The sequence below is a fragment of the Ursus arctos genome, unplaced genomic scaffold, assembly GCF_023065955.2.
Source record: "Ursus arctos isolate Adak ecotype North America unplaced genomic scaffold, UrsArc2.0 scaffold_32, whole genome shotgun sequence".
Taxonomy (NCBI): domain Eukaryota; kingdom Metazoa; phylum Chordata; class Mammalia; order Carnivora; family Ursidae; genus Ursus; species Ursus arctos.
Window position 1 is genome coordinate 193,218 of NW_026623008.1, and position 51,564 is coordinate 244,781.

Sequence of the window (51,564 nt, forward strand, 5' to 3'; positions counted from 1 at the left end):
CCCGTGGGGCAAGCTGCTGAATGGAGACTGTTCTCCAACAGACACACCTGCCTTCGGGGCTTCACATAACCAAGAGGCCATGGCCAGTAGGAGAGGGGCCTCCAGGAACGAGGGGTTCCTCCAGACCACATGGAAGAGCTTGTCCCAGATGGGGGGGGGCACCTAATTTGGCGAAGCCTACACCTGCTTCCACGTAGAATGCTTCTATCTATATCAGTTTCCAAAGAGCTCCACGGGAGCCAGATGGAGCCAGTCTCGGACACAGGCAAGATGTGGGGGTGGGGCAAGAGACACAGAACATACACTTCTTTGGGCTAAAGTCCTTGACTCTGGGGACCCTCAGACTTCGGCTTCCAGACTGTTGAGGGTAATTTGGCTGGAGACCCAGAAGCCCCTTTCTGGTCTGCGGGGGTCTGTATCTAGGCCGAGGGACTTCTAGGTCTGGCTTATCTGTGACCAGCAGGTATAGACAGGCAGCTGTGGGTCTGTGTGTGGGAGGCATGCTCCCCTGGTTCATTTCCTGGGTCCCCACCCTCACTTCTCTATCACACCACAAACTAGCAAACGTGAGCACACACCCTTGGAGGGGAGGTGGCGTCGCCCTCCAGAAGGGCCTCTTCTACCACTCACCCTCCATTGCTTCAGAGATCTGTGGCTGGCTTGGAGTGAGGGGCTGTGCCGCAGACGCAGCCCTGGAGGGACGGAAGGGGTCTCCTCTCCCTTCCCCTCGATCTCCAGCTGACCTAGGCTCTAATTTGTACCCTCTGGATCTCAGTTTACCGCGCGTACCTAGACCTGGCTGGAGAAGCGCCCACTTGGGGGCTGAGGAGGGGGCGTGGCTGGCCGTCCACCGCTGACCCGACATTGTCTCAGCTGGACTGCAGAGGGAGCCCTCGGCTCTGCGGTGAGGCCCGAGCTGACCCGGGAACGGGGAGGTGGGCGGGTCTGCGCTCCATTCTGACCAATCACAACAGCCCCCAGCCCACATTGGTCCCAGCCAGCCGGGGGCGCGGCCTGCTGGGGCCGCCTACTCGCCTGAACTGGCTGGGGGTCCCGGGCCCGGGCGAGTTTCCGTCCCCAGTTTCCTAAGAGAGGCTGTGGCCCCCCATCACGTTCTTCCCGCCAGGGGAGGGGCGCAGCCCTGCAGGGTCCAAGGAACGGCGGGGTCCCCGGATTTGGCAGCCCCTTCCCGCGGCCAGGAAGCTCCCGCAGCTCTGGCCACGGCATAGCCTGGAACCCCTTGGAAGTCCCGTCACGTCGCCTCCAGATTATGCATTAACCCGATTGCAGCCGCATTTCCTGGGCGGGGGGGTGGGGTGGAGGAGAGACGTCGCGCGGGAGGGGGAGGGGAGTCCGTGGGGGTGCGCCGCAGACGAAAGAGCACACCCCCCCGGGTCCGCCCACCCCCATGCTCGTCCGCCCTCCACCCTGGCAAGTCCCACCACCCACCTTGGCCCGACCCAGTCCGGCCCCCTCCCTCCCACCAGCCCGGCCTCCGCCCGGCGCCGCTATCCCGACGCTTTGTTCGCGGCCGGCGCGGGTCGCAGGGCGCCGGGCGGGCCGGGGACCGGCGCGGGCTGGGGAGCTGGGCTGGGGGAGGTGAGGAGGCGGGGAGGGGGCGGGGCCGCCCCGGGTCCCGCCCCCGCGCCGCCCGCGCTCCCACCGCCTCCCTGGAGCTGCGTCCCGTCCTGTCTAGTCCCGTTCCCGGCGCGGCCAGGCCCGCGCGCTTGCTCTGGCCGCCTTCCGCCGTCCTCGGCCCGCGCCATGGCCAGCCTGTGGCCGTCCGGCTCGGCCCCGCTGCAGCCGCTACTGCTGCTCCTGGTGGTGGCCGCGCGTGCCCTGCCCAGCGCCGACGGGACGTGCCCGGAACGCGCGCTGGAGCGGCGGGAGGAGGAGGCGAATGTGGTGCTCACCGGCACAGTGGAGGAGATTCTCAACGTGGACCCGGTGCAGCACACGTACTCGTGCAAGGTGGGCCCCCGCCGGGTCCCTGAGACCCCCCCCCCAAAAGACCCCTCCTGGAAGCCTGGGTTGAGGGTCTCTTCCCCCGCCATCCCGGACCCCTAGCCCGGAGGCCTTCCCTTTGAGCAGCTGGCCGCCTCACTGAGACCCCCGCCCCAGGCCGTGGGAACGGGCACCAGACGCTCTGCAGCTCCCGCTCCCGCTCCCTTGGCGACCGCCGAGCCCCCGGGTGGGGCGCCGGGTCCCGGAAAACTCGCGAGTGCCAGAGGGAAAGTTCCTGCGGTACCGCTGCAGTCCTACCTCGCGGTGCCCAGGCCCGGGAGACGCGCTCATGTCTGACCCCACCCCCACCCCAGGCCCCCTACCTTATTGCAAACAAGTGCGCCGCCCCCCAGGGAAACTGTATGCCTACCGCACCCCTCCCCATCAGTTAAAGAAAAGGAATGGGGACGAGGGGAGGTGACGCCTTCTGCTTGGGGTGAAAGTGGGGATTCGGCCAGTGGTCAGTGCTGTCACCCCTTCCCAGAGGCCTTTACTAGGGCAAAAGGGGGTGGTCAGGAGAGAGGGTAGGGTGCACATCTAATCTCCCAACCCCAGAGATCCTGGGGGGGCGGGCTGCAGTGACTAGGTGTGGGGGACAGGAGCAGAGAAGTGGGCGGGACGTTTCTGAGCCTCAAATGTGAAGGGGTGCAGGGACAGGTGCCCCACCCTGCCCCTAGAAGAACTGGACCCCCTGGCCACCAGAGAGGGGGCTTGCCCAGCCTCTCCCTCAGTTGGATCTTGGAGCCTCCTGGGATAGGTTTGGTGGTTTTGTTTTGTTTGTTTGTTTTTTCCCACAGTAGTTCCTAGGGAGGGCTCAGGGGACCCGGGCCCCGTCCCTGCTCTGGCCCCTAAAACCACCTCCCTGACCAGAAATCGGATCATTCCTTCTCCATGGAGATGGGGAGGGGTGGCAGCTTCTTTCAGATTGGCCTGTGTAGGCTACAGCTGGGATCCCCAGCCCAGCCCCCTCCCCTCCACCACGCCAGGGCACTTTGCCAAGTCCCTGCAGGATTTTCCCGACTTCCTCCCCGCTGCTCCTGGGTGTGGCTGGGGTGGGGGGAGGCGATGAAAGCGGCCCAGCCCTCTCCCTGCTGGTTATCATCCTTCTAGAGCCTACTATGTGTCTGGGGTTGGGAGAGATAAGGTTGGACAAGGCTTACCCCCCAACTTGGCCACTGGAAGGTGGAGGGGGTCCCTATAGAAGCTGCAGTCCCAAGGCTCCCAGCAGGGACCTGGCAGGTGGGCAGGCCACCATTGTCTTTGATCACTCATTCCAGAAGTCTCAGCTCGGAGAGCTCCTGAAGAAAGGGGTTTTCTTCTCAGAGAGTGTGTGGGCTCATGTCCCCTGGGCATATGTCCCCATGGACATCCCAGTACAGCCTGCAGCTCCCTCGACCCTCCTGCACCCCCCCCCCCAGCTGTGGGTGGGTGTCTCAGGGCTTGGTTTGTCAGAGCTGGTACCCTCAGGGCCCCAGGAGTGAGAGTGTGTAGGGTGGGGCCGCCCTGTGCTGCCCAAACTTGATTTTGTGGTTCGAAGGCTGCCTTGACTGCATTCACTGTGGAAGCCTGGCAGGAGGAGGGGTCTTTCACCTCTTGGGGGTGGGGTGGGGAGTGCCTTAGCCCACCCACAGGGCTGCAAGGAGCCAAGCTGGCCCAGAGCCCTGAGCTCAGAGCCCGTTGCCCTGAAACTCCATTGTCCATGTGAGGCGCCCCTGGCTCTTAGTGGGTGGGTAGATGGGGAAAGTAGGGACATGGAAGGCAGGAGCCTAGACCAGACGGATCCTCTTCCCATGTCCAGCCTGAGCTGAGATGGACGTTATTGGAGGTGGCTGGGGTCAGTTAGACCTCAGGGGGGAGTGCTGCTTCCTGGGTGAGGGCGTGTGTTCGCAGGCTACATGTTCTTCTGTGTGACCCGTACGGGCAGTGCGTGCTTCCCTGCAGCCCCCTCCTGGGGGCTGACCCAAAGATGTCCATACATCTCTGCCCGGGGTTTGAGTCTGCTCTGGACATCTGGCCTGAGCCACTGAGGTGGGAAGAGAAGAGAAAGCCCAGCTGACCAGTCTGGTGCTTGTCCCTGGACTCTGTGGCCCCATCTCCCCAGTGGAAAGAGGACCACTGATACCTGTTCCACGCCCCCCCCCATGTCCACCCAGGTTCGAGTCTGGCGGTACTTGAAGGGCAAAGACATGGTGACCCAAGAGAGCCTGCTTGACGGTGGCAACAAGGTGGTGATTGGCGGCTTTGGAGACCCCCTCATCTGTGACAACCAGGTGTCCACTGGGGACACCAGGATCTTCTTTGTGAACCCCGCACCCCCATACCTGTGGCCGGCCCATAAAAATGAGCTGATGCTCAATTCCAGCCTCATGCGCATCACCCTGCGGAATCTGGAGGAAGTGGAGCACTGTGTGGAAGGTATCTGGGGACATCACGGGGGAGAGGCTGACGAAAGTGGGCAGGCTTCAAGGAGCTCCATCATGCCCTGGGGGCAGAGGAGAGTTCACTGTAGGCTGGAGCGCTTGTGGTGGTCCGATCTCCTTCCCGTCTCCCTGATCTCCCAGCTGGGTCTGGCCATCTCAAGGTCAGCTCCAATCCCTGAAATTAGCAGGGATTCCCGCTAACCTCCCCCCGCCCACAACGCCACTGTCTGCTGTCTTGGAGCCAAGCAAGTCCCAGTCCTGCAAAGAACAGGCTTCCTCCTCTTCTGCTTATGCGCCCCCCCACTCCACCCCCTGCCGGCTCCACACCCCCCTCTCTTGGAGCGTCCTTTTCTGAGTGAGAGGCGGGGACCAGGTGAATGAACACCAGCTGTTTATATTCCTGCAGAAGCCCAAACATCTGTCTGGACGGGTCCCAGATGTTGAGCAAACCCCTCTGAGTGGGGCATAGGGATTGGAGGAGGGGCTGCCCCTTAAGTGTTCCAAGAGGCCTGTCATTTCTGGAAAGGGGGAGTTTTGTGGGGTGGGTACTTCTAGGGCGTTTAAGTGGGTGTGGAATTCCCTAATTGAGTTGTCGGTTGTCCACACTGCACATGTCTATTCTGAATGGCCCAAGAGCACCCCTCCCCCAGCCCAGCCTCTGTGAGGTGAGCTGAATCACATGACCATGGCTTCCCTGCCCCCCCAACCCCTTTGCCCCAGGAGAGTCCCAGTTGGGGGCTGAGATCCTTTGCTGGGGAATGTGGCAAGGAGAATATAGGAACTGCCCCTCGCCCCCACATCCTGTCTGTCCCCTCATGGCTGCGTGGGAAGGGATGCATTGGAGGGGGGTGGTGGGGGGGGAGTGGAAAGAACACTTCCTCCTCAGGGCAGTGGGAAGGGTCTGTGACTTCCTTTCTCTGGAAGGCAGCTCTGTCCCTCTGATTTCTTCTCTCGGCCAGCAGAGTGCTATCTAGCTTAGGCTGTGATGCTGGCGTGGTTTTTGTGGGATCCTGGATGGTGGTCTGAGAGGGACTGTGCAGGAGCAGGGGCAGGACCTGAAATGGGGAGCCCTGAGGTATTCTGCCCAGCCTGTTGTCATCTGTCCCTGGGGCTGCTCCAGGGTCCTGGGCCATAGCATCATACAGAGAAGCCAGCAGGTCCCTTCCCTGCAGTGGCTCAGATGAGGGGTCCCAGCCTACCTCTCACACCAAGCAAGGACTTGAGACCCTGGCCCTGCTCTGGACGGGTCTAGGGGAAAGATGGGAGGGTGGCATGGTGATGGGGCAGGCTGTGGGATGGTGATGCCAAGTTTTGGGGATGAGTGGGGGGGTCTAAGGAGAAGCTGGAGAAGAGGGGTCAGGGTACAGAAAGTCCCCTGCCCCTGTAAGATAGAGTGAATTATCAACTCTACAGCTGGGCGGGTCCAGCCTGAGGGTCTGTGACTCAGTAACTGTGGCCTTCGTGGGGTCAGAGGGCATGTGGCGGGAGGGCCACCCTGGACAGAACAAGGTTTGGCATCTTGCCAAACCCTGTTCTACCCATGCCAGCCCCTGGCTCTGGATATGCCAAGCTGGGCACAGGGACAGCTAGAAAGGAGGGTACCCAGGGACAGCCCCCCAGCCAGGACTGGGTGAGACTTGACCTACTGTGTGCCCTGGGCAGCCAGCACTCAGGTACTAGGCTAGGATCTGAGCTCCAGCTGGAGGTAGGGTGGTGCCGGACAAACAGGCCAATGTACAGCAATGGTGTGAGCACCCAGGGGGGCTGAGCCGTTGGACTCTCCTAGGGTGGGCCTGCTGGGGAGGGTGGTCTTGGGGAGAGCGGATGCAGAGAAACGCATCAGCCATGACTATGGCTTGGGGCCTTGCAGGTGGAGCCAGGTGGAAGGCAAGCACCTTTTGGGGAGGGTGCTTCCCTCCCCAAAGGGAAGGGAGGAGCTCGGGCTCCACTGTGAGGTGCCTGGAAGTTTTGAGCTGGGTGACATAGATCTCTGCTTTGAAAGCAAATCAGGCTGCCGTGCAGGGTGGGTTAGGAGGGCTGGGTGCTAAGAGAGGGTTGATGTACCCCAAAGGCCCAGGGTGAGGGGGTGCCTCCCCCTTGAGCCTCCCTGAGGCCTGAGACACAAGATCCCCTGGAGCTAGGACCAGGCTTAGGGAAGGAATCATTCTGTGCCCACCTTCCCAAGCTGGGTGAGGGTGGGAGGATGGCCCCCTTCCTATCCTGCAGGAGATAAGGACCTCAGACCCCACTCCAGGACTCCATCCTAGGCTCTCTGGGAGCCAAGGCCTCACCCTAGTGAGGGGGACAGATGGACAGGACTTGAGCTAAGCTGACCGTTCCCCATCTGCCTCTGACCCCATTCTGTTCCCAGGGTCTCCATAGTTGTCCCAGTCCCACGGGGCCCAGAGGGAAGCCTGCAGATCACCCTGAGACCACCAGGTCCCACTGTGTGCAGGAAATCCCTGTCCCTAGCACACTTCCCTCCCTAGGCCCCCTCCCATTCCTAAAGGCCCAGAGCAGCCGAGGTGGGGGCATGTCCCCCCAGGCCTGCCTCCTGGATACCCGTGGTCTGCTCCCTGCTCACCCCTGCCTAGTACTGCTCCCTGCAGTGTCCTGAAGGGCTGCACGCAGGCCCTCCCGCAGGGCCTGCAGGGTCTCCCTGACTCTGCTGGTCAGGCCCCTTCCCCAGCCTCCAGCCCCCAGGAAGGCGGGTCTCCTCCTCCTCCCCCTCCCCCTCCCCCTCCTGGGGAACCACATTCCTGGCATAACTGAGACAGGTATGTGTCCCTCCCTCTGCGCCACCTTTGGGTGAGGGAGGCCTGCTGCTCTGGGGCAGCCTCTGCCAGGAGACCCCCACCCCCTGCTTTGTCAGGGAAGTAGCCTGGCCTCTGCCAGTGCCAGCTGCCCACGCACTGTGAGCCTGCCTAGGCTGGCAGCTGAGCCGGCCATTTCCTCCAGCCCTCAGCCACCTTGCCCTGGTCTGAACACTGCCCACAAACTCCCACCACCCTCCCCACCCGCCCCTCATGAAGACTGGTCCTAAGGCTTCTCCTGTAGCCCCCAGAAGGGACATGGGCCTGGCTGAAGGCCTGGGGCCCTTCCCTCCCCACTAGGAGCCAGAAAGCAGAGAAAGGAAGTGTTGTCTGCCCTCAACTGGGGCCTGGCACAGGGACCGGGTCAGAGTGAGTCTGGCACTGGCCCAGCCCAGCCCTGCCCAGCCCTGGAGGGGGTCCTGGCAGGCCTGATTCTAGTGAGTTCCCTCCCTTCCTCCCTGCCAGGCCAGCTTTCCAGGACCCGAAGGAGGGCAGTGCTGCAGGTCAGGATGGAGGGGCAATAGGTTCTGAGCTGCTTGGCCTCTTTGAGGCCCTACAGGGTGTGGGTGGCAGATACCCCCAGACAGGGACCAACTCCCCACAGTGTGGGGGCAGGAAGATGTCCAGGGAGGTTTCTGGGCTCTTCCCTCTGTTGTCTGGCCCTTAGCTTCTGTACCCCCCCCCATTCCTGCCCTACTGCCCTACTCCCCCCACATTCCTCCCTGCTGAAGTGGGAGGTAGGTAGCTTCTCCCTGTTCCCTCTTCTGCCCTCTTCTAGACTGTGGGTTCTCACCCCACCCCTTTGCAGACCCCACCCAGTGTCCTCCTGGGCCCCTCCCCCAGTCAGGTCAGCCAGGAGGGCTGAGAGAAGGCAGGCCCAGACTCGAGGTTGCCTGCCCCACTCTCTCTGCTTCCTGTCGCCAGGGGGAGGGAGTCTGCCCAGGTGGGGCATGACCCCCCACTGTGCTAGCCTGTCCCCATCTGGGGAGTCCTTGGCTGGAAGTCAGGTGCTTCCAGGGCACCTGCTGGCTTTGGCTTTGATTTCAGTGTGCATTTGCTGGGGCAGCCCCAGGGATGGGCTTTGCTAGCTGAAACCAAAGGGCTTGCTCTCATGTCACTTCCCTGGGGATGTCTTCCCTTTGGGCAGGGCTAAACTAGTAGAAACAGCTCTTGGCTTTTTCCAGACCCCACCCACCCCCTCGCTCCCTAGCCCCTGCAGATTGGAAATGGGAAAAAAGGTTGTTTTGGAACTGTCCTCCCTCTCCGTCTGTCTTCGCTGGCCACCCCGAGCTGTGCTGGGCAGAACACATTCCCGTGGGGCCGGCTCTGCCCTTGCAGCCCCTCTGTGGGTGCTGGGACCACGCTACACAGATGAGGAAATGGGAGATCACCTGCTCAGCAAGAGCTGCCCCCACCCTGCCACTTGTCACAGGCTGGGGGGCAAGGATGGCAGAGGAGGGGATGGGGCTGCCCCAGGGAAGTTAGTGGGACAGGCGCCCAGGCCTCAGGGCCAAGGGTCCAGCACAGCCTCCTCCAGCCTGGCTGTGTTGCTTCCTTCCTGAAGGGTTAATCCCACCCCCCCCAATCCCATGAGAATCAAAGCCTACCACCCATCACCACAGGAGGGTGGAAAACAGCTGCAGAAACAGGCCTCCTTCCCACCCCCCACCCTTTGCCTCTGCCTGTGGGACCCCGGCCGGTTGCACCCTGTCTCCCCCTCGCCCAACAAGTTCTACCCTTGCCCGGAGACCTGGGGGTAGGGTAGAGAATGGATCTCCCCCTTCCTGCTCTGCCCTCCTGGCCCTGGCACTCCCCTTGCCACTGGGACAGGGGAATCAGGGCCTGGCTGGGGCTGGGCTGGGGGCTCTAGGTGCCATCACCACAGTAGCCCACAGAGTGCTGTACAGCCCAGAGTCCGGGAACTGCCCGCTGATAAGGTGAAGGGGGTGGGAAATGAGGCAGCACCCCAGTGACCTTACCCTAATGAGAGTGACACAGTTCGCCGCAGGAGGTAATATGCCCCCGTGGTTCTGTACTGGGGCTTAGGAGGGGTTCATGTTCCAGCCCTAGGCTGTGGTTAGGGTCTGGAGAGGGGGTGACCTAGACCTCCAGTGGAGCATCCAGCGGGGAAAGAAGCTCCCCTCAAAGGGGCCTCTCTCCCCCCAGAGCAGATCCTGAGAACTTCCTCTGAGGAAGGCCCCCTGCCGGGGGCTGCTTCCAGCTGGACCTGGGAAGGGGAAGATGGCCCCTCCTAGTCCCCCCCCACCCCCATGGAGTAGAGGCTCAGGAGAGGCGGAGCTTTCTGTCCTCACACGCAGCCAGCTGTTCGCAGCTGTGTGGCCGCACATGTGTGTGTGCACGTGTCTGTGTGCATGGGTGCCTGTAACCTCAGACGTACAGAACTGTGCACATGAGAATGCTGGTCAGAGCCCCAGCTGGTGGCCTGTGGTTTCTGCCACCCTTGTTTCCCTGGGCTTGGCCTGGGGCGGGAGCCCTGCAGGTGCTCTGACAGTGGGGTCCTGGCCTCTGCTTGCTGTGGGCTGTCCCATTTCCTGCCTCCTGCCCACCCTTGCCTGGCAGAGGGCTGGGCACCTCCTCCTGCAGGCTCTGCCTCTGGGGGTGACCACCGTGATTTCTCAACACCGAGATGAAAGGGCTGTGGTGACAGGACAGAGTCCCCGGGGGCCACTCGGGTTCACTACCCCAGCACGTGCCTGTGGGACCCTGAGTCTGACATAGGGCTCTGGGAGTGGCAGGGCAGCTAGGGGGTCAAGCTGGGCAAGTCCGGAGAGGTGGGTCTGTGCTGGCCTAAGGTGGGCCTGAGTCTTCTCTGTTCCTCCCCTCGACTTCCTCTCAGTCACCCCACCCGGGCCCTGGGAGGGGCAGGCAGCCTGCTGTAGCTGCTGGAGGCACCTGCCCTCTGTCCATAGATAGGAGGCTCCAGCGCACATCTGGGAGAAATAAAGCACAAACATCTGGGCCAGACTGTGGCCTGCCCCAGCCTGCCCGAGAAGAGGGCCTGCGTGCCCACGTCTCTTCCCGGAAGGGGAGGCGGTGAGGCTAGGTCCAGTCATCCAGCGGCTCCTTCTTCAGCCACACGTCCATTCAGAGCCCAGTGCCAGACCCTCACTAGAAATGGGGTCTCTGGAACGGGCTGCTGCTGTGGCCTGCACAGAGCCCTGCTGGGGTTCTGGGGGCTGCTAAGGGAAGCCATGTGTGAGCTGTGTGTTGAGGGCTGAAGGCAAGGGCGGAGGGGTGTTCTGGGTCTAGTGGGTACAGGGAACAGCAGGTGTCCCCATGGCTTGGGTGAGCAGTGGGAGAAAGCTGCTGTTGGCGTGGCACGGGAGAACGAGCTGGGAAACCAGTGGCTACAACCCACCAGCCGAGAGAGCCAGCTGGCCCTCACCCTCTGACCCTCCGCCTTCCCACCTGATGACAGCACCCTCTGTGCTGGTCCCATTGCTCTCCCTGTGAGAAGCTCCCCTACACAGTCCCCGGCTGCCTCTTTCTGTCCACAGCTCTCTTCTCTGTGGGTCTCTGTCTCTCTGCCCCTGTTTTGTGAACCTCTCTGCCTCTCTGAGTCCCAGCGAGTGTCTGCTGCCGACACCCACCCCGTCATCACCTTCCTCGAGCACCCCATTCCGACTTCGGTGCCCGTGCGTGCCACCTTCATTGCCTCCCCAGGGTGCTCGGCTCGACCCAGCCAGGCCCTCGGCAGTAACACAGGTGTCCTGATTCTCCAGGCCCTGCCTGCACCTCGGTGCCTCGCTGGCTCCCCCAGCGCTCTCTTCCTCCTGGAGATGGGTAGGGCCTACGGAGAAAGAGGTGGGTTTGGGGCTGTCCTGGAGAAGAGGGACAGAGGGTGTGGATCAGCCCCACTCCACCCCTACTTTTTCTCCAGGCACCTACTCTCCTCTTCTGTTCAGATGGCTCCCCCTGGTGGCTACAGCTGCTGTCCTGGCAGGTGTCCAGGCCCTGAACTGGGACCCCCTCCCCCAGGGCTCCCCAGGCCTGAGGATTTGCATCCCCTGGCTCCTTATGTCCTACTCCTAACCCCTGTCACCGTCAGGGTTCACCACACTGGCATCGCCTGGCCTCCTGCAGTCCCCTGGGACTTTGCAGTTGCGTCTGTCTGGAAGCTCTTTCTACTGACCTGTGCAGCCCCTTCCCCTCATCCTCCAGGTCTCTGCCACAGCGTAACCTCCCTGAGGGCAGACAGTTTATCTGACTCAGGACCCACTTAGCCTGCCCAGTGGAGGAGCTCAGACAGACGAGTGAGACGGGGCTGCAGGGACGCTGGACACCAAGGAGCGAGGGACAGATGTGGAGGCCAGTGGTCAGGCTGCTGGCATCCGAGCATCCAGCCTTGCTGAGCTGCTCCCTAAAACTGTCATCTAATCCCGCTGCCCTGCAGGGTGGGGTGTGGACTAACAGGCAGAAGCGTGGGCCTCGCCTGCTGGCCAGGTGGGTGGGCACACAGCCTGCAGAGTCAAACATGGCTACCCCCCGGCCTCACCTGAGGTGAGAACTGGAGGCTGGGGCCTGACATGGCCTCCTTCCCAGTGGCTGGCCCTGGGCCAGCAGCGACATCCCGCTGTGAAATGCCCATTGTCTGCTGAGGCCCAGAGAGAGGGAATGGCTGTAGCTTGAGAGCAGACACCAGGAAACTGGGGACTGGGGGTGGGGGCGGCTCTGTCTGGTCCTCTTCCCCTCCCCCACCAGGGCAGCCAGACACCTATGACTCTGGGCCAGCCAGGTAGCCCACGCTTGACCGACCCACGCCACGGTGGCGGCATTTTCTGTCCTCGTGGTGTGCACCTCAGGATCCCCTGGGAATGGGGTGGCTCTGGCCAGGGGAGGCCCCAGCATTAGAGGTGTGTGGGCGTGTGCACTGCGACCATCGAGGGGAAGGTGGTGCCCCCACCCCTGCCCCTCCTTTCTTGGGTAGCTGGGCCCAGGTCCCTCCAGAGTGAGGAAGGGGTCATCTGCATGAGAAAGGGGCCATCAGTTTGCTGGTGGGCTGGACGCCCCATCTTCTCCAGACCCCGTCCCCACCTTCCTCCTCAGGTCCATATGTTCACGTGTGTGTCCGTGGGGGCAAGCCCAACGTGTGTTGTGTGGGTGAGGGACAAGGTTTGTGCTGCATGAAGGTGAGAGTGTGTGTGAGATGCCAGTGAACGAGGAGGGAGTGTGACACCCAGTGCCAGTGCAGGCTTGGGTGTCTGCGCCGTGACCCTGAAATGCTGAATGTGCGTGGACGTCTGTGCTGTCACAGGTCGCTGAGTGTGAGCCCAGAGCCCAGAGGGGCTAATTTCTGGCTTAGAATACCCTCTGTCCCTTCCTAGGGCATGCGCCTGCGTGGGCTGGTCAGGGCTGAACGATTTTGAGCCTGAAGATCCCAAAATAGCTCCGGTAGCCTGTGTTCCCCTCCCCCTGCTGGGTCTGGGGCCTCAATGGCCCTTTGTCTCTCTGAAGGCGTGGAGCCCCTGTCGGGGGGCTCAGACTCTGACTGGGGCCAGGAAGGACAGGCTGCCTGCTGGTTCCCCTTCCCCTAAGCCAGGCCCTAAGCCCCACCCCCACGTGGGCCCGTGGGCCAGTCTTCCCCCTCCATATGAGCCTCTGACGGCAAGCCCCTTTGCCCACAGAGACAATCCTTTGCCAGCCCCCACCCCACCCCCGACTCACACTGATCCCTAGGCTTACCCCCTCCCCCAGTTCCTTTACCCTCCTCGCCCTGCCGAGCCTACCCATGATGCTGTGGTCGTAGCAGACAGGGTCCATGTGTGTGGGCATGTGAGCGTTGCCTGGGGTTGGACCCCTGGCACTGTCTGTGGGGCCCTCTCTGAGCCAAGGCTTGTGGATCCTGGGGGTCTGTGGTGACAAGTAAATGGGAAAATGTGTGAACCGCCTAGGCTGACCACACCAAGTCTCTGGGCTCTGAGCCAAGCCCTGCCCCAAGAAGATAACAAGTCAGACCCTGCCCTGGGTGCTCCCAGTCCAGGGTGGCACCCTGGGGAGCTGCCAGCACTATCAGTGTGGTGTGGACAGTGCCAAGGTCCAGTGAGGTGAGGGAGAGGGTGGGAGACACCCTGAGAAGGTGAGGCTGACCAAGGGCCAGGGTCTCCAGGTGGTTTGGTGGACTGCTGCTCTGGGTCCATCGCAGTGAGAGGTGAGGGAACCACATCGTTGATTGGTTTTGCCTGCAAAGTTTCATTAGGGTTCATCAGCACCTCAGGTTCCAGGCTCTAAGAGGTTTGAAGACCTCCGCCGTGGGTGACGGGGGACCCTGACAGGGTGGGCTAACCCTGTGTGGGATGTGGCACTAGTGTGCCTGGCCACGGGATGGAAAGAAGTCAAAGGAGATGGGCCTCATAGAACTGGACCCTGGCTGGCTGGCAGGTGGCTGCTCTGGCTGAGGAAGTGGGGGGGAGTGGGGTGGAACTACCTGACCATGAAGTCAGGGGGAGCGCTAGGGACATATCTGTGACATAGCTGAATACAGCATAGGGTGGAAGGACCTTAGGGAGAGTCCAGCTGGAGGCTTGGGGGAGCTGAGCACTAAGACGTCTGTTGGTGCCCTGGGTGGTGTCACTGTGGGTGAGTGGAGAGTTGGCCCCAGGAAGGGCTGGTTCCAGGGCAGAGGGGCCACGCAGACCTGAGGGAGGAGCTGCAGGGAGGGTGTGCGGTCAGTGCTTCTTTCCCAAGGTGGACTGAGATGAGATCTCAGACGGACCAGGGGTGGCACTGGTGGCTGTGGCAAAAGCAGTTTGGCTGAAAGGGGTCCCGGCTGACCACTCCTGCAGAGGTCTGAGTGCAGGGTGTGAGTAAGTCTGAGTGAGTGGATGGCCGTGTGTGTTGAGTGTGTGTAGACGGGTATGACTGAGCATGTATGGGGGGGGGGGCAGTGGTGCAATTAACATCTTTTCCTCTGGGGTGGGCAGTTGGTCAGCAGCCGTTGGAAGGAACTGACCAGAAGGGGTCCTGGGATGGGGCTGGGTGGGCCGTGATCCCAAGGAGAAGAGGGATGCCCCATGCCTTGGAGGCCAAGCTTCCCCTCTCTCTAGAAAGGGCTGGCCGACTCTAAGACGGACAGGCAGAGGTCACTGTAGGGCCTCGAAGGCCTGTGACGGGGTCCAGGCTGGAAGCGGCCAGACGTGGTGGGTGTGGCGGTAGGCGCTTAGGGGTCCCTCCCAAAGGACTGTGGGCGGTGGAGGGATGGGGGTGCAGGGGAGAGAAGGTGTTAGTCATAGGGTTGGCCTCCTATGGGACCCTGGCTGCGGAGGGTGGGACGTGACCGGTGTGGATGGTGCGAACGGTGCACGACCCTTGCCCTACCCCCAGGCTGGCAGGGCCTACAAAAGGCGCGTCCTCGGGGGGCGGATGTGGAGAGGCCGGACTCCGGTGGGCCCCGCGCCCCGGCCCGGCTGTGACGTCACGGCCCCGGCGCTCCCCGGTGGCCTCTGGGGGGCGCTCCAGGCTCGCGGGACCGTGCGGGGAGGACCGCGACTATTTACATAATGCTTCTTTACAAGGGACTCATTTGCATGTTCCTCTCACCGTCCCGGGGGGAGGTGGGAAGCACGCGGGTGGTTTGCGGGGTTGCCATGCATTCCGGGGGGGGCTGTCTCGCCACCTCCGCCCTCCGTGTCGGACCCAGCCCTCCCACCCCCTGTGTGTGTACCTGGGGACCCTTCCCCCACACGCGCACTGCCAGGGCGGGGCCGGCAGAAGCACAGACGGTGACACGCACACACAAGCACACGCACACCGCGGCCGAGAACGGAGTCCTGCAGACGCGCCCGAGCCCCCTGCGGGAACCCGGAGGACCCTCCGGCCCTCCGCCGCGTCCTCGGCCGCTTACGCGCTCGGTCCGGCCCCGCTCCGCCGGGTGGGCGCGGTAGGGGACCCGCCCAGCCCCAGACCCCGCCCCACACCTTCTCCCTCCGCCCACCCCGCCCCGGCACCTGCCTCCTCTCCCCTCCCTCTCCCGGCGCCCACCCTCCCGCGACCCCTGTTCCTTTCCCAGCCCCGGCTCCCACCTCACCCCGCACCCCAGCGCCCCCACCCCTGCCGCTGCCCCGTCTGCCCCTTGCCTTCCCTTTTGTGCCGCCGCCCTCCCGTCCGCTTCCGCTCGGTCCTCTGCGCCGCGAGCCCCGACTCCCCGCGGACACCGGGGTCCCCGGGGGCGTCTTCCTTTGTCTCTGCTCCCCGCCCTCCTCCCGCGGCGCCCCTCGCCCCTCACTCACCGCCTCAGCCCTGGCGAGGGCGACGCGAGCTGGCGCTGCTCGCCCAGAGGCGGGAGCCGAGGCGCGGCCCTCCGAGGGCCGGCTCTTTCTTCTCCCTTCCGACGCGCGCGCGCGCTGCTCCTGCTGCTGCCATCGCCGCTCCCGCCTCTGCTGGGGACTGGAGACCCTCCGCGCCCGGCACCCCGCCGCGCCTCCCCTGGCCGCCAGTGCCCCTCGGACCGGCCCCTCCAGGGTAGCCGGGCGGGCGGGAACGGGGGCTCCGGGAAGACTGAGCGCGGCCGGAGCCCTGCGGAGAGCTGCCGGCACCTACGGCTACCGGCTTGTGGACACGAGGGTGGCCGCTGGCTGGCCCGTAGTTTCTCCTCCTCTTCTGAGAATTCTGCACACCTCCCATTATGAGCCTCACGGGCTGCGGTGGGGTCCTGGTGCTCTCCGGGCGGTGACTGGCACTGAACTTTGAGAACATAGCTGCTGGCAGCTGCCCCAGGGGTCCCAGAATGGGGGGAGTTGCCCCGAAGAGGCCCAAGGGCACCCCTTGAGGAAGCCCCACACCCCGAGTGTGGGGACTGAGGAGCCCAGGGCCATGCCCCCACTAGCACTGGAGCGGGACCCCCGGCAGCCGCGCGGGGTCTCCCTGCTGGTGCGGTATTTCATGATCCCCTGCAACGTCTGCCTGATCCTGCTGGCCACTTCCACGCTGGGCTTCGCCGTGCTGCTCTTCCTCAACAACTGTAGGTGGCTGCGGGCACGGCCACCCTGGGCCTGGCTCGTGCGACCCTCCTGCTGGCTGAGTTCCCCTGCCTCAGCCCCCACGGACTGGGGGGCCGGCAGGATCGCACAGAGGCTACCAGCGGAGAGGCAGCTCAGATGGGCACCTGCATCTTCTGGGGACAGGATGGGCCATTCTCTGGATCCCTGGGCCCCTCGAAGCTTATCCTTGTGCTCACGGGGCCTGACCGTCACCCTGAGCTGCAGAGACAACTTGCTGTGGGAGCTGGGGAGGAAGGGAGCCGCTGACTACACCGGAAGTGGGGCTTTGGCAGGGCCTGGGGCTGAGCCTATCTAGGGACCAGGCGGCTGCTCCCACCCCTGCTGTTAGGCCCCACCTGACGGGTGTCAGGCCTTGACCAGACAGCTGGAAGGGCAGAGAAAAGCAAGCACCTCCGCTTTGACTACCCCCAGGCTTTGGCCGGTCCTCAGGGTTCAGAATGGGGCCAGGGAAGGGATGGGGGTGGGCCCTGGTACAGAGGGCAGCTGTGGGAGGGCAGAGGTGGCCCTTCCAGACTCGGCAAAGGAACAGGCTATAGAAAGACCTGCTCAGAGAGGACTAACTCAGATATTTGGGTTTTTTTCCAGACAAACCTGGGACCCACTTCACACCAGCACCCCCAACGCCTCCGGATGGTGAGTTGAGTGGGGGCCTGAGTTGGTGACAGGCTGTACTTGGGAGACTGTGCCTGGAGGGGCAGTGGCACTCTGGGGGGTCAGGAGCCATTCTTGGGGTGCACACATCAGACATAGTAGGTGTATCTGGAGCAGAGAGAAGGCTGGGAAAGGGAGCCTGGGTCCTTCCTGGGATGTCCACAGTGGTGGGCAAGCAGAAGGTGTGTGGGGTCCTTGGGCCTGGGCCTGACCCTGTGTCAGCCATGGGCCGTTGCACACAAGCATGGCTCCAACTTCTCTGGGCCTTGGCCTTCTTGACCAAAAAATTGGGACTAAGTCCTGGGGCCTGCAGGTGGTAAGATGAGTCAGACAATATGTGCAAGGGGTGGGGGTCATGAAGGACCAATGACTGAGGAGGGATTGGAGAGCCTGTCCCTGGACTGAACAGCCTGGGGTTGGCCTTCTTGACCCACTTTGTGGGCTGGGACCTGGCCTCCCTGAGGGCCCTGCTGGTCTGTGGACCCCTGTAATTAAGCTAATGTGAGAGGGGCAGGGGATGAAGCCGTTAGTGCCTCAGGAAAGGGCAGCTTGGGGTTCTCTCCTTGGGCGGGGACGGTGAGAGCCTCCAAGTTTGTGCTCAGTACCTGGGTGCCCTGCTGGGTGGGTGCCTGCCCAGGTTCATAGAAGTCACTTACGGAAGGCTATCCATATATGGGATGGGGCTGTAGTGGGCTGGGGGCTGGAGACCAGACTGAGTCTCCCACAGGCTGTGGGCAAGAGGCCTGGGGCTGTCTGGATTTAAAGGCTGTCCTCAGCTTCGTCTTCTGAAGCCTGAAAGCCTGGTGCCTCTCCTTTGCTTTACACACGTGCGGGTCTTCCCTGCAGCTGCACGTGTGGGCCCCCACACCTGCGTTCTGATCCTGCTGCACACTTGGGGACGGCTCCATGCCATGGCCGTCATCATCCCTCGTAGGCATACACACTGTGTATCTGTGGCCGTGGGTAGGGCTTGGGGCATCCATTCCATCCCCCCAACTCACCCGAGACCAGGAGGGGAGTTAAATATACCCACTCCAACCGGGGGCTATAAAAAGCCACTGCCGCCTCCAGCATGGCGCATTGTGAGGGGGCCCCTGGGCATGCAGGGAGCAGGACTGCGCAGGGGAGCTGAGTGGCCAGAGAAAGCCTCCTGTGGGAGTCGGAGCTGGGCAGGTGTGGCGGAGCGCACGGCTCATGGGCATAGGGGCGCTCTGCCTGCATTTACGGGGGGCAGCTTACGTAATGGTTCAGGGCTGATACAGGTGTGGGACTACTGGTGCCTTACGCGCGGGGCACGGCCCTTAGGAGCTGTGCTCACATGCGTGTGCATGTCTGTGTCCTCGTGCCTGTTTTATGTGACGTCGAGAAACTCCTCTGGAGCCTCGATGATTCCCCAGTCCTGGGGGGAGTGGGGAGTAGACGTGCAGACGGGCAGTTGTGAAGAGGGCCTCAAGGCTATGCACCAGAGCAGCCCGCACCTGACCTAACAGCCTGAGCATGGGTCTGGGGAAGGAACCCCTTTCAGCCTGGACAGGGGATGGGCACCATGTACCCCAAGCTTCTGCTTTGCCCACGTCACGTCACCAGATGCTGTAGCTGCCCTGGGAGCCACGAGATCTTTCCCCACTTTATAGCCAGGAGACTGCCCCTTGGGAACTGCTGCTCTGAGGGGGGTGCAGGCTCCACAGAGTGGTGGGAAGTGGGAGGGCTGGGACCTGGACCCAGCTGTCTGACTTGGGAGTCAGTGTGGGGGCCTCACCGTGATGGCCCCCAGAGGCACCCTGGCCTCTCCTCAGCCCTCGGCCACTTCCGTCCAACAGCTGGTCCCAAGGAACCTGTCCCCAAGATGTTTCTGGTCTCCTACCCCCGGTCCCTCCCCTTGCAGTCCACCTGCCATACGCCTGACCCAGTGCTCTGGGCTTGATTATCCCAGGGTAGCTGTCATCGTCATCATCACCATCCCCCCTAGTTACTGTCTTGTGGGGGGACAAAGCAGAACCTGGGCTGTGGATGCAGAGTGCAGGCCTTGGTGGCAAAGACCGTGCTACTCATCCAGGAGTAGATGTCTTCGTTCGAGGGGTTGGGGTTTTGGAAGGGGTCTGGCAGGGCAGAGGTGAGCAGAGAGAGAGAGGTCTGAATCCAAGGGCACAGACGCTCTGCAACCCGCCCAGGAGCCTGAGGTATAACGAGAGAAGGACCAAGTCTTTGGCCACGGGGTCAGGACTCTGGGAGAGACCTTGGTCGGCAGGTCCAGTGGAAGCCAAATAGAGAAGTAAGCTGGATATCAGCAAGTGCCTGTGAATTTGGGCTGGGGGTCCCCGGGGCCTTGGGCAAGGAAGATGAGAAGAAAGTGCTAAGGGGAGAGTAGAGGGAGGTGGAGGGAGACAGAGAGCGTGAAGAGGCCTCACAGTGGACAGGCTTTGAGTTGGGTTTGGGCCAGGACAGAGGGGAGGCCGATGTAATGACAGTTCTTGCTCCTGTCGTGAACAGGGGCGCCCCGCAAGCCTCTGCAGATATTGGCCCATTTAGCCCCCCAGTAACCCAGGGAAGTAGGTCCCACTGTCCCTGCTCCCAGAAGGAGGTACTGAAGCATGACGGGGCCATAACTTGCCCACAGTCCCCGGGCTGGTGAACGCAGAGCTGGCAGTAGCCTGGCTCTGGGATCTGCAGGAGCAGGGGCACAGGGGAGGCGGGGAGGAGGGACACAGGAGCACTGGTGGGAGGGACAGGTGGTTGCAGGGACTTCTGGCTGGGGTGTCCAAACTGGCCCCACCCTTGTCTCAGGCCTCTGTTCACTCAGCCTGTGTGAGGTGGGGGTAGGGGTGGCCATTCGGACCTGAGGGAGCCTGAGGTGGGCTGTTGCTGTGGCAACAGCTAGCTCCAACTCCCTTTAGGGCCCTGCCCTCCCCAGAATAGAGGGGCTTGCTCCCTCCTGCCCCACTTCCAGAGCCTGCTGGGAGGTGATGGGGGAGCCACCCCGCCCTCTCCACCATAACTTATTAATGATAATTAGACCCCGTGAAACATTTATTAGATGTAGACAGCTGCAGCCCATGACTGCGCGCCCGTGGGTGTGCAGTCCCGGTGGGGGTCCTAAGGAGTCAGCCTGCCTCTCTTCAGGAGGGGCTCTCCCTGACAGCTCTGGGTTTCGATGTCCGAGAGCCTTCTGGATTCCTGCACTCGGCAGGACTGTAGTCCCTCGCCGGTGGGGGTCAGGAGGGGCTTCTTGGGGTGCGCTGGGCACACGGCAGCTTTTAACTACAGAGTCAGAAGCTAAAATGTCGAAGGAGGAAAATGACAGGTCTGCAGAGCCCCTGTGCTCAGCCTCCCAGAGGAGGTCACTATCGAGTGTGAGGTGGGACAGCACGACTGGGGAGGAGGTGTCGGGTGGTGAGGACATTTACTGAGGTGGGGGCTCCAGAGGATGGGCGGGGAGGTGGAGGCACGTGGGTGCCTGAAGGGCCTCAGAGAGAGCTCGCCATCAGCTTTCACCTGGGGAGACCTGGGAAGGCTGGAGGACCAGGACCCTTCAAGAAGGCCACATGAAGAAAGCCACAGCTGAGGGACCTGGGGGAGATGCAGAAGGTGACGGGGCAGGCAGAGAAGAGCCCAAGAGGCAGGGCCCACACAGAAAAGATGTGGGAAGAAAAGAGGAACATGGGGGGAGGCCTGGGGTTAGGATGCCAAGGGGGCCCCGGAGCCAGGGGTGGAGCATGTGACCTGACCCCAGAGACCCCCCACCCATCTGCTCTCCAATTATCTGACCTCAGACCAGAGGGGGCAGGGGTGGGGCTGGTGTTGAGCCCCGGAGCAGCTCCCAGGAAGGGAACAGGGCTAGGGCCCTGAGGGGTGGGTCAGGGGTCAGATGATTCTGGTGTGAAGAGAGGGTGGGCTCCTCAGCAAGGTGGGGCGGCTCCCCTGTGATGGAGTTGGCCCGAGGGTTTGTTTCTGGCTCTGTGGGGGGGGGCTCCCACGGAGCGCTGGTGCAAGACCTGGGGGATGCCGCCCTGCAGGGCTGGGAAGGCTGTACCGGGAGGAGAAGCGCCCGGGCGGGCAGGGTTAGAGAGGGGCGGGGCCGGGCGATGTGTGTGCGCGCGCACGAGTGTGTGCGCGCGCAGCGCGCGGCCCCGGAGCACCCACGCGTGTTCCCGTGAGCGCCCGGCACAGAACGTGTGGACGTGCACGGCGCGGGGCTAGTGAGCAAGCACACCGAGTGCGTCTCGGGGTCTCTGCAGGTGTGTGGACACCGCGTGCGCGGGGGCCTGGGGCCCGGTGGCTGGGGGCTGGGCCCTGACTTTGCCTTCTCCTGTCCGCCCCAGCGTGCCGAGGCATGTTGTGTGGCTTCGGTGCAGTGTGCGAGCCCGGAGCAGAGGGTTCGGGCCGAGCCTCCTGCGTGTGCAAGAAGAGCGCGTGTCCCGCCGTGGTGGCGCCCGTGTGCGGCTCCGACGCCTCCACCTACAGCAACGAGTGCGAGCTGCAGCGGGCGCAGTGCGACCAGCAGCGCCGCATCCGCCTTCTCCGCCGCGGGCCCTGCGGTGAGCGCGCGCCTGGCAGGCACTCCCGGGGGCGCGGGGCGGGGGGCGGAGGGGCGGCTTCGTGACCCCGCCCTGTCCCACCCAACGCACAGGGTCCCGGGACCCCTGCGCCAACGTGACGTGCGGCTTCGGCAGCTCCTGTGTGCGCTCGGCAGACGGGCACACAGCCACGTGCCTGTGCCCTGCCACCTGCCAGGGGCCCCCCGAAGGTCCGGTGTGTGGCAGCGACGGTTCTGACTACCCCAGCGAGTGCCAGCTCCTGCGCCACGCCTGCGCACGCCAGGAGAACATCTTCAAGAAGTTCAGCGGCCCTTGCGGTGAGCCCGGCCCCGCGCATGTAGCATGACCTCTGTGTGCACGCATGCATGGCACAGCACCCTGACCTCTGCCCTCCCGCCTTCTAGACCCCTGCCAGGGCGCCCGCGATGACCCCAGCCGTGTCTGCCGCGTCCACCCACGCACGCGGCGCCCTGAGATGCTCCTGCGGCCAGAGAGCTGTCCTCCTCGGCAAGCCGCCGTGTGCGGGGATGATGGGGTCACCTATGACAACGACTGCATAATGGGCCGCACGGGAGCTGCCCGTGGCCTTCTCCTCCAAAAAGTGCGCTCTGGCCAGTGCCAGCCTCAAGGTGGGTGGCTCCTGGGGGAGGGCCCGGCCCTGCCACTCTTTGTCACCCTCGGCCCTGCCGGTCCCCGCGCTCTCCCGCCCTCCTCCCTGGTGCCCACTCACCAGCCCATATGCCGTGGATACCCTGCACGGCCCAGGGTGGGGGCTGACATGGCCCCCGGGGCCGTCTGATCTGCTTGCTTCGTCCTCCCAGACCAGTGCCCAGATGTGTGCAGGTTCAATGCCGTGTGCCTGTCCCGCCGAGGCCGCCCCCGCTGCTCCTGCGACCGCGTCATCTGTGACGGGGCTTACCGACCCGTGTGTGCGCACGATGGGCACACATATGACAGTGACTGCTGGCGCCAGCAGGCTGAGTGTCAGCAGCAGCGTCCCATCCCTGCCAAGCACCAGGGCCCGTGTGGTGAGCACCAGTGGGTGGGGCCTGTGCGAGCACAGGCCGGTCCTGCGTCGGTGCCTGTCACCTGTCATCACACACCATCTCCATCCTGAGTCATGGTCCTCCTGGGGTCCTGGGCGAGGGCCAGCTGTGGGGGAGGCCTGGTGGGGCTGCTGTCTGTCAGAGGCTCTGGGGCAGTGGATTCTGTTAGGAGGGTGCTGGCAGCACCCGGGGGGCAGTGGGCAGAGGCAGGGGTCCTTGTGCGGGCTCCCTGGTACCCACGTGAGGCTGTCTTGCCCCATCACCCTCCAGGCCCCTGGGCCCCATACTCTGGGACACCAGTGCCCCCGCAGAGGCAAAGTCTCAGTCAGGCTCTGTGCAGGGGTGGGGGCGTGCAGTGGAGGGTGGAGATGGCATATACTGCGTCGGCCGAGGCTGCCGTGGCTCTGCAGCCCCCACTCTGTGTCCGTCGGTCGGTCTGTCTGTCTTCCCACTCTCTCTCTCTGCGTCTGTATTCTCTCCTCTGTCCTTCTTTCCCTCTCTGCTCCGCCTCTTGTGTCTTCCAGCCTGACCTGCTGGCAGGATGAGGGAGGTACCGCGCCTGCCGCCAGGAGCCCACAGCCCGAGGTCTGCCCCCGGCACAGCAGGGGGGGTGGCTCGCTGCTGCCTGGCCTTGTGGTCCTCAGAGCAAGTGGACAGACACCTCCTCCCCTTTGTGGCCCTGGGTGTGACTGTGGGCTACAGACTCCTCCCCCCTTGGGGAGAGAGCCCCCCTACATGTACAGGTGTCCCAGGGCTGCTGGTGGCCAGCGGTTAGCGGCCTGGGTGGCTGCATAAGCCTGGCCCTCCCTCAACCCACCATGGGCAGTCAGGAAGTTCCTGTGTCTTGGGGGCAGCCCGTCCCCGCACTCAGGCAGGGGGCTGAGGCTGTTTGGGTCTGTGTCCCTGTCTGCGTCTGTCGTGTGTCTGTCCCTTTCTCTGCTGTGTCCTGAGCACTCGGCTCTTCTCCCGGTCCACTTTCCCTTCGCTGTCCCCACCCTGGGAGAGGGTCTGCTGCGTGGAGCTGGGGGCTTTCTACGAAAGCCTGGGGGAGCAGGAGGAGCTCACTGAGTGCCCGTGTTCTCCCCAGACCAGCCCCTGTCCCCCTGCCTTGGGGTGCAGTGCCCCTTTGGGGCATCGTGTGCTGTGAAGAACGGGGAAGCTGAGTGTGTGTGCCAGCAGGCGTGCTCGGGCATCTATGATCCTGTGTGCGGCAGCGATGACGTCACGTATGGCAGCACGTGTGAGCTGGAAGCCACAGCCTGCGCCCTTGGACGGGAGATCCGGGTGGCTCGCCGAGGACCCTGTGGTCAGTGGTGGGCGAGTGAGTCTTGCTAGGGGGTTGTGAGTCCCGATCGCCGTGGTGATGGGGCCTCTTCCTCAGACCGCTGCGGGCAGTGCCGCTTCGGAGCTCTGTGTGAGGCTGAGACCGGGCGCTGCGTGTGCCCCTCCGAGTGCGTGGCCTTGGCTCAGCCCGTGTGCGGTTCCGACGGGCACACGTATGCCAGCGAGTGTGAGCTGCACGTGCACGCCTGCACACACCAGATCAGCCTGCACGTGGTCTCGGCTGGACACTGCCGTGAGTGGGGCCGTGGGGGTGGGCAGGCCGTGGTCCTGTGTCTCCCTCAGCTGGGGGTCCGCTGACCCCTGCCTGGCTCCGCCCTCTCCAGAGACCTGTGGAGACACAGTGTGTGCTTTCGGGGCAGTGTGCTTGGCTGGGCAGTGTGTGTGTCCCCGGTGTGAGCGGCCCCCACCCGGCCCCGTGTGTGGCAGCGATGGTGTCACCTACGACAGTGCGTGTCATCTCCGAGAGGCCGCCTGCCAGCACCAGACCCAGATCGAGGAGGCCCGGGCGGGGCCCTGTGAGCAGGGTAGGCTTGGGGACGGTGGGCCTGGGCTGCCTCGTGTCCGCCCCGAACAGGCCCCCCCAGGTGACTCAGCCCCCCCCAACAGCTGAGTGCGGCTCCGGAGGCTCTGGCTCTGGAGAGGACGGCGAGTGTGAGCAGGAGCTCTGCCGGCAGCACGGCGGCGTCTGGGACGAGGACTCGGAAGATGGGCCGTGCGTCTGTGACTTCAGCTGCCATAGCGTCCTGAGGAGCCCGGTGAGGCCCCCCCGCCCCGCTCTGGGCAGGCAGCGAAGGAGTGGCTGTGGCCACCCACGCTGACACCACCCCTCCAGGTCTGCGGCTCAGATGGGGTCACCTATGGCACCGAGTGTGAGCTGAAGAAGGCCAGGTGCGAGTCGCAGCGAGAACTGTACGTCACGGCGCAGGGAGCCTGCCGGGGTGAGTGTCCGCGCGTCTGTGCAGCGGCCCTTGCGCTCGTGCGCGCACACGCTCAGAGGGGTGTGTGCCGTGGGGGCGTGCATGCACGTAAGGGCTCGAGGGGCGCAGTGCTGGGGAGCACCCACGTCTGCACAGTCGCAGCGCGTGGGCAGAAGTGCCCCTCGGTCCGCAGGCGCCTGCTGTGCGCCAGACCGGGCTCCGTGCCGGGAGGGGGCGCACGAGCAAGGCCCGCCGTCTGGACGCGCTCTTTGTCCCGGGGAGAGCGATGGGGACCCAGTAAATACTTTGCGTTTACTATACTTTCAGGCGTGCACCAGTGCGCGTGGGCGTGTGCGAGCTTGCGCACACGCGTGTGTGTGTCTGGGTGTGTTGGGTGTGCACCTGGGGGGGACGTGGGTGGATGGGAGTGTGTGTGTGCGCCAGTCCGTAAGAACATACTTGGTCCGGGTGTGTGTGTACGCGGCTGCACGCTCACGATCTTTGGGGTTCTGCGTGGTTTTGGTACTATGGGTACAGATGCGTTTTTATAAATGGTGTGGGGTCCTCACCTGCAACCTGAGCTCCAGGTACCCCCGTCCTGGCGGGAGTTGGCCTCAGGAGGGCTGAGTGGTGACAGCCAGGGGAGGTTAAGGTGGAATGGCCAGGCCCAAGGTGGACATGTGGCAGTGAGTGTCGTCTGAGCCCTCTGCCCCTCCCTGCAGGCCCCACCTTGGCCCCGCTGCCACCTGCGGTTCCCCCGCACTGCACCCAGACCCCCTATGGCTGCTGCCAGGACAACATCACTGCGGCCCGGGGCGTGGGCCTGGCTGGCTGCCCCAGTGAGTACTCAAGCCCAGCCCCAACCCACAGCCAGGTGGAGCCACGTAGCCGCAGTAACCGTATCCTGCCCTGGCCTTGCAGGCTCCTGCCATTGCAACCCACATGGCTCCTACAGTGGCACCTGTGACCCAGCCACGGGTCAGTGCTCCTGCCGCCCGGGGGTCGGGGGCCTCAAGTGTGACCGCTGTGAGCCTGGCTTCTGGAACTTCCGTGGCATTGTCACTGACGGCCGGAGCGGCTGCACCCGTGAGTGACAGGGGCAATGGTCAGTCCCCAGCCGAGCACTCGCACCCGTCCATCTTGTCACTGTGCTCCTTGTCTCACCTGCTCAGACCCTGGCCTGACCCACGCCAGGCAGGAAGTGGGCCAGGCTCTGGAGCCAGTGGGGAGACCAGGCGCAGACCTCAGTTTCTTCCCCCTGCCTCCCAGCCTGCAGCTGTGACCCCCGGGGCGCTGTGCGAGACGACTGTGAGCAGATGACCGGGCTGTGCTCATGTAAGCCTGGGGTGGCCGGACCCAAGTGCGGGCAGTGTCCAGCTGGCCACGCCCTGGGCCCTGGTGGCTGTGAAACAGGTGAGAGCCAAGGCTGGCGCTGACCTTGGCTCCCCGTGCTAGGGGTGGGGCCGTCCTAGGAGCGAGGCCTCCTGAGCCAGCAGGGTCCCCTGTCTGCCCCAGACTCCTTGGCGCCTGAGACGTGTGCTGAGATGCGCTGTGAGTTTGGGGCATCCTGCGTGGAGGAGGCTGGCTCTGCACGCTGCGTGTGCCCCACATCGACCTGTCCGGAGGCCACTGCTCCCAAGGTGAGGGCTGGGGCATGCGGAGGGTGGTGGGCGTGGGGAGGGGCCTCCCCCCCAGCATCCTTGCCCTGTGCCCCAGGTCTGTGGGTCGGATGGAGTGACCTACGGCAACGAGTGCCAGCTGAGGACCATCGCCTGTCGCCAGGGCTTGGCCATCTCCATCCAGAGCCTTGGCCCGTGCCAGGGTGAGGCCCCCCACCGCCCCCGCACTGACCAAGAAGGCCTGACTCCGGGCTGACTGCCTGCCCTGGCCGTCCACTCAGACTCTGTTCCTCCTGCAGACGCTGTTGCTCCTGGCGCCCGCCCAACGTCTATACCCGTGGCCACGTCGGGGCTCAACGTGAGCAAGGCACTGCCATCCCCCCCCAGCGCCCTCCCCCTGGCTCCCAGCAGCACCCCTCACAGCCAGCCCACTCCTCGACCCTCGCCAGGACCTTGGACCGCTGCCAGCATCCCCAGGACTACCCCGAGGCCCATGCTGACCATGCCCCCCACAGCCCCGGCCACGGCAGCCAGCCTTACCACATCCGCCTTTGGTGAATCTGGCAGTGCCGACGGGAGCGGCGATGAGGGACTGAGTGGTGACCTGGAGGCCAGTGGGACTGGCTCAGGGGGTGAGCATGGGCTCAGGGATGTGGGGGACAGGACCCAAGAGGGCTACCTCTGGGGCCAGGCTTAGACTTCACCTCCCCAGGACTCGAGCCTCCCGAAGGTGGCAGTGCTGTGACCCCTGGGCCACCCATGGAGAGGGCTTCGTGCTACAACTCGCCTTTAGGCTGCTGCTCGGATGGCAAGACGCCCTCGCTGGACACAGAGGGTTCGAACTGTCCTGGTGAGTGGGGAGCCGGGGGCTGGGGTGGAGCGTGACAGTCGCCTGGACGCGGCCAGGAACGCTGTCTCCCCTCCCAGGCAGGAGGCCTGCCCAGCAGGTGGGCACTCAGGGTTTACCGTCTTCTGATTTTGGCACACACAAGGGCGTGGTCTTGGGGATTCAGCATAGGCTGCACACGTGTGGTCTTGGCCCCCACACACATGTGGGTGCCCAGGACCCTGCGGCTAACTTGTCTTTCCTGTTGCAAGCCGGCCTGGAGCACTGCTCCAAGAAGTCTGCCCGGTAACTGATGCCAGCCCTGCCCCGAGACCCCACTAACCTCATGACCATCTGACTAACCCCCTGCACCCCGTGTGGCTTGCTGCTGGGGCCTGTGCCCGTGGCCCACCCCAAGGCCAGGCGGGTGCCAGGCAGGGCCTCACTGCCCCCTCCCCCACAGCCACCAAGGCGTTCCAGGGCGTACTGGAGCTTGAGGGGGTCGAGGGGCAAGAGCTGTTCTACACGCCGGAGATGGCCGACCCCAAGTCAGAGCTTTTTGGGGAGACCGCTAGGAGCATCGAGAACACAGTACGTGCAGGGCCTGCGGGGCAGGGGTGCGGCCCTGCCCACCAGTAGCTTCCCTCCCAGGACACACCCAGAGAGGCGCTGGAGTGGGAGGGCCTGCCGACCAGGGCTGGGCAGCTCCCCAGAGCCCTCACCCGCTGCCCACCCACAGCTGGATGACCTCTTCCGGAACTCGGATGTTAAGAAGGACTTCCGAAGCGTCCGCCTGCGGGACTTGGGGCCTGGCAGCTCCGTCCGAGCCATTGTGGACGTGCACTTCGACCCTGGTAAGTCCCCGAGGCCGGGCCCTCGCAGGAGGCAGTGGGTGTCTGTGCGGGCCCGACCACGCTCCATGTCCTCTCCTCCTCAGCCACAACCTTTAGGGCGTCCGACGTGGCCCGGGCCCTGCTCCGGCAGATACAGGCGTCCAGGCGCCGGTCACTGGGGGTAAGGCGGCCGCCGCAGGAGCACGTACGCTTTATGGACTTCGGTGAGTGCCCAGTCTGGCCAAGTGCCGCAGCGCGCCTGTCCCCTCCCCTGCTACCCACAGGACCCTTGCGCCTGCTGGCCCTCCCTGTGCCCTGCTTTCCGTCCGTCCTGACAGCCCCTCTACCCTCAGACTGGTTTCCCGCGTTCTTCATGGGGGCCACCACAGGAGCCACACCCGCCGCAGCCACGGCCAGAGCCACCACTGTAGCCCACCTGCCTTCTGCTGTGACCCAGCGGGCCCGCTACCCCAGTCACACAAGCCGGCCTGTTGGCAGGACCACAGCCCTGCCCACCACACGCCAGCCCCCCACCACTGCCCCCCGTCGTGTGCCTGGACGCCGGCCCTTGCCCCCAGGCACCCAGCAGCCACCAAAGCCCTGTGACTCCCAGCCCTGCCTCCACGGGGGAACCTGCCAGGACCAGGACTCGGGTGGCAGCTTCACCTGCAGCTGCCCAGTGGGCAGGGGGGGTGCCGTCTGTGAGAAGGGTAAAGGTCATCCATGCCGGCGAGAGGTGGGGAGGCAGATGTGGGGGGCGAGGGCTGGGGCCGGGCCGGGCCACGCCACGGTCGAGAGCTGGGGACTAGGCAGAGGGGCCCAGGTGGTTGGGACGAGGGGCAGGCTGAATTCCCTGCCCCAGAGCGGGGGCCAGGGCCGGGGTGGGGATTCGGGTCCGGGGCTTTCAGGCTGGCGGGGAACACCGAGCGGGCCGGGGTCCTCTGTGCCCCTCCAGCGGGTCCCTCCCTGTCTCCCTGCAGCGCTGCACCCCTCTGTGCCAGCCTTCGGGGCCCGCTCCTTCCTGGCCTTCCCCACCCTCCGTGCCTACCACACACTGCGCCTGGCGCTGGAGTTCCGGGCGCTGGAGCCGCAGGGTCTGCTGCTCTATAACGGGAACGCCCAGGGCAAGGACTTCCTGGCGCTGACGCTGCTGGGGGGCCGCGTGCAGCTCAGGTGCTGGGCAGGGCAGCCCGGGCGAGGGCGGTGCTGGCGTGGGGCGGGAGGCGGAGGCTGAGCAGGGGTCCAGGCCCCCTTCGGCCGTCCTGAGTGCCTGCTCCCACCCCCAGGTTTGACACCGGGTCAGGGCCCGCCGTGCTGACCAGCTCCGTGCCTGTACAGCCCGGCCGCTGGCATCGCGTGGAGCTGTCTCGGCACTGGCGCCGGGGTACGCTCTCGGTGGATGGCGAGACCCCTGTTCTGGGCCACAGCCCCAGTGGCACCGATGGTCTCAACCTGGACACAGACCTCTTTGTGGGCGGCGTCCCGGCGGACCAGGCTTCCGTGTGAGCATCAAGGAGGGTGGGGCACCCCTGACCCTGGGCGCCCGACCTTGGTCCTGACCCCTGACTCTTACGGGCGGTATCCAGGAGACCCAAGCGACCTGTGAATAGCAAAGTGGGTGGAAGGGTCAGCGTGGGTGATGGCAGTGCCCCCATCTGATCCTGATCCCGATTCTGTCCCCTGGGTGGCATCCCTGAGCCCCAGGCTGCCGTGTTACCACCACGGACGGGCTGGGCCAGCCCTAACCTTCAGTCCTGAGCCTTGACCCTCAACCTACTTCTCGATTCTGTCCTGTTTGTGGGCCTGGCCATCCTGGGAGCACCAGAAGTGGGGACGGGGATAGGGAGCAGCCCCGATCCCGGCTGGTTGGGGGTGCAGTGTTACAGTTGGCTGTGAGAGAGGGTGCCTTTGGTCTCTGGCCTCTGATGCCTGACCCTCCTCCTGGTGGCAGGGTGCTCGAAAGGACCTCCATCCGTGTTGGCCTCAGGGGCTGCATCCGCCTACTGGACGTCAATAACCAGCGGTTGGAGCTCAGCAGCTGGCAGGGGGCTGTTACGCAAAGCTCTGGGGTGGGCGAGTGCGGGGACCACCCCTGCCTGCCGAACCCCTGCCTCGGCGGGGCCCCGTGCCAGGCCCTGGAGGCTGGCATGTTCCACTGTCAGTGCCCACCGGGCCGCTTTGGTGAGGCTGGAGCCTGGTCTGGGCTCTGGGGCGGGGGGCATGCCCGTGCGTCTGTGGGCGTGGGACCCCCATCGTGTCTCCTTCCAGGTCCAACCTGTAGTGATGACAAGAACCCCTGTGAGCCGAACCCCTGCCATGGGGCAGCCCCCTGCCGCGTGTTGCCTGACGGGGAGGCCAAGTGCGAATGCCCCCAGGGACGAGGGGGCGCCATCTGCCAGACAGGTGGGGGCATTGGGCTGTCAGTGCAAGGAGGAGGGTGGGATGAGGCGGTTAGGGTTAAGCATGAGGGTGTGGGTTCTGGTTGGGGTTAGGATCGGGGTTCAGGCTAGCGTTAGGGCTTGCGTTAGGCCTGGGGCTCGCAGAGCAGTGGAGTTACAGGAACCCGAGGGGTGGGCCCGGCAGCCCGTGTGACTGCTGTCTTGTCCTCCACAGTCTCCGAGCGGGATTATTCCCAGCCCTTCCTGGCTGACTTCCACGGCTTCTCCTACCTGGAGCTGAAAGGCTTGCACACCTTTGAGCGGGACCTAGGGTCAGTAGGACAGAAGGGGTGGATGAGGGGAAGCATCCCCCCAGCCCCTGTCCAGACTGCAGGGCAAAGGGCCATTGAGATGCCCCCATCTGACCCCACCTGACCCCAGGGAGAAGATGGCACTGGAGGTGGTGTTCTTGGCGCGTGGCCCCAGCGGTCTGCTCTTCTACAATGGGCAGAAGACAGACGGCAAGGGGGACTTTGTGTCCCTGGCGTTGCATGACCGCTTCCTGGAGTTCCGCTATGACCTGGGCAAGGGGGCAGCGGTCATCAGGTGCGCCCTCGTGTGTGGGCGTGGGGGTGAGGCCGGGGACACTTGGCAGTGTCACTCGGGCTCCTGGGTGGGCAGGCTGGCAGGGCCCAGAGCCTGCTCATGGTACCCCCTCCTACCAGGAGCAAGGAACCTGTGGCCCTGGACACCTGGACCAGGGTCTCACTGGAGCGCAATGGCCGCAAGGGCGCCATGCGTGTCAGTGATGGGCCCCGCGTGCTGGGCGAGTCTCCGGTGAGTGTCCCCAAGGCTGTGGGCCTCCCACCAACTCCCCTGCCTCGTTGCCCCTCCCTCTCCTCCTGGGAGGCACGGCAGCCCCCACCCCACAGCTGGCTCTCACTGAACTGTTTTCTCCCCCGTCTGTCCTGTGCCTCTGTCTGTCTTCTCTCTGCCCCCACTGCTCTCTGGCCCTTGCTCTGCAACCCCCACCCTGCTCTGCGGACGTCAGAAATCCCGCAAGGTACTGGTCTCTGCTCCCATCCTACTCGTTCATCTTCTAGAGTAGCTCCCGCCCCCACTAAGTCTCCACGTCAGCCCTGTCTGTGTGACTAACGCCGCCTCTTAGACAGGCCGGTGGGCAAGGGGGTGGGCCGCTCATCTGGGGCCCGGTGTCCTTGTCTCTGCCCAGGGAGCAGGCTCCACAGCCCCTCACCCGGCGTCTCCCCCCAGGTGCCACACACTGTCCTGAATCTGAAGGAGCCTCTCTACGTCGGCGGGGTGCCTGACTTCAGCAAGCTGGCCCGGGCAGCCGCGGTGTCCTCCGGCTTCGACGGCGTCATCCAGCTGGTACCTGGGGCAGGGGTGGGGCCCATCCCAGCCAGGGGCTCTCTGCAGTGGTGGGGTGGTGGAGTCTTGAGGAAGGGCCCATCCCGCAGGAGCCTCTGTCCTGGGGTGGGGGCTGCCATGGTGGGGGGACAGCAGGTGGGACAGAGGTTCTCTACCTCTTACACCCCCAGGTCTCCTTGAAAGGCCACCAGCTGCTGACCCAGGAGCACGTGATGCGGTCCGTGGATGTCTCATCTTTTGCCCACCACCCTTGTACCCAGGCCTCAGGCCACCCGTGCCTCAATGGGGCCTCCTGCCTCCCTCGGGAGGCCTCCTATGAGTGCCTGTGTCCTGGGGGCTTCTCGGGGCTTCACTGCGAGAAGGGTGAGAAGGGTGAGCGCTGCCCAGTACGCGGCTGAGGCTGGATGCGGGGAGCCCGCCCGAGGCAGCCCTCACCCGACTCTCTCGCAGGGCTGATTGAGAAGTCGGCAGGGGACCTGGACGCCCTGGCCTTCGACGGACAAACCTACATTGAGTACCTCAATGCCGTGACTGAGAGGTAACGTGCCACCCGGGAACTGGGCACCCCTCTGCCCTCTGCCGTCTGTCCCGTCCTATCTGTGCATGCTGCGCGGGGTAAGACGCCGGGCCCCCCACACCCACCCTCCACTTTGCGGCCAGGAGGGGAAGGCCCGCGTCCACTGGGCTCGGCCGCCCACCACCCTCCTCCCCCTCCTTCCTTCTCACCACCTCTGTCTCTTTGTTTCCAAGCGAACTGACCAATGAGATCCCCGCGTAAGTAGCACCTTGGCCCCCACGCCCGCCTTCACTCTCAGCCCCTCTCAGCCCCCCATCCACGCAGCGCTGCCAAACCTCCCCCCAGCCCCACGGAGGGCGAGACCCTCATCCTGGTGGAGGAGAAGGGTTAGCGGTTTGTGCTGTGTAAGGCCTAGTTTCCTGGCTTGGAGGAGGGGAGTCGCCACCCCACCCACCCCCTGCAGCCCCTGCTCTCGACACAAGGCACCAGCATAGCGTGCACACGTGTGCGTGCATTAGAGCACATGCGTGTCTGAGCGTGCACATGTGCGTACGCATGTGCACACGTGTGTTCAGACGTCCAGGGCAGGTGAGCCCTCGGCCTCGCCTCTTGCTCTCTGCACTTGGCCTGGGTCATGCCCACAGCCCTGTCTGTACACACGTCGGTGTCCCGGCCCTGCCCCGGGGTCCCGTGCCTCTTCCGTGGGTGCTCGCGCTCTCACTCTCCATTGCTGGAAAGGGGACATGGGGAGGGCTGCCAGGTACCCCCACCCTCCGACCCTACACTACAGCCTGTCTGTCCCCTGCTCACCTGCTTCCCCTCTCTTCCGGCTTCTAAGTCCTGATGCTCCGGATTCCGGGGCCCTTCCCAGGTGAGCAGTGGCACCCCAACCCCCGCTGTCCGTCTGCCTCATTCTCCCGCTTGTGTGTCTGCCTGTCTGGTCCCACCTGCTACCATCCATCTCTCGGCCTGTGTGTCCCACGGGGGTGTCCACCCACCTGCCCATCCAGTGTCCCCAGGTCTCATCACAGCTGCCGTCACGGCCCTCCCACCTCCCACACCCCATCCCTGGCTGCCCTCCTGGAGGCCCTGACCAGCTCTCTGCCCCGCAGTGAGAAGGCCCTGCAGAGCAACCACTTTGAGCTGAGCCTGCGCACGGAGGCCACACAGGGGCTGGTGCTGTGGAGCGGCAAGGCCACGGAGCGGGCTGACTACGTCGCACTGGCCATTGTGGACGGGCGCCTGCAGCTGACCTATGACTTGGGCTCCCAGCCTGTGGTGCTACGCTCCACCGTGCCGGTCAACACCAACCGCTGGTTGCGGGTCAGGGCACACAGGTCAGCGGGAAGCCCAGGGCACACCAAGAATAGCGGCGGGTGGTGCCTGGACTTGCCCAGCCAGGGCGTGCCCGGTCACTTGCAGCTAGGGCCCAGGTTTGAGGTGGGGGCAGGGCTAAGTGCCCAACCGGAGGCTACTGCCAGCGATGGGGGAGGGACAAGAGGACAAAGGAGAAGCAGTTATGGCCAGGGACGCCCTGATCTGAAAAGGGAGTCCTTGCTCTGCCCGATGCTATTCGGAGACCTGTCCATAGGGTCGGAGCCTGGCCATCCCCTACAGCAAAGTCTAACCCACATGGGGCCCCCTGCCCTAGCCACCAGGTGCTCTCCTGGGGATCAGTGCCACCTCGTTCTGGCCCCCAGGGGTGATGGTGGTGGGCCCCAGGGCGGGACTTCCAGGAGAGATGGATGTGGGACTCAGGATCTGGGGGTGGCAGGTGTGCCCTCTGGAACTGCCTGATGATGGCCTCACCCCACCACACCCCCAGGGAACAGAGGGAAGGTTCCCTTCAGGTGGGCAACGAGGCCCCCGTGACTGGCTCTTCCCCGCTGGGTGCCACGCAGCTAGACACAGACGGAGCCCTATGGTTGGGTGAGTGTTTGCAGGGAGGCCGGGGAGGGGTACCCAAGGGTCTCAGAATCCCTGAGGGACAGACCTCATCCCCTGGGGCTGCAAACTGAGAGTGCCACCTGAGTCACCCTGTCCAGGACAGCAGACCAACTGGCCAGGGTAGGGCCCTGTCCCCTCCTGTCTTAGGCACTGCAGTTCCCTGGGTGATTGTGGGGCCAGGAGGCTGGAGCATGTCTCCTGGTCATGGGGTCCCCCCTCCCCGCAGGGCACTGACAGGCCTCAGGTAACTCACTTGGTCTTTCCAGTACCCATGGTCTCTCTGCTGGCTAGTGCCCCAGACTGCCCATCCCTGAGTCACAACCGGGTGGCCTTCCTTCTGTCTTCCTGCAGGTGGCCTGGAGAAGCTGCCCATGGGCCAGGCCCTGCCCAAGGCCTACGGCACAGGCTTCGTGGGCTGCCTACGGGACGTGGTGGTGGGTCGGCGCCCGCTGCACCTGCTGGAGGATGCTGTCACCAAGCCAGAGCTTCGGCCCTGTGCCGCCCCATGAGACACACCACAGCCCACCACCCACCCTGTTGTCATTATTTTCTATTTTTGTAAACTCATTGCTTTTTTGATATGGTTTTCTTGCCTATGTGTTGGCCAGAGGGACTGCTGGACCGGCCTCCCTACCGTCCAAGCAGACAAGCTACAGAGACAAACTGTGTGTTGCGGAACTTGCAGGGGGAGACGGCACAGGCAGCATGGAGGGCTTGACTCCAGCGGCAGCCTCAGGATGTGCCCCTCCACCTTGGGCCACCGTGTCTCGGTCCCTCTTGCCGTGCCTCCCCCGTGTGTCCACCTGTGCTGGGCCTGTGTCCCCAGGGCGGGAAGGCACTGCTGGGGCTGGAGGGGGCCCTTCCTTCATGCAAGCCCTAAGGGCCTTTCTAGGTTTCCACTTGAGCTGCTCCCTGCGTGTGCTGTAGGCCAGGGCTAGCCTCGAGCCCAGACTGGCCCCTCCCAGGCCTCCTGTGCCAATACTGTGACTTAGAAGCAATGTTACTGTTGGGGCTATACTGTACCCCTCCCTTCAACCATGTCCACCCATCCCAGAGTGCTGGAGAACAGAGGCCAGGCCCAGACCTTGTCAGGGCACCTTGGCCCTTAGCTAGCCCTGCCTGTCTACCCAGCCACCTTGGACATAGCTGTGTCCCCTCCCTGATACCCCAGGTCTCATTAGGAGCCCTGAGAGGGAGCAGGGCTGCTCTGTGATGTGGCTGATGGTCACTGCCTGCTTGCTTAGGTGGCTGGCATCCCCCTCTCAAGGATGGATGTCCGGGCCTGACCGCCAGCCATTATGCATTGATTTTATTTGACACCTGGGGTGACGGGCCATCACCCTTCCTGTCCTGGCCCAAGGGCAGCTGAGCACACCATACAGCCAACTCTGTCTGGTTCTGGTGTGAGGGGTGTCATCGTCCAAGACCAAGGCCAACGGGTGGGTGTAGAGGCAGGAGAGAAACTGCAATATTACGCCCCATCCCACCTGTCCTCACACACACACACACACACCTGCCCTCCTGTGGGGGTTGTAGCCCTAACCCTCCCAACAGCTGGGAATGGGCCATTGAGCCCAAAGGCTGGAGGGAGCCCCATATGTCCTGTTACTAACTCCAGTCTGTGTCTGTGTGTCAATCACCGTGAAATAAAGTCTGAACACTTTAAAAGAGGTGCTGGCATCTGTCCACACCGAACACCACCGCCGAGCCCTGCCTGGCCCAGGGACTACCCACCTGGCTGGCTCCTCTCCCGTGGCTTCTTGTTCAAGTTTGTGATACAGCACAGGCTCCGGGCTCCCTTAGGACGCTCTGGATGCAGAAAAGGGCCTTGTACTGGGGTGTAGGGCTGCTTTTCACAGAGCCCACACTGTTATACATGGGGGTGGGGCCCATGGAAGCCAGCACACCAGGTGACCTTGGAGGTGACCGGCCTTGCAGACAGCAACCCCCTATGAGTACATGTGCATGTTTGCACACATGTCTTCTACATCTGTACATGAGCACAGGATGGGAAGGGCTGTGAGGAGAGTGGGCATATTGTACTAAGGGCAGGGGGCTGGGGGGCAGGGTAGGTAGGGGGTAGGAGGGCCTGGGGGTACAGCCAGGGTGGGTGGGTGGGTGGGTTGGGCAGACAGCTTTTTTCATTGGCCTAGGTGGGAGGGCGACTGTTGGCTCTGCTGGGAGACCCGAAGCAGGAAGTCCTAAGATGGGTCGGTCCCGTGGAGCTGTGACCGACCAGCCCTGTGGGCCTCTAACAAGGAACAGGGGAAGAAGGGAGAGCTGAGTGGCCTCCTCCCTGGAACTCCTGACTTTTATAAAGGATAATTGTGTTCTTTTTTTGTTTTTTTGTTAATAGAAAATAAGAAAATGAATATAAGAAAACAAAAATACCCATACACTCAGCACCTGGGTGACCTGTTAGCCCGTAAGCATTCCCATTTTCATCCATTATTCTTCAACTTGTTTGTTCAGGAGATGTGTGTGGAATGGATGCTGTGTGCCAGTCAGCTGTCGGGCGCTGGGGATGGGGGAGGTGCTAAGGAGGGATAAGCCGGATGATGCAGGGCGCAAGGGGCAGGACTAGCCTGAGGCTCCAGGAAAACCTGGTCCTCAGACCCAGACCTGAGGGTAAGCAAGTTGCTGGAGCCAGGATGCGAAGGCCTGAGGTGGGGCAGGAGGTATGGGCACATGACTGCAAGGGCCCTGGGGCTGAACGGAAGGTGCTCGGAGCAGAAAGAGGAAGTGCAGGCCCAGCCCAAACAGCTGGAGGCCCCGGGGGGGGGGGAGGGGCAGGACAGGGGGACAGTGTGGCAGGAGCAGGTGGAGACGGGCAGGATGCACCCGTGAGGCCTGGCTAGGCTGGGGCTCTGTCTAAAGAGCTGGAGAAGTTTGAGCCAGAGTCGGTCAGACTTCACGGGAAGAGTTCCTGCTGTGTAGGACAGAGTGCTGGGGCGCAAGTACTGGTGAAGAGAAGAGAGGATTTTGGAGCAGAGCGGATATGCCTGTGCTGGGCCGGAGGGTGGGGCACTGATGAAGGCACTGGAGCACCTGGGTGGGTACTACCCTAATGCATCTGGAGGGGCTGGGCTTGAGGAGCTGAGAGCCAACTGGACGGAGGCCAGGAAGCCATGCAGTACCAGGTGGAGGGGACGCTGAACATAAGGGAGCAGGTGGGTTGCTCTGGGAGTCAAGCGAGGGGAGAAGAGGCTTTCACGCTGGGGGGTTAAGGAGAAGGTGGGCCAGTGGGGCCGGGAGGACCAGGAGTGTCTGGGAGTTGATGCTTCCAGAAGGAGGGGGCTCCCAGGGCAATTGCCGCTGAGGCTCAGGGCCCTCAGGTGGCTAGGTGAGGTGACCTGGGTGAGTGGGTGAGTGGGTGAGCGGTGGCTGGGGATCTGGGCTCCAGGGCTGGAAGCTTCAGGAGAAGGTTCCATGCCTTGCTCAGTGCACCACTCCTGGAAAGGGGGTAGAGACGCGTTGGACAGGAGAGGGCCCTGAGGTTCCTAACGGGGGCTGTCAAGGTTGAGAGCCCAGATGAATTAGGTGCTGCTGCCCAGCGATGGCTTATGAAAGGTGGTTCGGCCAGTGAGAGACAGGAAACAAGCAGATGGGGGGCAGATGTAGCAGGAGCAAAGGCGAAGGGGGTGTTGGCATGGCTTAGGGAGCAGACCGTCCAGCGGGGGCGGCAGAGGTGGGGGGGAAAGGAGAGAAGCCCCCCAAGGTAGAAAGAGTAAGAGGTGGTTACCTGGTCATCACGCATCCTCCCACCTCTGCCCTCAGGGGTCCCCTCCTCTAGCTCCGAATCCCCACCCTCCGGCGAAGGGAGCGCAGCCCCGCACCGCCCCCCTCCCGTCAAGGAGGCCGTGCGGGAAACGCCTGCGGGCTCTGGGACACGCGGGGGGTGGGACCGATGAGCCCTTTATCACATTCGCGCGCCCCTGTGCGGAGGCGGCCGGCCAGGCTGGGGGCCACTCGGTCCCGGCCGCCCCGCGCCCTCGCCCTCTGAGCCCGGGACGCCCGTGTGAATGCCCTGGTTCAGAAGTTTGGCGCCCTCGAAAACTGCTGCTTTTATGTCTCGACTTCCATGACTTCCATGCGGTGGCGAGACGTGTAGACACGGCGCCTTTAAGGAAGCTCCGGGACCGGGCTCTGCGTGGGCGGGGCTCTGCGTGGGCGGGGCCCTCTGGGGCGGGGCCTTCTCGAAGTGGCCCGAGGGCGCGGCCGCCTGGACCCGCCAAGCGCCCAGCGCGGAGCAGACATGACCTCGCGCAGGTGAGCCAGGGCCGCTAGCTGGCTGGACTCCGAGACCCCTGGAGATGTGCTTCGGGCCCGACGGGCACCGACGGGTAGCGCCGAGACGTGCCCCCAGGCCCGACCTCCTGGCACAGACCTCTCTCCCCAGCCAGGGCCTGACGCCAGGGTCCCAGGCCCTCACCCAGGCGGTGAGGGGTGGGGGTGGCCTGGGTGGAGGTCTGATGGACCCAAACCCTGGGGAGCAGAATATGCCCTGCAGGTGGTGGGTGGAAGTGGCTGGAGCCTAGAATGGGCAGCAGGTGTCAGGGCAAAGTCAGACCCTCCCACTCTCCGTCCCCTGGACTCCTAGCAGGCTCCCTTCTGGCCCCGGATTTGTGTTCTGCCAGCTGTGGGGTGAGGCAGGGCAGGAGGCCTGAGGGGTCCTGCAGGGTCTAGTGTCCTCTGCTCTTGTCTTGGTCCCTTGACCCTGCCTAACTGCAAGGACCAGCCCTCTCTAGATGGGCTCATCTTTCCTCCAGACCTCAAGGGCCAGGTTTAGGGGGCAAGCTCCCTGGTAGGTGTGTGAGAGCCTAGGCAGCTGCAGGTCAAGCCAGCTTCCTGCCTCCATGGAGAGGGAAAATGGGAAGTGTCACAGGAACTGGGCCTTCCTGCCCTTCCAGCTGGATCCCTGCTCTCTGGGTATGTGCACACACGTGTGTGAGCTCAGACTCTAGCATGCATGTGGAAGACCGTGGGTGGTCATACAGGTGTGAGACACATATCACTGGGGGCTGGGCAAGGCCGGAGGTCACAGGGGGCATCACACTATGACCCTGAGTGACTTCCTAGATCCCTGAGGGGCTGGACGAAGTCTAGTCTTCGGGGCCCAAGGAGCAAGGTCCTTAGCCCCAGGCCTCCCCCCATCTCCCTCCAGCAGCACCTCAGTGACGAGGGTCCCAGGATCCCTAGGAGGGATGTAGTGAGGAAGCAACTAGGCACAATGGCGTCCGCCAAGGTCACAGGCCTTCTTAGCTCAGGAGTAGCGGAAATCAGTGGGATCTCAGGAACTCGTCTGTGATGGCCAAAATTCAGGGAGGAGGGGGTTTTGAGGTCTGGTTGGAATGACCCCTCAGACTCCCCTCAGCCTCACTCTTAGTTATCCCCCAGGCAAGTTCTGGTGCTCAGAGGAGCCATGTCTGTGCCCTGTGCATGTGACCTAGCTCCAGCCTGGGAAAGCCCCGGGTGGGGCTCTGCCTGCCCTCGCCAGCCCCTCTCCGATGACCATCTGGACTGTCGCTCCTCTGGCCCACACCCCTAGGAGGCCTGGGCAGTAAAGTCTATGCCCCTGTGTCCACCCCCACCTCATGTCCCCTTCCTGTGGCCCCGTGGTTGTGGATCAGTGGCCACTTCCATCAACACTGCTCACCTAGGGGCCCCAGCACTGTGGGGCAGGGCTGGGTGTAGGTGCACTGATACTGATGCCTGGGAGGGGGCTAGATCCCATGGTGGGGTGTGGGCATGCAGACCCCCCTCAGGCTCACCCTCTGTTCCGGGGGTTGGAAAGGAATGTGTATCTCTGGTTAATTTGGTTCTAGATAAACAGGGTGGACCTTGGTTTAGTTTCCTCGTAGGCCAAAAGGGTCAGGGCCTGGGGCCTGGGGACAGGGAGATGGAGAGGGACGCTGCCTGTGCTCTAGGGTCCTCAGGCCTGGAATTCCAACCTGGAACCCTTCTCCACTGGCCTGTGGATTCCCCACCATCATGACAGTGTCTGCCCTGCAGGAGTGTCCAGCCCCTGTATCATGGGTGTAGGCATGTTGACAGGCCATTCGTGTGTCTTCCAGGGTTCCAGGGTTGGAGCAAGGCCACACAGGGAACTAGGCCAGTCGGTGGCCAGTATGGATTCAGGCTGATTGGTTAGGTGGCCTGGACTGATCCTGGGCTCCTGAGCATTGACTGGGTTCAGTTGGGCCTTGAAGGGCCCAGGCCTTGAGACCTGTTAGGAGCCCTGTTGGGGTGAACAGGGCATACTGGGCTCCCAACAGGGTATGCCTCCCTTCCCTGGGACTGCAAGGCCATGTTCCCAAGGCAGAGCTGAGTCATTGACCCATCACAGAGCAGGGAATTCTTTGGCACAGAGGTGACCCTGGGCCCTGGCACAGAGGGGGTGTGGGGATTGGAGATGGGGACTTGTAACCTCCCTACCTCTTCCCACCCCCTCAGCCAGGGGCAGCAAGCCTCACTGGCCTGCTGGGCACTCAGCTCCACCTCCAGGCCTGGTTGGGGGGATGTGAGGCCCTGCGTCAGCCTGGGATTCTGGAGGGCAGTGGTATTAGTGGCTGCCACGTCTCAGGATGCCCCACCCCTGGAGATTTCCACCTGATAGACCCAGTGGCAGTTTGTGGGGAGGAGAGGGGGGTGGAAAGTATGATTGAGAGTCCCTGAAAGGACAACAAGGTGCCCTTCGCCCCTCTCTGTGGCTTTGATTCTGGGCCTCCACCCTCTACCCCTGCCCCCACACTCTAGGCATTGCCCATCTTGAACTGGAATCTGAGGCTACTGGGGCCGGGTGGGGGGGAGGGGGCATCTGGGCACAGGATGTGGTTCAGCAGAGTAGGTGGCCCGTGGTGGAGGGGGGGTTAGAAGCTTTCTTCTGGGTTCCACTCCCCCCCCACACACACTCCTGCACCACACTGTCTCATCATGGGTCCAAAGACAGCACAAAGCCATTGCCCTTTTCTTGGTGGCCTCGCCTACTCTCCTGTGACTGCCTCTGGAGTCTAGGAAGCCTTCCCCGGCAGCCTCACCTGCTGGACCACTCAACCAAAAATGGCCCCCAGGTCTGGCTCCCTACAAGCCAGCATGGGAGAGAGCGCAAAGCGCTAGGCTCAGAACATGTCCAGGAAGCGCCTGGATGGCGGTGTCCCCGATTCCCCGAGGGAAAGTGTGAACAGGCCTGTTGCTTGGGCTGGCTGGCCCCGGGCAGGTCGTCTGAGCTTCCAGGCCTCTCTGAATGAACACATGGACCCTGGGGAGTCATCAAGGTCAGATCTGAGCCTGCCCTCAGTGACAAACACAAAAGTATGTATGTGTCTATGGGCTGTTAACATGGTAGGGGCAGCCGTGGGGCTGCAGGGAAATGCAGGGAATGTGAGCCATGCCCAGCAAAAGGGGTTGGTTCTGGGTGCATTTGGAAGGGACACAAGGTTGCTGGAAAAGAGAGCACCAAGGGCTACAGGCTGGTGACCTGAGCTATGTGTGAGTAGTGGCCCCCTTCCCTGAGTGGGGACCGGGTAAAAGAGCAGGGCTTTCTGGGCATGGCCAGGAGTTTTAAATTTTGCAAATGTTAAGATAGAAATGTTGTTAGCTTTCCAAATAGAGGTGCCAAGAAGAGAAGTATCTTTGAGTTTGAAGCTCAGATCCCAGGTGAGGCTAGAGGTGTGGAAGGCACATGGACGTGTAGACACATGCCCCGCACAGATGAGGAGTTCTGACATTGAGAGGTCAGAAAGAGGGGGCCCAGCAAAGGATCCTGACCAGGTGAAGCAGAAAACCAGGCGAGTGTGGAATTCTGGAGAACAGCTGAGTGGAGCCATGCCACCTGGGTCAGTCAGATGCTGCTGGGGACAGAGGCCTGGCCGCAGGCCCTGGAGACAGATGAGCTGCCCGAGAGCAGAGGTCTCTGTGGGGCTGGAGGGCGGAGGCAAACAGATCTGTGAGGGCTCGGGCAAGGACGGGCAGCGAAGGCCAGCGCAGACCAGAACTTTCTGTGGTGGTGGAAATGTTTCCTACCTGCACCGTCAGCAGTCTGCCAGCCGCACGTGGCTCTCAGCAGTAAAATGTGGCCGTGTGGCCAAGGAACTGGGCTTTGATTCTGTTGAATTTGAGTTCATTTACATTCACATTTCACACATGCTACAGGCTGCTGCGTTGGACACGCAGATACAGACTGCGAGCATGGATGGACAGGCAGAAGGAGAAAGGACAGGCGCTGAAGGCCTGGGGCAAAAGGAGGCCTGAAGGAAGAGAAGGACCCGGAGGGAGAAGCGCCCAGGTGGCGTTAGACACGCGATCTGATTTCCATTCTAGAAAGATCTCTACAGGGCAGGATCATCCTTGCTCCTATCTCTTGGGTCAAATTTAAACCTGGGCCAGAAATTCCTGCCCTAATAGGGGAAAGAAAAGCTACTAGGGTAAAGAACCCAGCAGTTATGATCTTGGACATTGGCTCGTGCACAGCCCTGAGTGAGGGCCCTCCTGGCCGGTCCCTCTGGGAACCTGGGGCTGTCTCCGACCTCATGGGGGAGGCTGTGAAGGAGGACAGTCCCAGGGAGTCAGGGTTGGGGGCAGAGGTAGGCTTGCAGTCCCTCTTAGCTTGCAGCCCCCCCTCCCAGTCCTCCAGCAACAGGACTCAGCCTGTATCGAGCCCCACAGTTGGCAGAAACTGCCAGCCACCCTGGCCATCCTCTCAGGGGCAACCTGTACCCCCACCATCCATTTACTTATTTGTTCATTTTTTTTTTAAGATTCTATTGATTTATTTTAGAGAGCACGAGCACAGGTGGGGGGAGGGGCAGAGGGAGAGAGAAAATCTCCAGCAGACTCCGCATTGAGCACGGAGCCCGATGCTGGGTTCAATCTCACGACCCTGAGATCATGACCTGCGCCAGAATCAAGAATCAGAAGCTCACCGACTGAGCCACTCAGGTGCCCCCTTATTCATTCCCTTCTTAATTCAGGTATATTCATTAACACCCAGGCACTGTTCTCGTCCCTGGGACACCGCACTAACCAGAACGGCTTCTGCCCTTTGGAGCTTAAATCCTTGAGTGGGAAATAGACAGTAAGCCTATAACATAGCATCTGTATCGAGGTGGTGACAAATACTATGAAGAAAAATAAACAAGGGATAAAGAATGAAAAGCGAGAGGGGTCTCCCAGCCATATGAATGTGGGCCAGGGGCACAGAGAACAGCTAGCACAATGGCTCCGTGGTGAATGAGCTCACGTGGGTGCAGAGCGGGGGCTGGGGAGAGCGGTCCGGGCGCGCAGAGCGGGGACTGGGGAGAGCGGTCCGGGCGCGCAGAGCCGGGGGCTGGGGAGAGCGGTCCGGGCGCGCAGAGCCGGGGGCTGGGGAGAGCGGTCCGGGCGCGCAGAGCCGGGGGCTGGGGAGAGCGGTCCGGGCGCGCAGAGCCGGGGGCTGGGGAGAGCGGTCCGGGCGCGCAGAGCCGGGGGCTGGGGAGAGCGGTCCGGGCGCGCAGAGCCGGGGGCTGGGGAGAGCGGTCCGGGCGCGCAGAGCCGGGGGCTGGGGAGAGCGGTCCGGGCGCGCAGAGCCGGGGGCTGGGGAGAGCGGTCCGGGCGCGCAGAGCCGGGGGCTGGGGAGAGCGGTCCGGGCGCGCAGAGCCGGGGGCTGGGGAGAGCGGTCCGGGCGCGCAGAGCCGGGGGCTGGGGAGAGCGGTCCGGGCGCGCAGAGCCGGGGGCTGGGGAGAGCGGTCCGGGCGCGCAGAGCCGGGGGCTGGGGAGAGCGGTCCGGGCGCGCAGAGCCGGGGGCTGGGGAGAGCGGTCCGGGCGCGCAGAGCCGGGGGCTGGGGAGAGGGGCCCAGGTGGAACGTACACCAGAGCCTGAAGACCCCGCGCTTGCTCTGGGAAGGCTAAGTGACTAACGCATTATGGGGGAAGGGTCCCTGGGCTTGCAGCACGTGCCCCATGAGAGAAGCTGGTGGCCGATACCACGCCAGGAGGAGTAGAACTGACAGGGTCTGCTGACAGGGCTCTGAGGGCAGGAAGGAGGCCCCAGGCGAGCCTGGGCACCGCGAGTCCCTCTGGCCAAGCTGCTATCCCTGGCGGGGCCAGAGGGACCAGGCACAGAGTTTGGTGGCTGGGGGGGGTGTGCTGGAGGGTGTCTGTCCCACTCACCCCCACCCACCCCCCAGCTGTAGGAAAGTTTCTGTTTGTCTGTGTCCCTGGGACCCCATGGCCCCACCTCATTCCCCATAGACCTCAGACCCAGTGGTCACTGCCAGTGGCAGGCTGTCGGCATGGGGCCCACAACAGGCTCCGTGGGTGGAGGTTGGGTGTGGGCCGGGACTTTGGGTGGGGGAGCCTGGAGTATGCTCAGTGTCACCCCAGCTCCCTGGGATTGCCAACTCTTGGTCCTCATTCCAGGTGGTTTCACCCCAACATCAGTGGAGTTGAGGCCGAGAAGCTGCTCCTGTCCAGGGGCCAGCATGGGAGCTTCCTGGCGAGACCCAGCAAGAGCTGCCCAGGGGGCTTCACATTGTCTGTCAGGTGGGTGAAGGGGGGTGGGTGCTGCAGCCAGGTGTGAACAGGCTTGAGACTCCAGGGGGCAAGGGATTTGAACACCCTGAGCTGGGGACAGGTGGGGATCGGTCTCCCCTGTCTTCCCAGAGGGGTGTTGGGCATTGTCCTGGGAAGTGAGGATCCCCGCTGGGGGTCGGACATCCAGGAATCAGGGTTTTGTGGGGTGTGAGAAGCCAACAGGTTGGCACAGGTGGGTGGAAATCTGGCATTCCAGACCAGGTAGCTTCTAGGCAGGAGGGAATCATTTAGAAGGGCTCAGGAAGGGCTCAGTGAGGTAGGGAATTGGCAAGACCTCCCTCCTGCGCTCTGAGGAGTCTGGTGTGCTGGACAGGGGGCCTCAATGGCTGTCATTAGGATCCCATCTCCTGGGGATGCTGCCCACTGGGGGTCTGGCCGGAGGCCATGAAAGGGCCATTATGTGGGGAGGGGCTGCAACCAGCAAGTAGACAGGCAGACCTGCGCCGGCCCTAGATGGGAAGGGCTCAGTCTGTGAGAAAGAGTGGTGATCTGGGGAGGGGCTTCCAATAGATCTCTAGATCTTTCCAGTCTCTCTGCTAAATCTGAGGCAGCAGGTGGGACTGAGGTTAGCTCTCAGGATGGACTTTTCTCACACTGGAGAGACCGAGGTCCTCTCCTGGGGCTTTCCCGATAGCTTCCCATGCAGTGAGGCCTGGGGAAGCTAGCTTGAGCGCCTGTCCCCGGTCTTCAGGAGCTCCCAGGCAGGTGGTCTGGGGTGAGGCAGAGCCCATCATGGAGGTCTGCTTTGGCATCTGCCTCCAGAACGAGGGGGAGTCAGACCTGTAGTCTGCAAGCCCAGGGCAGACTTCACAGGGGAGCGGTGGCGGTGGGGCTCGCACACCGGCTGATGGGGAAGGGGAACGGCAGGGCACGGCAGGGCAGGAAAAGCTCAGGGACTCTTCTGGAAGCTGAGGGTGGTGATGGGAAGAAGGGGGTGGTGGGAGCAGCTCCCCCCACAACAGTGACTAGTGCGCCTGCCTTCCAGACGCCGGGATGAGGTGACCCACGTCAAGATCCAGAACACGGGCGACTACTACAGTCTCTATGGAGGGGAGAAGTTCGCAACGCTGGCCGAGCTGGTGCAGCACTACACAGGCCAGCACGGGGGGCTGCTCCGTGAGCGCAGTGGGGCCCCTGTTGAGCTCCGGCACCCGCTGGGCTGCCAGGACCCCATAGCTGAGCGGTGAGCAGCAGAATCGACGTGTTTGTGACCATGTGCATGCAGGTGTCCAAGGGAGTGGGGGCTATTGGGCGTGGCCTCTGGGTTTCCTTTGCCCTCCATGGCTCGGGGTCAGGCTCAGGCACAGCTGCAGCCAAGTGGAGGGAGTGTCCCGCATGCCCCCCTCCCCAGGGTTTGGGGCCTCATTTCCTCTAGGTCCAGGGCACTGGCCACGGGGGCGAAAGTGTGCAGCGGAGCCCTGCCGCCAGTCTTATACCTCCCTCCTGCCTGGTGACTCCGGTGAGCAGTTTCCTCCAGCCTCAGTTTCCCTACCTGCACTGCTGAGACCTGAAGAAGCTGCATTTGCCAGGGAGGGGTCGTGGGTCTGGTCTGAGAAGGTGGCCCCGGCCCTCCTTGCTGGGGACCAGACTGCCACCTGGTGGCCACCCTGGCCCTGCAGGGCCCACTTGTCTTGCCTCCAGCCTGCCCGCTCTTGGGAAGGGGGAGAGTCAGAGAGTTGGGCAGGGCAGACTGAGGCTGGCCTGGGTGAGGGTACTGCCTGGGCCGTTGAGATCTGGGGGTCCATCTGTCTCTCTGTGTCTGTGTCTTGTCTTGGAGCCTTCTGGCTGCATGTGGGTCTGTGTCCCCTCACCTGGCGAGGCCATGGCCCCCGGTCTCACCTGGGCTCCCCACCCCAACCCCCACCACCCTGGGCCAGGTGGTACCATGGGCACCTGTCTGGCAAGGAGGCCGAGCAGCTGCTGACGGAAAAAGGACGCCTGGGTACCTTCCTGGTGCGGGAGAGTCAGAGCAAACCTGGGGACTTTGTGCTGTCTGTGCTCACACAGCAGCCAGACAAGGCAGACCGCCGGCCACGGGTCACGCACGTCATGATCCACTTCCAGGTGGGAGGTGGCAGCGGGGATGGGGGTGTGGCTCAGGGGAGGCGGGCAGCGGCCAGGCCCCTCATTGCCGCCCCCACAGCCAGATGGGAAGTATGACGTGGGAGGTGGGGAACAGTTCGACACCCTCGCAGAGCTGGTGGAATGCTACAAGAGGAACCCCATGGTGGAGAAGTCGGGGACAGTGCTGCATCTCAGGCAGGTATGCCTGGGGGCACATGACGCTTGGGATCCAGAGTGAGCGCCACCCCCGGTGGGGATGGCCCAGGGGACATTGGGACCCAGGGAAAAGGGTGCTAGGCAGTGCTGGGGCAGGGTGGCCTCGGGAAACGGGGTGGGGTCAGGGTAGCTGCCGCTGGGGGAAGGTGCTGTGGGGTCTGCTGGACCCTGCTGAGTGTGGACACAGACCTCTCCCGGCCAGCCCCTCAAGGCCACAAGGATCAATGCCGCAAGCATCGAGAGCCGAGTACAGGAGCTCAACAGGGCCACTGATGCCGGCGAGAAAGCCAAGCAGGGCTTCTGGGAAGAATTCGAGGTGCCCACTCCCCTAGCCACTTTTCACCCTCCCACAGACTCCCGTCCTTTGGGGCTGGGGCGAGGGCCAGCAGAGGGGTGAGGTTTAGGGGAGGTAGGATGGTCCTTGAAGGCTCTGGGGAAGGGTGGGACAACAGGCTGAAGCTTTCGCCCCCCTCTGCCCCATCAGATGCTGCAGCAGCAGGAATGTCGGCTCCTGTACCCACGGAAGGAGGGACAGCGGTTGGAGAACAAGCCCAAGAACCGCTACAAGAACATCCTTCCCTGTGAGGGCCAGGCTGGGGGCGTGTTGGGGAGCAGGGCCCCATCCGTTCCCTGTGGGGCCCACCTGGCAAGGAGGGGCCCTGTGGAGGTAGAGGCAGGGTGTTGTGTCCTGCCGCTGGTCTGACTTGCCCTTTTGCGCGTTCAGGGCCCTTCCTCCCTCGTCTTGCTCACCATGGGGTCCGCGGGCAAGGAGGCAGGTGAGGTCCATTTTTTCCTCCCTCTCCCCTGGAGACCTGAGCGGCGTCTTCCCCTTCCCAGTTGATACCACCCGTGTCATTCTGCATGACGTGGACGACAGCGTGCCCGGAGCCGACTACATCAACGCGAACTACATCAGGGTGCGTGTGCAAGAGACAGGCGTGTGTGGCCGGCTGCATGCATCGCCTAGCATGGACCAGACGGGACGTCTTGAGCCGTGTCTGGCCACACACCCGTCACCCTATCCCCCTGTTATGAACCTGGAGCTCCTGCTGGCAGCCCAAGAAGATCCAGGTGCCCCCATGATCCATGGACCCTGGCAGGACAGTAGACGTAGCTGGGGGAGAGGGGCTGTGGTGGTTTCCAAGGAGTCCTCGGAGTGGGCTGGACTAAATATGGGTCCTCAGCTCCTCCCTAGCCTAGGACCGAGAGGGGCTGTGTGAGCCACCTGGTGCTGCTTTGCACGTCATTTGCATAGACCTGCATTGTCCTCTGGCACTTCGAATCCTGGAAACAGTGGACACCTGGCCTCCACCCCCTTACAGAGTGATCCAGAGGAGAAGCCAGGTCATGGATGGGGCAAGGTGTACATCGCCACCCAGGGCTGTCTGCAAACCACAGCGGCTGCCTTCTGGGCGATGGTGCACCAGGAGGACACGCGGGTCATTGTCATGGCCACCAGGGAGGTGGAGCGAGGCCGGGTAGGAGCTTGGGCTTGACGGCCCCCTCCCCACCATGTGCTCATGTGGACTGTGTGCTGGTGGCTGGCCCAGTCTTGTTTCTCCTTCAGCCTTCAAGATGCCGTGGGGGAGTGTGGGTGTGTGTTGTGGGGGGGACTCTGGAAAGCCCCTGTGTATGCGTGTGCATGGGTGGGTCCCCACGGGGCACAGGGGCAAGGGTGCTGGGGGTCTTCCAGCAATGCACCCTCTCTCCCAGAACAAATGTTTCCGGTACTGGCCAGAGCTGCATGGCTGCCAAGAATATGGCCACGTCCGTATTTGCAACTTGGCTGAGTACCAGGCCCAGGGCTACTGTGTGCGGGAACTGCAGGTGTGGCGGCCAGATCAGGTGAGCCCAGAGGGCCACAAGACATGCAGGGCCAGAGTCACAGTATTCAGGAAGTCCTCAGGTCTGTGCTGGGAGACCCCCCCCCCCCACCCACGTGGCTCCATCCAATCCCACTGGCCTTGATGGTATTCATGTCCCTTAATCCAGTGGGCACATTCCTGGCCTGGGCTCTGCTGGGCGGTGCTCATAGGCAGGTCGCGTTCTCAACCTTAGGCCCCGGGTCCCATTTGCCTGGCTCCAGGGTGGCCTCACACCCACATGGCCTCTCCCTCCCTAATCTCTTCCTGGGCCACCTCAGCAGATGCAAGGTCCTTCATAGGCCCGTGGTGCCTATTTCTGTGGCAGGAACAGATCCCTTCCTGTCCCCTCCACCCCCACCTTGTCTCTTATATCTAACCACCTGGGGGCCCTGCAGACCTCTCACACTTGGCCTTTCGGCAAATAGAGGCCATTGTCCCTGAAACCTGCTCCCTCACCCCATTGCTCCCTCTCCCTTTCCCCAGGGGCCTGAGCCACCTGGGGCTCTCTGAGAGCCTCCAAGCTCTGAACCCCATATTTCCCTCCCATCCCCTTCTGCTGGGCTTTGACCCTGCTGGTGACTCCTGGCAAACCCTGCCTTCCTCCTCCCAGTTCATGCCCTGTGCCCCTCTCACCCTGGGGGTCACAGCAGCTGCACTCTGACCCTGCGGCCTGGCCCCACCTGGGATCTGCCCAGACTGGCCCGGCTCACGCTCACCAGCCCGCCCTGCCCAGCAGGAGCCACCGCGTACAGTGAAGCACTACCAGTACTTCGGCTGGCCAGACCACGGGGTCCCGGCTGAGCCCTCCGGCGTCCTCGGCTTTCTGGACGAGGTGAACCGGGCCCAGAGCAGCATGCCGGGGGCCGGCCCCATGGTGGTGCACTGCAGGTGCGGTCGGGGACGGGGTGGGCGGGCAGTGCAGCTGCAACCCGGGGCAGGGCCATGGCCTCGTCCCCTAAACCCGCCCCGGGGCTCCCGGCCTGTCCGCACAGCGCCGGCATCGGACGCACTGGCACCCTCATCGTGATTGACATCCTGGTGGACCTCATCCGCAGGCAAGGTGAGCCTCCCTGCCGACCCCGCCCCTCCCGTCTAGCCCCGCCCCGGCCCCCCGGCCCCCGCGCGGCCCTGAGCGCGCTCGTGCCCAGGTCTCGACTGCGACATCGACGTTCCCAAGACGATCCAGCTGGTGCGGCGGCAGCGCTCGGGGATGGTGCAGACCGAGGCGCAGTACAAGTTCGTGTACCTGGCGCTGCGGCGGTACATCCAGGCCGAGCAGCTGCGTCTGCGCGAGCAGGTGGGGGCGGGGCCGCGCTGGGGGCGGGGCCTGCGCGGACGTCACCATGGTGACCGACGGCCCCTCCTCCCAGCGCGAGGCGCCGGAGGAGCGCGACTCTCCGAACGTGGGCGGCGGGTCGACGGACCCCGGCCGCAGCGCTGGGCCCGTGTCGTCTCGGGCGCCGGCGGCGTGAGTGGGGTCGTCGGGGAGCGGGAGCGGGCCGCGGTCCCGGGGCGGGGGGCCGGGCGGTGTCCCCGCCGGGAGCGGGGTGGGGGCGGGCACGGCGCGGGATCCCGCGTGGGCGCCGGCCGAACCCTGTCTCCGTCCGCAGGACCGCGGAGGCCCCCGGCGGCGAGGATGAGAACCTGCGGGGCCTCGCGCGGTGAGGGGGCCCCGCGTGCGCGCCCCGGGTGGGGCCGGAGCCGCGCTGGAGGCTGGGAGCCGGCAAGGCAGGCGTGGTGTTCCTTGGAAGGACCGTGTTTAGGGCAGTACAGACTGGAGCTCGTCCCTGAGTGCTGGGCGAGGGGTCCCCGAGCCCTCAGACCCTCCCGACCTCGCCTGGACGCCTAGAAATGAGGGGGGGCAGTCGGGAGACCCTGGTGTCCCTGCCCTTCCTGGGCTCCCGGGTGAGGGAGGAGCGGAGGCCGGGCTTCCGGGCTCCGGTTTGTCTCTGGGGTGGGAGGCCACCAGTCACCACCCTCACAACACAGTGACCACGTGTGACCCTGTGTGTGCCACATGTTGGAGTGCCACGAGTGACCAGTGAGCAAGCGGCCAGTGTGTGCTGGCCAGCATCAGTGTTTCCTGCCCCCACCGCACCCGAAGCACCAGCCCTGCTTCGGAGCTGCCCACAGTGCAGGTGCCGCGAGCTGCTCGCGTAAGCACGTGTGCGACCGCGTGCGTCTGGGTGAGGCTCACATGTGTGCCGGCCTGGTGTGTGACGGGTGTGGCGTCACTGGCGTGTAGTGTGTGCCCCTCCCACCACGGATGGCCCCTTGGCTTTGTGGTACCCTCAATAAAATGACTCGTTCTCAGTTCTGTGTCTTTGTCGGGGTCTGGGGCCCAGCTTCCCCAGGGTCTCCCTCCGCACGCTCCCCAGCCCAGCCCAGCCAGAGGCCCAGCTGGTTGAAGCAGGAAGTACTGGGCTTCGGGGTGAGGAGGCCGAGGCCTGGGAAGCCAGAACCAGCCTGGCCTCTTTTCACCACGCTAACTGGCAGTGCGGGATTCCTGGGGCCCATAGCAGAAGCCAGTGGGGGTGGCAGTCGGGGTTGGCAGGACTCCTGCATCCCTCATGCCGCTGCACTTGGCCCCAGGA

At 63.7% G+C, this 51,564-nt stretch overlaps 2 protein-coding genes across 2 annotated transcripts; both read left to right on the top strand.

Annotated features, from left to right (window-relative positions):
* The first annotated feature begins 1,662 nt into the window (after positions 1-1,662).
* Positions 1,663-35,924, top strand: AGRN (agrin). Its single transcript, XM_026520132.4, has 36 exons — positions 1,663-1,971; positions 4,158-4,419; positions 16,840-16,887; positions 21,225-21,440; positions 21,533-21,757; positions 21,845-22,069; positions 22,262-22,468; positions 23,574-23,792; positions 23,868-24,062; positions 24,154-24,354; positions 24,437-24,585; positions 24,663-24,768; positions 25,470-25,586; positions 25,669-25,833; positions 26,017-26,160; positions 26,263-26,387; positions 26,464-26,569; positions 26,666-26,998; positions 27,079-27,216; positions 27,656-27,783; positions 27,932-28,046; positions 28,130-28,249; positions 28,379-28,735; positions 29,006-29,198; positions 29,312-29,527; positions 29,977-30,206; positions 30,294-30,428; positions 30,639-30,735; positions 30,845-31,009; positions 31,129-31,240; positions 31,676-31,792; positions 31,963-32,155; positions 32,243-32,330; positions 33,422-33,646; positions 34,135-34,238; positions 34,608-35,924. The coding sequence occupies exons 1-36, from the start codon at positions 1,765-1,767 to the stop codon at positions 34,763-34,765; spliced, it is 6,141 nt and encodes a 2,046-aa protein (XP_026375917.2). The 5' UTR covers positions 1,663-1,764; the 3' UTR covers positions 34,766-35,924.
* Positions 35,925-38,459: 2,535 nt separating this feature from the next.
* On the top strand, positions 38,460-50,267 carry LOC113270688 (tyrosine-protein phosphatase non-receptor type 11-like; the record flags this gene model as incomplete). Its single annotated transcript, XM_044391417.3, has 13 exons — positions 38,460-38,525; positions 44,652-44,774; positions 45,811-46,008; positions 46,703-46,889; positions 46,969-47,088; positions 47,308-47,421; positions 47,590-47,686; positions 47,943-48,022; positions 48,428-48,583; positions 48,819-48,950; positions 49,707-49,858; positions 49,963-50,030; positions 50,119-50,267. Coding segments are annotated over exons 1-13 (1,590 nt in total), but the record flags the coding sequence as incomplete, so codon positions are not given.
* Positions 50,268-51,564: the final 1,297 nt, after the last annotated feature.

What these genes read in the sequence shown, in the direction of transcription:
- AGRN (XM_026520132.4), top strand. Translation starts at nt 1,765, where the DNA reads ATGGCCAGCCTGTGGCCGTCCGGCTCGGCCCCGCTGCAGCCGCTACTG. An exon ending in AGCACACGTACTCGTGCAAG is followed by an intron (nt 1,972 to 4,157) that starts GTGGGCCCCCGC and finishes ATGTCCACCCAG; the next exon opens with GTTCGAGTCTGGCGGTACTT. An exon ending in TTGCGGGTCAGGGCACACAG is followed by an intron (nt 33,647 to 34,134) that starts GTCAGCGGGAAG and finishes CCACACCCCCAG; the next exon opens with GGAACAGAGGGAAGGTTCCC.